The sequence below is a fragment of the Cavia porcellus genome, unplaced genomic scaffold (assembly GCF_034190915.1).
Source record: "Cavia porcellus strain 051 isolate PalLab524CR breed Dunkin Hartley unplaced genomic scaffold, mCavPor4.1 scaffold_10, whole genome shotgun sequence".
Lineage (NCBI taxonomy): Eukaryota > Metazoa > Chordata > Mammalia > Rodentia > Caviidae > Cavia > Cavia porcellus.
This window is the reverse complement of record NW_026947493.1, coordinates 59869038-59940651: the sequence shown is the minus strand read 5'-3', so window position 1 is coordinate 59940651 and position 71614 is coordinate 59869038. Positions and strand designations below refer to the sequence as shown.

General features: G+C 36.1%; 1 protein-coding gene and 1 pseudogene across 1 annotated transcript; both read right to left on the bottom strand.

Moving 5' to 3' along the window:
* Positions 1 to 11655: 11655 nt before the first annotated feature.
* On the bottom strand, positions 11656 to 16945 carry LOC100719749 (solute carrier family 7 member 12-like; annotated as a pseudogene).
* Positions 16946 to 24998: 8053 nt separating this feature from the next.
* On the bottom strand, positions 24999 to 49236 carry LOC100720029 (solute carrier family 7 member 12-like). Its single transcript, XM_003479898.4, has 4 exons — positions 48513 to 49236; positions 32861 to 32992; positions 29132 to 29493; positions 24999 to 25420 (listed from the first exon to the last, which is right to left on the bottom strand). Exons 1-4 carry the CDS (start codon positions 49174 to 49176, stop codon positions 25166 to 25168), a joined length of 1413 nt encoding a protein of 470 aa, XP_003479946.2. The 5' UTR covers positions 49177 to 49236; the 3' UTR covers positions 24999 to 25165.
* Positions 49237 to 71614: the final 22378 nt, after the last annotated feature.

Genomic DNA, 71614 nt, shown 5'->3' with positions numbered 1-71614 from the left:
TCAAATCCTATTAGTAGCCTTCTCAGCCTGCTAGCACATTGGATTATTTGAGTTTTGTCCATTCCATGTGAGTGAATATTAGATCTTATTGCAAAACTTTTGGCCAGAGGAGGTATTTCAAGAAGACAACACCTAAGTGGCAATGGTATTTATTGTGACTTACCCATGAAAGTTACTCAGAATTGTTTACCTGTATTTATTTTTAAGATCAAGCTGGCTTAATGTGGGAGGGGCTTACTTAGGGCCATTAATATCATGAAGTAAGTAGTTTTTAGGTCCATCTTGAAGATTAGATAAGGTCTACATATATAAACATTATATAGGAAGAGAAGCAGTAGAATATGATATTTCTGCTGAAAGTTTGCATTTATAGTATAGTAAGCCATTTTGAGGCCATGTGGTGCAGTGGTGGCAAACCTATAGCATGTATGTTGTTTTTCTTTTAAAACAAAAGGTGTTAATGTGTGAATTTTTAAAAACTAAAACCTTGGTATTCATGTTTAAATTGCCGTGCTCGCACCTTGCAATAGATAAGTAGGTTTTGACTTGCAGCTTGGGTACTCGTCTCTAAAAGGTTCACCAACACTGGTGTAGTTGGATCATGGATCATGGCCTGACTATGCTTTGGTTACAGTCTCCAAAGGTTCAAATGCTGTAGTATTTTTCTTCTGCATAATACTGATAGGAAGTGGCAAATGCACTGGGAAATAGTGGAAAGTGATCAGATCATAGAAGGTGATATTCTTAGAAGAGGTTAATCTGGTTATTTCTGGAGTATGGTTAGTTTTAATAATAACAAGTTGTTGTAAAGTGCAGTTACCAAACATGCTTATTCCCTTTCATACACAACATATTTCCCTTTCTGCATCTCTGCCATGTAAGACTGAGATGATTTGTGAGAAATTTTTTCATCTATCTCATTTTCAAATATAAGGTAATACTTTCAGGTTCCACAAAATAGGATTTGAACGTGCATTTAAGAGCCATTATTTAGCTTGATATTTTATAAAAACTGAACACAGAGGATTGAAAGACAAATGTATTATTTTAATCTATGTTGCTGTGAAGAATTTATATCAATGAGTAGGAAGAACTTTATTGATTAATATGAATTTATTAATATTGTTTACTGTATTAACATAAATTTCAGGTTTACACACAGAGGTAGGCAGTGATTCAGTAAGTGATGAATATATATGACCCTTTTTCTTAGTTACTTTTATCTCATTGCTGAGACAAAATACCCAACGCCAAAAATTAAAAGAGGAAAAATTTATTCAGCTCACAGTTTGTGGAAGTTTCAGTCAATAATCAGCTGACTGCAAGGCAAGGTAGTGTAGTGGAGGGACAACAGTTCAAGGTGGCAGAAGACAGCAAAAGCAGCAAGAGCAAAAGGGAGAGAGCAAACCTCTTTTCCTCTTTTATATTGTGGGCAGGTTACTTGCTGTAGGGTGGGTGCAGCACTCATATCATTTTGGTACTGTCCTCTTGCACAGGTTGAAGATGTTTGCAAAGTGTGGACCTGGTGTCTTGCTAAGTTGAGCAGGAAACACTAACTCTGTTTTCTGAGGTGAAGGCATGAAAAGAAGAGGTCAAGATTTAACAAGCTGTCTTTGAAAAGCTTACTCTCGTGATAGAATGAGGCTTTGGGGGTACATCCAGACACAAACCATAATATCCTTTGTGAAGTGTGTATGTGTATGTTTGCAGTTAAATCTTGTGACCTAGAGGTAAATGGTAGGAAAGAAATTGAGTGAGGCTGTCAGTGAATAGGAAAATAACTTGAAATGTAAACATCAGATAATGTGTAAGAAATTTTTGGAGTTTTTAAGTCAGTATTTTTACCATAAAATTTATAGGATATGATGTGATAATTTGATATATGTTGGTCACAATATAAAGTAAATATTTAAATTTTTAAAATTATTGAAGTAAAAGACATGTCTTCATGCAGTCTGATAATAAATACAGTGAATATTTCTGCCAAGTGCCATACAACAGAAAGGCCCATAAAAAATTTATGGTGTGTCCCAATCCACTTTATTCCTCAATCTGGCATCACTGACTCCTGGCTTTTCCTCAAAGTCAAAACAACTATGAAAGGCAAGCATTTCAAATGGATTCAGGACATGAAGGCAGCCATACAGTGCAACTTTTAAAAACAGTTTTTAAAAACACTGACTAAAACATATTTCAAGTAGCAAGAATAATGTGGTGTGTTGAAAGCAAAAGGGATATTTTGAGGGAGATTAATGGCAATGTGTCATTACAATAAATTTTTTTAAAAAATGTAAATATTTGTTTTTTAAATTTTTATTTTTATTATTTCAAGAAAGAAAAAACAAAATAGAAAATGGGCAGAGTAGTACATACTTTCAAAGAAAAGAAATAAACAGTAATAAATCACTAGTTGATGTATATATATTGTCCCCTCCCACTCCAATACTTGTTCAAGATACAAAAGTGGAACATATAAATGGGAATTCAACCAGGGAGACTGCAAACAGTTCTGTTCAACTATCCAACAAAAACTAAGTAATATGGCTATCAATCCTGTACACTTAGACATGTATGCATTTATCCATATCTTCATTTATGTTGAGACCTAACAAAACTTATTATATTAAAATCTTCATGAACAAAGATTAATAATATTGCTGGATTTCACATCATAACATTCTGGAATCAGCACTAGGTACTGCAGTGCCCCTTTCTTTCCTTCAAAGTGTTTGTTCATTTCATCATGTGTCATCAGATCAGTTCTCATAAACTGTTTATAGGTTTTATGCAAGCATGAGTCTTAACATGTATTTCTAGCCTCTCTATATTAGAGGGAGAAACAGAACAAAGCAGGATAGAACTAAACATATTCCTATAGACACATAAAACTATAAAGACATATAAAACTGCTGTATAAGGAGTTCTACCATGGTCACTATGCTGTTTCTTGCTATCATCAACAGAATTGGCTATATCATCAGATAAAGTATAACTGAACATATCAGTACTTAACAGAATTAACAGAAATACAACCTTTGTAGATAGTGTAGAGCTACAAAAACAGGTAGTAATCAAATCAGAATGGATATCATGGTGAATCATTGTCATTTTCAGTATAGGTCTCTATACTCCTCAACTTAATACCAGCAATCCAACAGTTTTGAATAAAATCTGTAAATAATAAGCAGCTATCAAACAAGTCAGATTTAACTAAGCTCAGTCATGATACAACAATATAAGTCATACAGGGATCCTGATTGAGTTAATAGGAAATTAAAGATGACCACTCTGCTATGTCCTGATATCTTTGGAACAGCTGTCTGTGCCTTCAGATTCAGTACTTGTATACAAACTAGGATGGAACAAGTTCCAACCAAGCAGAGTGGTGCAAGTAATAAGGGTTTTAATCCCTTATACACTATTAACTATGTCTTCTGCTGTTTTTTGAAGACTATTCCTTCCCTTTACTCCCCCAGAATGAACTGTGTATTTTTGGGTCTCCCCAACACTCGTGGTTTTATATTGGGGTGGGGGGAACCTGCTATTTACCTAAGTGTTTCCAAACTTTCTCACTCCTGGGCTGGATTTCTAGTTATATTTCTTCATTTATTAAAGCCTGTCTGTTCAACCTATCCATAAATACTGGTCCAGTTACCCCTATTACTCTTTGGTTCCTTATCACATCGAGTTCTGTTTTCTCATATTTGATTTTGGTCCATATAGCCCTCTTCAGGCTAATGATATTTCCTATAAAGAGCCTCTCAGTGGACCCTACCTCTTGATCCACGCTGCCTGCGATTCTCTCTTTTTTCCCTTAAGTTAGTGTATCTAGGCCATCTATATTAGAAATTATATCCAACCTTCTTTGCCTCATTTCTGTTGTGCTCTTTTTCTGTCATTAGTTGTCTGTTTGTCTTCTTCATTTCACTTTCTGCTCCATTCATTGTGGCCTCTCTGCCACTGTTTCTGGAATCCTGGTACTTTTCTCTCACTTTAGAATGTCCTGCAGTATTCTCTGTAGAGTTGGATTGGTGGTTGTGAATTACCTCAGTTACTCTTTATCTTGGAATCACTTGGTGCTTAAAAGCACCTTGTTTCTCCATTAATTTCTAGGGACAGTTGTGCAGGATATATCATTCTTGGCTGGAGGTTATTGTCTTTCAAGGCTTGGTATTTCACCCCACGCTCTTCAAGATTTGAAGTCTGTGTCAAGAAGTTTGTGCCAAGAAGTCTGTTGTAATTCTGAGGGTGTTCCCTTGTAAGTGATCTGCATCTTGTCTTTGACAGCTTTTAATATTCTGTTCTTATATTGGATTTCTGGAATCTTGATTATTATATGCCTGGGTGTAGTTCTGTTTTGACTGTAGGTGGCTGGAGTTCTATATGCCTCATACATCTGAGCATCTTTTTCCTTTTCCTATGTTTGGGAAGTTTTCATTAATTATTTCTGTGAATACCTTTTTCAGTTCCTTTGTTTGTAACCCTGCTTCTTCATTCACATTCTTTATTCTTAAATTATAGATCCTCTTGTCATCTTCTAGCCTTTGTATTGTTACTGCTTTTTTCCTTGTTATTTTTAAGAATTTTTCCTTTCATGTTCCCACATTACGAACCTGCCCTCCAGTTCAGATAATCTATCCTTAGTTTCTTTCAAGCTGTGATGCCAGCTTTCAATAGAGTTTTTAGTTTCCTGGTAGTCTCTTTGAACCTGCTTCATGTATTCTATGTTTTTTTCTATTTTCTCCATCAAATGATTCTCCCCTTTTTTTGTTCTTCCATTCTCCCATCCATTTTTTTATTGGGAGGTGCTTAGAATTTCTTTAATTATTCTACTTATATCTTGCTTTACTTGGTTAAATACTTCACTTTTGAACTTGTCTATGAGGTCCCGAAGATATCACTTTATGTCTATTGCTACCATCCCTGATATTGCATGTTTTCTGTTCTCATTCTCTTTTGCATTTACCTTTCCTGGATCAGTGTTCTCAGGATTGGGGACTGAGGATGCTTTCTTGTTGCCTCCTCTTCTCATATTTTTTGTTCCTTCCATATATAGGCATCTATAGGAGGCCCGGTTTCTTTCTTTGTTGGTTTCAGTTTGTCTGAAGCATGCTGACTAGGTGGTCCTGCCCACTGCAGTGTACTAGGAGGCACAGACATGGACAGCCTATGTTGAGCCTGCCCCTCCAGGCCAACCTCCTGAAGGCTTTACTGCGTTAGGATGCACTGCCAGGTGCAGGGACTTGATTTGGGCTAGCCTATTGGAACTAAGTCTATGGCGTCACCCAGGTCAAGCGCTCTCCACCAATCCTGCTTGAGAAGGGAATATGTGACTGAAGTCACTGCATCGCCCTGTTCCAGCCAGTCTGCCCAGTCCCAGAATGTCCACTGTTGGAGCCTCTTTGTCCATGGAATGGTCTTTATTCCTCCCACTCTCTGCAGGTTGATGCAAGGTTCCCTGCCAGCTCTGTTCTCAATTTGGTTCACCAATTCCTGCTCTCAGGGCGTTCATATCTCCAGTGAGTTGAAACTAACAGACTATCCTGGTTGCGCCAATTCTGGTGTGGCAGCAGCAGTGAGTTCAATCTGCAAGTTCAAGCAGTGGTACTGAGACTTTAGCTGTTCCAATCGTAGCACTGTGACTGCATTTCCAATTGGTTTCTCTCAGCTTAGTTCATTCCTGGGTCGGCAGAGTATATCTCCCTCTGCTTAGGACTCCCCATGCTGCACTGTTCCTGGAATCTAAGCTGGGTATCTCAGAGAGCCTCTGTAGCTGCTATTATCTATCTGCCATCTTTTTTCCTCTCATATTTGTTGTTTTTTAAAAACCACACAGCATGTGTATAGTATGCACTGATGAAATCAAGGTAGTTAACATTTCTATCTCTATTATTGCTTTAATATTTCTAATTAATGCATGATAATTACACATGTTTATGTGTTACATACTGCCGCAGCCAGTGCGGGGAAAGAGTCAGGCGAGAGACTGAAGACGCAGGGAGGCCAGTTGCTCAGGAGGCAAAAGGCGATTTATTAAAGGACTCCAGAGTTTTTATAATGTTTCAAAACAAAGAGCATTACAAGTCACTTCAGGACACTTTCTTGTGCATACAGCAAAGGTAAACATGTTCTTGGGCCCATGAGAAACTTCTTTGTTGTGCAGCCCAGGAGATAAACATGTTCCTGGGTCCATGAGAAATTTCTTTGTTTATGTTATGAAGCTATTCCCAGGTTCATATTAGCACGATGCTTTGTTTAGAAGGCTGAAGTTACTGCAGGATAAGGAACTGGTTGAGGTCCAGCTTCAGTGTGTGTTTTTCCACACCCGTTTATTGCCGGACCCCTGGTTCCTGCTCCCAACAAATACAATGTGCTATTTCAATAAATGTACAAAATATGTAATGATCAAATCAGGGAAATTAACCTTTCCATCTTTTTATCATTATTTTGTGTTTAGAGGCTTTGAACTCCTCTTTTATAGTTACTTATAAAATATATGGAGTTCAGATTGTGCATTTTTTCTATGTAATTTGGAGGTGAGCAAGACCTGGAAATCTTATTCATTTATGATTATATGCATTTTAAATTAAAGTCTTCATTTAAAAATGAGTTAATTTTCTAGTACTTACCTTTACACTTTTAGGTTTCAAAAATGTTTATTTACAGTCTGTATTTATCCCTAGAAATACATTTCTCATTATCATATGCTGGTGAAATATTAAACAGGTACAGGTACAAATTCTCTATGGTGAATGTGATCACTATGTGTTATCTTAAATGTGCCAATAAAATCTGTTTAAACAAAGAAATTGTAAATAACAACTGACTTTGTCAAAAGAAACAGAAGGTTGATTAAGGTAAACATTAAACCAGTAACACAGAACTACACTTAAAGGTAATTTGATAGATAAACTCCATTTTAGGAGAGTGAATAATTGGCACAAAAATTAGAAAGATAGCTGAAGCTAAAGATGCAAATAATAAAGAAAACCAAACCTAAAAATAGAAATAAAATTATCTTTTGTAAGTTAACTTTGTAAAACTGTATGTAGACTACATTTCTTACTCTGTTGTGAGAGCTACTCAGTGAAGTGATTGATACTTATTTCCCTCAACTGCCTAAAAGAGTGGCAGAAAGCACAGCAGATACTAAATGCATATTGAGGAATAAACCTAAACTATCATCATTAATGTGTTTCACCATAGGAAATGGTTAAAGGACACTGTTTTGAGGGGGAGAAGAAAGAAGAGAAATGCTCAGTCTGAGTCAGCAAGGTAGCTGGTATTTATACATATTCCTACTGTCCAACTGAGAGTGATGCGATTAGAATTCCCAGGGTATCCTATGAACTCAGACTTAAATAAACCGACTCAAGTGTTTATTTTAGCCACTAGGATAAACTATTGGATTATCATTTGCTTTCACATTATCCCAGGAATTATCTAAAACGTCACTCTGGTTATAGAATAAAAGAACTACTAAGGAACCTACTAAAATTTACACTGTAGGAAGTGCTGTCTTACATTCTACAAAGATAAGTGAGAGTAAGAAAGAGACATGAGACAGATAAAAATACATACATAAGGAATAAGTTTGGTAACAGAAATGTATTTCACAAGCCCTGTGAGAAGTCTGAAAGCAGGTCACCTACAAGGTAGTATTAGCAAATCAGTAGCATAGGAGCAGCCCAAATATTCCTGTGGCAGATGAGAGAAATTTACCCAAATGTGTTCTTTATGAAATAAAATATTTTTATTATACTAAATGTAACAAAGACTGGTTCTGTTCTGAATACTACTTTCCATTTTTAGGTTTGCTACTGCTCACTGTTCTGCCATCTTGCTGGAATTCCCTTCAAAAATGATACATTTAGATAAAAATTTCTCCACGTCATTTGATATAATTATGGCATCATAATTGTTACACCAGTATATATTTTCCTTATCTCAAGTTTTCTCTATAAAACTTTTTAATTGTTATCTGTTGACATCCTACAGAGATTCAACTCTTGTGATGGATATTGTTGATATAAAATAACAGTTCCCTAATCAGTCTCTCAATTTTGTTGCTCATTCAGCTTCTATTATGGGGACCCTATGGGTTATTAAAACCTCGCTTACTCATTATGATCAAAATAAAATTCTCTTCTGCATGTTTAGACACCTGCAATAATCGATTAGACTCTGTACTGCCCATGTTTATGTTCCTCATATAGTGCTCTCACACTAATAACCCCGGTCCCCCAGTAGAGGGCAACATGTGTGCTGACACTGCTCTTCACCTCTTTAGAAGGGTCTCTTGTTTCACATGAATTTTTCTTACCAAGGTTCTTAAGGACACATTAGTTTTAAAAATTGTACACATTAAACAGATTCAAAAAATTACTCAAACCAGTCCTGACTATCAAAAACAGATACAGTCTGCTCCTTTTTTAGGTATCAGTCCTTGTGGCTTACAAAGTAAACAACAAATGGACTAACTCATCATAACCTTGTTATTACATTTAATATATATTTCTATAGATTCTTACTTTGAATATAGATAGATTTTTAGCTAACTAGCTAGTTAGCTAGTTAGATAATCTTTCTTGTTCTCTTTGGATTTTCTTTTAACTCTGGCATATTAACAATTTTACAAATCTATCTCATAATCCTACAGGTCAAACAGTATTAGGATGAGCCAATGGGCTCCTCAAGACCCAATTATTAAAACAAAAAATATGAAGATGGTAGAGAAACTTCTTCCACAAGAACAAATATCTAAAGAACTGTTTATATTAAATTTTTAAAATTGCAATTCTGATGGTTTCACCAGGGTAAACACTTTATTCCTAAAAAGGACAGGCTGAAGCTGCTATTCTTTACCAACAGCCCTTACCTGGCCTACAGATGCTGGACCCTTTAAACTTGCTCCCTTGGGGGAGTGGATATGCATCTATTTTGTCACTCACAGGCTCTTTTTGGGTTCCTGCAATGGCTGTATGGCCATGTCATGTGGCACCAGGTGAGAAGCAATCTCATCTCTGAGCTGCAAGAGATGATACATCAACCCCATCAGGGATGGGCAAGAGGTGGAGAGCAAATCTGCTGCCCTCTGCAACACAATAATCTGAATCCACCTGGAGAGATTAAACAACTTCCTACTTAAGCTGAACAAACACTGCAAAACATTGATATTACCATCACTGCAGAAAGTCTTTTCCTGGCAGTGGTAGCATAAATCACTTATGATTCTTAGATGGCAAAGATAAAAGTTGCCTCTTCTTCTTCTGTTTAGCTGTACATCAAGAGTAAGTGGCATGGTAAATTGGGCACATACACTTACTTTTAAAAAAAAATATAATTACCTGACCTGGGGAAACTCTGAGTTTCCTTTCTGTCCCAATGACACTTCTTTTATTGGTAGATCCTGATTACTGCTCTGGTCCTTTAAGGGTCTGTGGTAGAGACTAACCACTCTGGATATTCTAATGCTGGATTTACGACTTCATGTATGGCACTTTTTGGCTGAAGAATTCCCTTTTCTGTTTTGGTCTCTAATGTCACTAATAGCTCTTATTGTGTTCTTTTTTATCCCCAATGGTATATGAATAATATTTTTATTGGGCTCATCTATCCTGGGGGAGCCTGACATCAAGTCTCTATTAGTACTGCTGGAGTTCAAAGTTCTTCCATGTCTGGCATGCACATTTCAAAACTCAACATTCCTGTACATTCTCCTCTGTGGGTAACTATAGAGGATGGTCTAGATTTCAGGTAGACTTTGTGTCACACTACCAATCTCTCTGTTATTCATCTTTCATATAACCTAACTCTAGAAATATGAAACTCCATAATTTGATGGTATTAGAGTCTAATTCTCCATGGAATTTGTTTTGTCTTTTCATTACTATAGCAGCTTCCCTTCATGGACTTCTATAATTGCTTGAGCCTTGTTACCTCTCTGCTCAGGCACTTACTTTTCCCTGTCAAAAAATTCCTTTGGTGTCTAACTATCCTTGTTTTCCCTCACATTGTTAGAATTGATAATTATCAACCCATGAATAATCTTAGATGGATTGCTCATGATGCTTCTTACTGTGCCATGGTCTGTACTGCCTTTCCATATATTCTAATGATCAATAGCCTAATATAACTGGATATAATTCCTGTAATTGTCACTATAGACCCTTTAAAGCACTTAATTTCTTATTGCCTGCCAAACCACCTGGTTGGCTCCTTGTGTTACAAATAATATTTCTTAGCTAAATCTTATGTACATTATGATACTCAGCAACCCAAAGCATGGTTTCTCATCAGTCTCACTCAAGAATGGATGAGAAATTCTGCTCTTGAACAAATTATTTCAGTGCTTGAACATATCAAACAAAGGGATTTTCTAGGTGTTTTGGATGATTGAGTAGTTGATTTTTCTTCATGTTTCTACATTGCATGAGACTGCATAATTGATCTTTTGTTTTGAGTTTTTAAAAAAATTATTTTAAAGAGATTAAGATAAAAGAGGACATAACAAAGCAGATCAGAACAGAACAATTTCAACAACACAGTATTTCACCACAAGACAACCTAATATAACAGTAGCTACTATAATGTCTCTTTACTTGAAATAGTTGAGCATACCTTCATACACAATAGTATCAAACATAACAAAATAATATAAAACCATTAAAGAGAATGAAAGTATTACAGGGCATTCAGAACCAAATAACAGAAAATGAACAATGGTTACTACTTGTCCATAAAAATTTGTTTATACTACCACATATAATAAAATCAAATAAGATACAACATGATAGAACCAATGGAAACAGAAGAACAAAATTATGGTAGGACATCAAAACAAGATGATATTAAATCAGCACTGGCTATTATAATGTCGTTTGCTTCAAAATAGCTATTCATACCATCACAGATAATAAAATCAAACAATCCAGGATGCATAATTGATCTTATAACAAGGCCTTGGCATTAACTATAGCAAGCATTTGAAGAGGACAAGACTTAAGTAGGGGTATTGATGAAAACCTACTCATGGGAATCACTTTACACTATTGATATATATCACTTGAAGACTATGGATATCAATGTTGGATAGATTTACTTTGGAGCATGACTAGTACGAAATGAGAAATTTCAAGTCCCATCTTGGAGACTGAATAACAAGTGTTGCTATTTTGACATTATTTTAGGCAAGAGTAGAGTGGAAATATGTTATTTTATCTGAGCTTGGTATTTTTCATGTAGTGAGCAATTTTAAGATTTTCATGCCTCTGTGTATTTGAAGCATGTGTCATAATTAGGATGTGTTTTGGTTGTGTCCACTGTGAGTTTGTGTGCTATAAACTTGATCTTCAGCATACTAGGAAATGTACTGAAATCATTAAGAGATGGTCCTTGCACAAGTAGATGTGAAGGTATGGACAGCTATTTTGAAGAAAACAAGAGACATTCTGGTAGCCATTGTTGATTTCCTATTGTCTGGTTTTGAAGACTGTCTTCCTCTACTGTTTCTTCTCTCTCTGTTTAGTTCTTGCTCTCTCACATTATTGTACTCTAAGTGCTTATCTGTTGTATAGTATTGAGACAAGAATTTTTCCTTGCATTCTTTGTAAAGCTCAAAACATGTACACATTATTTTATATGATGGTAGGTATATCAAACAAATCTATTTATAAAGGTATGCCCATTTATGCTAAATAAATAGATGTGATTATTTCCCCCTTGTTCCAAAACAATCATATCTGAAGAAATGATTTCTTTTGGTGTCAAGAAGAGTACATTAGCCAATAAATATAACACAGTGATGATGGACAAGGCAAAAACCAAAGATCTGGGAATTGTCTCACCAGGATTTTTTGCTTCTTCTAAGAAATATAAAGAAATTAAGCAGAGCAGCACATATTGTTTAAATTTTCAGAGTTCTTTCTAATAAAAAGATGAGTAGTATATTATTGCAGAGTCATTGTTCTCTCATCTTTCTGGGATGGTTCTGCTTTGGTCCACAATATAGAAGCTTGTGTTTTCCATGATATTTAGTAAAAGCACATTTTCCAAAGTTTCAGTGATAATGTTTAGGAGAGAGACATTTGATTCTTCTACTTATAAATTTGTAGAACTTATATCAGAGTAGGAGTAATGTTTAGGAGAGAGACATTTGATTCTTCTACTTATAAATTTGTAGAACTTATATCAGAGTAGGAGTTTTTCTGCCACTAGAGAAACCTTAGAATATTTTTAGAAGTGTACTGCAGCAGAATATGCTCTCCCTACCCAGTATACTTCAGCTGTCCAGGTGACTGTTCCTGTTGTAGTTCTGGTTGTTTCTGTTTCTTAGAAATGGCTGGTCACTGTGACGCAAAGCTGGTTACTATGATGCATATTGTAGGAACCAAACAAAGACAGCTAAGTATTTTACCTTTGCTGTCTTTGCTTACCATAAAAGTCTTTTCGTACCTTTGATGCCTGACATTTTGATGGACAATTGATTCCCAGTGCCTGTCCAATGTTAAATAAATCTGCCTCCAAATCTGTTGGGAGCCATTGAAACTGGAAATTGACCACATGTGCAAGGCAAGGGCATGGCCATTCCAAGAACAAAGAATACCTGGGCAGCCACATGAAGAAGCTGCTTCAGCCCAGAGAACACCTGGCCCAAGACAATCCAAACAGTGGGTTGCCAGGACAACAGGGTGTCATGTGACACTAACATGTTAAAATATATAAATAAACACTCCTATGGAGAGGAGGCAGTTCCTTTCCTCCTATCCAGAGAGAAAGGATTCCACCTGATCTCGGCTTTGTCTCATCTTTATTTTCTCATCCTCTTGCAAGTCCTTCATCCAAGGAACCGCAAGAGCCGTATGGGGGGGCACCACAAATCCTGGGTGTTGTTTGAGTGCTTCTGTTTGCTTTTGTATCTGAGGTGTCATCCAAGAAGACTGACCTCTTTGGTCACTGGTTGTGGCCCTCATGGACACAGCAGGGACTTCATGGACATAGCAGGGACCTCTCCAGATCCCAGTGAGAAAGCATGCCATTGAGATTTCTTATGTCCCCACAGAGGTCTGGAGGAGGGTTCTTGGCTAGCTGCTCAGTGGCTCACATCAATTCTAAAAGGGAGGAGGATATGATCTGGTCTGATCATTGGTTAAGATAAGAGCTCCCCTACCCTGGGGCATGCCAGTTAGTCTGAGAGTCCTGCTCAGTTCAAGCAGAAGGAGAGATTGATTATTTCTTGTTAATCAGGATTTCTTGCAAGGGAAGGGATTGAATGTTTAATTTCTGAGTCTCTACTGAATGAATGTGTGAATGACTGAAACAGCCAGCATATAAGCCTGGTCATAGTGACTGATTGGGCCCTCACTTGTGGTTCTGTGGCAGTTAACATATGGCATAGTGGATGCCTGTACCCTCCTTAGCTAAGCTGTACCGAAATTCCTGAGAGAAGTGTGGCCAGGTGGGCATCTGAATGATATCTCTCCTTTGCTCTCTTTTTCTGAGAGGTACCCACCCTTTGTCTGTAGCATCATCATTCTAAAGTACATGACACACACACAGGGAGCCAGAAATTGGAATTAATCAGTACAGAGTTAAAATGAAATTAGACTGTTATTTCCTGCGTATGAAGAAAAAAATAGATCTATTTTTTCCTGAGAATTTCCCCTTGTGTATTTGTTGGCTGCTACAGTTACTGGCAACATCTATTGCTTTATTCCTTGCTTTCAATCATCTATTTCCAGCCAATTTAATGGGTTCCGGCTAGCCATTGGTTGCATTCGGCCACAGGGGCTGCCCCTTCAGAGCTTTCTGCTTCGTAGATAAACAATACACCTATCTTGGTCAGATGTTGTCATGTAAGGCCTGCTCAAGATGACTGTCAGCAATTCCTTATCACTGTGTTCAATACAGAAATGCTGTTACATTTTGACTGAGGAAAAATTGAACTGTCACCTCTGATAAATGAGTTGCCATGGACTTTCCAAAGGTCACCCTGCCTAGAAGCATAAAATTACTCAAGCACTTCTCAAAGATATAAAAAGGGGAACAAAAAGCCCATCAATTTATCAAAAGTTACCATTGCCCCCCAGAAGCCTGATAAAGCCCTTACCAATATACAAGTTACAAGGGTTATGGATGTTAAAAATACAATGGAAGATTGATATGGTTAACCTTATCCTCTTAGAGATGTAAAACAAATAGGTGGGACTGATAATCATATTACGGAGCTTTTGTTCGGCCATAGAGCAGAATGGTTTGTAGGGTCACTTTTTTGAATGTCATTCTAAATACTTTAATTCTATAACCTAAACAGCCATATCGAAGAAGACAATTTGTAACTTATCAACTGGCAATTTCTTACCTTTTGTTTGTCTGTAATTTAGTATTATTTTTCTACCCTTTTTTTCTTTAATCTCCATGTATTTTTTTTTTCGTTTCCTTTTCTTTAAATAAAAAAAAAAAAAAGAAAAAAAATACAATGGAAGAAAACTCTCTGCCCTCAAAAGTCCCCTCTGTCATAAAAAGGTTACCATTGTCAGGGCAGCTGGTACTCTTGCCCCTCACCAGACTTACAGCCTGGGAGGACATCTTACCAAACATGAATTCCTGTCATCAAGCCAGTCAGCCTCTCTCTCCTTTAACCCTGCACTTTCCCTGAGAGAAAGATGATGCCTGTATTGGCGTGAGTCAGATCTCCAAAATCCTGAAATTTTGAAAACTGGCCTCCCAGAGGTATGGGCCAAAGGGTTACCTCTGGACCTGATCATCAACTATGCTCCCATATCCTGTCATGGGAGCACACAGGCATCTAGCCTAAGCCATCTCCTAAGCCACCTAAAACTGGAATCCTGATACAATGTCAGTCACCTTGGAATACTTCCCTCCTCCAGGCGAGGAAGCTCTGCTGAGATTCTTGGCCAGTACATGGCCTCTGTGCCATCAACTCTGCCACCAGCACTCTGCACTCAGCAGTTTCTGAGTGTTTTACCCTCTTAGGTTTCCTTCCCACTGATGTTGCCTGGTGCACCTGCCTGGAACTAAAGAATTGTACTTTCTCAAAGAAAATGTATGAATCATGAAAAGGACCCACATCAAGCTATTGACTGTGGTTAGTTCTGGATAGGGGGCTAGATTTTGTGATAACAGTAAAATGGAGCAAAAATCTTAAATATGTGATAGTAATTTTATTTAATAGATAATTATATGAATGTTGTTCTTCATATGAGTAATGCTTAACTCAAAGTGCCTCAAAATGCTAGAATCAAATGCCACAATATCTAGGAGTAAAAAGAATCCCTATGGTGTTTGAAAAACATACAATTCCAATGTTTCATATGGGGGCCTAACCTGAAGAACACTAAATTCTACATAGTCTATGTGAATGACTATTTATGGCAGCTTAATGATGACCATGTAATAAAGAGCATTTTAAATTTCACTCCAGAAAGCAAATAATTTGACTTAACATCCCCATCTCTTCTGGATAAAGCTTTATATAAGCTACATGTTTTTAGAAATGGATTTACTTGCAATGCTGATCAAAGTAATGAATCCCATATAGGAATAGAATCCTTGGAGAATGGCTTCTGCAATTTGCCAGGCATCAGAAGTCCAACATCCAAAGCATTCTCAAATCTGGACAAGTTCTCCTTTTTCCCATTCACTAACAGCTTGATCCCTGTTAGGGAAATGAAACAGAGAATAGACATCTTCATCAAAGAACTGACAGTTTGAAACCAGGACACTGTTTTCTAACCTTCCCTTGAGTATTCAGATGTCCCAAAGACCACAAAATGGCCAAAGCTAGGCATTTCTTTGGCAGCATGGAGGTGAGCACCCAGCATAGAAAGGCTGAATTAGACAGCTAGCTACCAGCAAGCTTTGTGTAGCCAGTGCTACGATATAAGCAAAAACTTTGATCCAAAGTTTAAGAAAAGCAACAGAGGATCCAAAAGATATTTTAAGGAAATAGTAAGATGCTGCACTTCCAGGGAAGGCAGTCCCCATCTCCACAAGACAAAGAGCATTGACCATTTTCAGTATGCCACAAACTTCCCAAATACTCAGGGAGACAGGAATGTTCAGTAAAGAGTATTTCGTTTTTTTTTTTCCCCTCCCGGTGCCATGGATTGAATTTATAACCTTGCGCTAGCCAGACAGGTGCTTATGCTGCTAAGCTAAATTTCCAGCCCAGTGAGGACTATTTCAGAACCCCCTTAGGAGATGCATATATTTCTCCCCCATATGGCACTAAATAAGAAAATGTTTCCATGTAAGAATTCTGTTGTTCCTGAGAATTACATGCTTTTGCTTTTTTGTATTTTTCTAATCCCAAAAATAAGCTTGCAACTTCACATGGGTTTCTTTTATAGCTTCCTCTGCACTTTAGTTAGTCTCCCCTAGACATGATACCCTATCACTATTAACCCATCTAATCCTTATTCAAGTTATCTATTATTTAATTTAACTTGGCTTTAAGAATGATTAACTGGGATTTTTTCTTATTTTGTGTTTTCTACCAAAAAGCCAGAGTTAAAATATTTCACATGTAACTTATTATTGATTTAAAATCATAGATGGTAGTAAACAAGTTAGTTAGTTACCGCTAATTCGGAAAGTAAGGTCCAGGAATTTTGGGAGAGCGAAGTCTCTTTTGGAGTTAGATCACTGTTACTGTACCTAAGTCTACGTTTAATCCTCCAGAGCCACCACACAAAGAACATGGTTATGGAAAGCAGATCAGGTTGATTAAAGAACTGGGTCTCTGAAAGGATGAAGGAGCCTTGCATCTGTGAGAAAGATCTTAGGGAACACAGGGATGGGCTAGGACTTGTAGAGGGAAATAAAGATGTGCATGGACAATGGGCAGGAAGGCTGCATACCAGCCAGGTTCTCTTCGTTCCATGAGGGCCCCTCCCTCTTGTCCTGGCACCGCTGATGGAAACATGGTGACCTACTGTGACTTCCTGGGACTTGTTCCTGTGTCCTTTAGATAAACATTACTTTTCTGCAAGTTAAATGTGATAGCATTTAACACATTTTGGTTTAGCTGTCACGCAGGACTAAAGAATAAGGAAGGATGTTAGAAATTCTGATGTTAACTGAAGGTCACCAGGTGTTCTCATTTCTGTAAATGTAAACTAACATTACTGAAGCCTAAGTATCTTAATTATTTGCATGAACTATTAGAATTTAGAATACTGTGCAAAAGGGAGGGAAGTTATTCTGGTAGATGTAATTTTAGAGGATAGACCACTGCTACAATACTGTTGTTATTGAGCTGTGAAGTATTACTGTGTAGATTTGTACCAAGAGACATAACTGTAGCTTATTGGAAAATAAAGTAAACTTTGGATTGGATTGGAGAAAGATTTTAATTTTACTTTACAATGCAGTGGAGATGAATTTTTGGACATGGCATTGTTTTCATAATGACATTTTCTATTAGCACGTTTGTAATTCATGCAGTTTACAATTAAGTTGGGGAGTAGTGACATGTACATATTACAGCTTTTTTTTTCTTATTATGCCTTTTCCTTTCCCTCTTTGGGTTCTCCTATCTCCTTTTTATACTTACTGATATTTGTCTTAGCTATGTTATGGCATATGGTTTTTACATTAATTAAGTTTATTAGGTTCCCATACATGACACATTTTTGTTTCTCTTATTTCCTCTTCCTCTCTTCATCCCTTACCCTTGTACTCTTGCACCATTTGCAAGAGATCCATCCTTTTCTTCTTTTCTATCTGTAAGAGAAAGGGTTAAGATAATGAAATTTGGCAAAACGAAGGTGTTCACTGAAGTGACCTTGCCTGCTGCCTTTCTGTAGAGAGGCTGTTTTTTTCAGAAAAGAATGTGTAGAGATAACTGTTACCGCTGGTAGCACTGAATGTTTCAGGCTTGAGCTGAGGCTGGGGATGATCCTTCCAGGCACACAGGCCTGTTGGCACCAAGCCACCTTTAGGTGAGCTCTGTATTCACAACTGGAAAGACTCAGATGGTGCACGGGCCCTGGTGCTCTTTATGGTATCTTGAAGGGAATTCTTCCCTCCATTTCTCTGGGTGCTTTTCCTGTCATCGATGTAGTATTATAATCTTGCTTTCGTCTTTGTTCTTTGCTCTCTGATAAATACTTGAAACATATCTACCATTAGAGTGGTTTTCTCGGTTGTTAAAGATCTGAACTTTAAACTTATGGGGCCATGTAAACATGACTCCTTGCCACCACATTATCCATTTTTATAATTGTCTTAGTTTGAACTTTGCCTTACTGAAGTGAGAAATAGCATATACTATTTAAGATTGTGTGTCTGCTTTCTTTTACTTAATATATTTTCCAAGTGCATCCATTTTCCTACAAATATCTCAAATGTGTCATTCTTTATAGCTCAGCAGCATTCCATTTTATGTAAATATCACATTTTCTTTTTCTAGTTATCTGTTGATGTGGTATACAGGCTGCTTGCAAGATGTAACTATTACAAACTGTGCTGCTATAAAAATTGGTGTAATTATTGCTGTAGTAATAATTTGGATGATAGCTGGGTTATATAACATTTCTAATTTCAATTCTTTGAGAAATCTCCGTAGTGATTTCCATAATGGTTGTACGAGTTTATATTCCTACCAACAATGCAGAGGGTTCCTTTGATACTACAGCCACACTAGCGTTTATTATTGTTTAATTTCCTAATGATTGCCATTCTTTCTGGAGTAATATGGAATTAGAGTTGTTTTAATTTGCATTTCTCTTGTGACAAAAGATGTTGAATGCTTTTCATATATTTGTTGATCATTTGTAATTCTTCCTCTGTAGAGTGTCTGTTCATTTCTCTAGACTATTTTTCCAATAGGTCTTTAAATTTAGGTGCTTTTAAATTTTTTAATTAATTAAGTTTGTTGGTGCATTTTAGGTATAAATAATGATGATACTCACCATAGGGAATTTGAACCTGGACATGATATAACTTGATTATTTTTTTCTCCCATAGCCCTACCCTTCCTTCAATGCTGTTTCCCCTTCCTTATTTACAAAATACCAATTTTCCCCTTTTTTCTCACTTTTTTCTTTTCTTTTCCCCCTCTCTAGTTCCCCTTTCCATTTGAACATTTTTTCCTGTTAACAATATCTATTATGCATAATGTCTTTATTTATACTTTTGATTTCTCACACCTGAGGAATCATGTGATATTAACATTTGTGAATGATTTACTTCACTTAAGATTGTGTTCTCAGGGTGCATCCATTTACCTAGAAATGTCTCAAATTTATCCTCCTTTATGGCTGAGCATTATTCCATTGTATGAAAAAATCCACATCTTCTTTATCCATTCATTGTTTGAATGGCATTCGGGCTGTTTCCACTATTTAGCTGTCACAGATTGTGCTGCTATAAACATGAGTGTGCATACACTGCTATGGTATGATGCTTTTAATTCTTTTGAGAAGATACCAAGAAGGAGAATAGCTGAGTGGAATGGAATCTCTATTCCTAGATTTTTGAGGACATTTAACATTAATTTTCACAGTGGTTGCACCAGTCTGCTATCCTACCAACAGAGGACAAGTGTTCCTTTTTCCCCACAGCCCTTCAAGCATTTGCTATTGATTGATTTCTTGGTAATAGCCATTGTTTTGGGAGTACATTGGAATCTCAGGCTTGTTTTAATTTGCATTTCCCAGATGACCAGTGCTATTGAATATTTTCTCATATATTTATTTGCCATTTGTACTTCTTCATCAAGGAGTATCTGTTCAATTTTTATGCCCTTTTTTTGGATTGGTCTTTAAATTCAGGGAAAGTATGATTTTTTATTCCTTTATATATTCTGAATACTAGTCCTTTGTCTGAGGAACAGCTGGTAAAAAATGCTTTCCCACATTGTAAGTTGTCTCCATTTGATTATCTTACTGTGAAAAGCTTTTTAATAATATAAGATGCCAGGTATTGATTCTTTCTGATGATTCCTGTGCAAATGGGGTTTTGTTCATAAAGACTGAATACCTCAATGAATTCAAGAGTTCTACCTATTCTGTCTCCTAGAAGATTTAGAAGTTCTGTTTTAAGATTTATCTTTGATCCACTTAGATTTATATTTAGTGTATGGTGAAGGTTAAGGGTCTAGCGTTAATCTTTAGGGAATAGGAAGCCAGTTTTCCCACTAATATTTATTAAAAAGGCTTTCTTCCAGTGAAAGTGTTTGCCTTCTTAATCAAAGATATGGGGCTAAGTCTGGAATTGTTTTTACATCGTCTAATCTGTTTCACTGATCCTTAGGTTAGTTTTACTTTGGACAAAACCATGCTGCTTTTATAACAGTAGCTTTGTGGTATAATTTAAAGTTTTTTTTTCTTTCTGTAGGTTGTGTCTTCACTTTGAGGTTGCCATTGCTGTCAGAAGCATTTTAATTTGATGTGATCCCATTTTGTGATTCTTGGTATTACTTCTTATACAATCAGAGTATCGTTCTACTCTTGAATCTTTAAGAGTTTTATTATTTTGCTATTCGGCAGTTTAAATGTTTCTATTCTACTGTTAATTTCTTTGATCCATTTTGATGTTAGTTCATTGCATGGTGTGAGATAATAGAAAAGGGCTGAATGTTTGAGTCTAAGTCTGCTGGCAGTTGGAGAGCTGACTGGGTGGAGTCCTGCTGTGAGGCTGGTGGTGCTTTAGGCTCCTGCAACCCAGAGCCAGCTTTGGCCTGAGTTGCCGAGGACTGGTGGTTCCCATGAGTGCCTTGTGCTCTCTGATGGCACTTCTCTTGCCCAGCACTGTTCTGGGCACAGTTTGCCACCTCAGTCTTTCAGCGTAAACAAAGACACAGCCTTCCTGGAGCATCACTTCTTAATGTGAGCCTGAGGAAGGATCACATATCCAAAACAATTGAAATTCTTCTTTTACTAGTCTTTATTTGATTGTATTATTTTTTTTCATTTTTTATTTTAGTTGTACTTTTAAGAGAGTTTTTTCCTCTGCCATTTCTCCCTTATATACGGTTAGTCTCATATTTAGCCCATTATTTTATACTATTTTTTATTAGAGTGTCTGTTAGTGCTTTGCTTACTCTTACTTTTTTCTCTACCCCTAATGTAGTTTACAGAGTGTAAAGGAATTCTCCCCTGTTCATGTCTACCCCCTCCTACTTTTACATGTATATCATTACCTGACCTCTTTCTCTTATGTTTTACTCATTCTCAATTTTACTTTTTTATCCACTTCACCTTTACAGTTGTTTCCCTTAATCTTTTTTCTCTAGTGTTGATATCAGTTATAGAATAGTCACTCAATTTTCAACTATCACCACCAATTTTGTACACAGCTCTCCCTGTTGTCCTTTTGAAATAGCAACATATCATTGGCATTGATAGGACCCTTTGCTCCCTTCCTTACCTTCTTTTCCATACCACACAGCAGAAGATTTAAATTTTGTCTTTTTTTACTTCTCTACTTTTTCCTGCTTTGGCATTACTCAAATCCCCAACCTCCTGGGCTTTAGATAATACATTCTACAACACTGTGGTTGAATTATGCTTTTCACTAGTACGGGGGACACAACTATTACATTTAATGTATATTAATAGTTGACCAAACCTTAGTTTGCTGTACTGATCACACTATATAGTGGATTTCTTCTTCAGGTTAGAAGAAGATCCAAACCAGTGCCTTATGGTACACTCACTGCCTGGTCTCCCAGGCCCTACTTTGAAATCTGGTGGAAGCTTCCATGAATCAGTATTCTTGCTTTTTTCCTGTTTATAATACTTATACCATAAAAACTATGCCACTCTGCCACTCCTAGGAGTGGCATGGTCCATGGTTGCCAAAAACTTTAAGTGCCTGGATTATTGATGGCAGAGAAACAATTCCTTAGGAGATCACGTTTGAACAGTATATGCCAGGGCTCTTTTCTCAAGGCAAAATCTATCAAATGAGTGTACAGTTTACCTATTAAGCCCTAGTCAGATGATTCTCCCATTTGATTTGTGAAAATCCCTTAAGATATCTTTCCTACTAATTCTTTATGAATTATTTGGTTTCTTTTCAATGATATTAACCTGCCCAGTGACTGCACCCTTGTAGGCTGAACTCCTTTCCTGGCCAAAGTGCAAGATTTTCAAATCTGCTTTGCTTCTCATTTTTGATTATCCCTGTAAATCTAGTAAAACCGCCAGCAGTATTCATCCCACCACCTGAGTGCTGTGTCTGCCTTGCCATATCCTGTACTAGAAAAAGTAGTCTATCACCTTTAAACTCTTTCTCCTCCAAACTCTCCAGGCATCTTCAAAAACGAGACAAATGTATAGCCAGAATTTAACATGAAGGGCTCTAGACAGATTCTCAGTACTTCCCTCATTCTCTTTAGTAACTGCGAGAGCACTATCTTTACTGTCTGCAGTCTGTAGTCCTCTCTTCTGCTTTCCTCCCTTCTCCTTCCTTCCTGTCCCCTCTCCACTCCTCTGCCCTCCCCTCCTTCCTTCTCTGCTCACTGTATTCCACAGGTTGGACTGTGTTCCTGTGCTACACACTTCTACCATCCTGTTTCTGGTCCCAGAACAAGCCAAGCATGAGGTGAGATCAGTGAAATCCTGATACAAAATAAACTTCTCTTTTAATTGGTCGTGTTGGGAATTTTGTCAGAGATAGATGATTATTAAAAAATTGCTATTGTTGTGGGACCATTGTTATGACTATATCTATCTATGGGATTCAGAATTTGTTGGAGCTATTTTATGGAATGAGTTTGGAAAATTTGGAAAAGTGAGCCAGAGAAGCCTTAGACTTGTTACAAGCAGAACTTTATGGTTGATACCGATACTCCTGAATTGCTGAATGTTCATTAGAATGTGGACATAAAAAGCAAGGTAATGGAATTTAAATTGAGAAAGAGGACTCTGTTGATAGCTGGACAAGAAGCCATTTGACAAAGAATTTGTCTATACTCTGTACATGTACCATGAGTGTATATGAGGATGAATTGAAAGGTGCCAAACTAACTAATCTGGCATAGGAAATTTCAAGGCAGCCCCACATTCAGGCTGTGGTAATGGTAGTCCCAGTTGCTTTTAGACACAATTAAGGTGAAAATCAGATTAAAATGCAGAGCCAAAATACATGAAGATTGTGTTGCTTGAGCAGAAAATGAAATGCATATGAATTGAGGGAAAAAAAGAGTGTGTATCCAAAAAATTAGGGCCACTAATATGAAGTATAGTACTTTGCACTGGGACATCCTCCACCAAGAAGTAAAAAAGAAAGATGCCTTGATAGCATCTCAGAAACTGATCTGCCCTGGCACAGATTAAGTGTGTATAAAAGGACAAATGGTTTTCAAAGGCTTTTCCTTATCTTGAAACTTAAGGCCAGCTAGGGAAGTGTATGCCAAGTTGAGCCATCCAGGCACTCAGCAGCCAGTACAGCTAGGCCCAGTTGGGCTGGCTACCACTTGAGTTGATGGCAGACCTTAAAATAATTCATGCCGCAGATTTTGTAATCATGTATAAAGGAAGATTTGTGGAGATTTCAGAGGAAAGCCTTGAAGGAGAGACAATGATTCCTGAAGAAGGTAATGCATAAGGCTGTGAGAATGAAACCCAAATTGTAGTGTAGGCTGTGGGAACATGGAGATGGTAGTAATGTGTAAGGAGGAAAATCACAGACAATGAGCAGAGCCTGCAAAGAGGGCAACATGAAACACTTCCAGATGTGTGACTTTAATAGTTTTTTGGGGATCATATCTCATCACTACGTGTTCTGGATGGTGAAAAATAGAACTATCACATTTACCATGTAGCTTCCTGGGGGTTGGTCTTGCTTTGGTACAGCTTCTTGTTATTCCAGTTTTCTTCCCATTTGGAATGACTATTTAACTTGCACCATGGGTATTGGAGATATTTCACTTTATTTTGAGTTTTTTTTTGAGGGGGGGTCCTAGTCATGAGTTTTCCTTGGGGCTTGGAGGAGACTTCGGACTTTGAGTTTTGAGCTGTGCTGGTATTGTTGAAATTCTGACAACTCATCAAGATAAACTAAAGACATTTTGCATAATGAGATGTGTGTAAGACTTTTCAATGTCAGGGGAGAATGTAGTTGTTTAGATGAAAAATATCCACCATCTGTATCATATGTTCAGAAGTGGAGCTTTTGGAAGGTGAATGTATTACAAAGGTGCTATTCTCTTCAGAGCATTTGTCCATTGATTGGATCAGAGCTGAATGTTCGGATGAGGTACTGGGCCCTTTTTGTAAGGCAGTGGGATTCTGAGATCATGCCCTAGCAGAGTGTATTCTTTTCGTCACATCGTCCCTTTCCTCTCTTTGCTTCCCAGGTGCCATGAATTGATGAACTTTCCTCTGGAACATACTTCTACCATGTTATTTGTGCTTTGGAGCCCATGAACTGTAGACTGAACCCACTTAAACAAGTGCTGGAAGAAACCTGTTTTTCTTTTTAGTTGTCAGTGTTGGGTATTTTGTTCCTGTGATGACAGAATGACTAATATGCTTTGTTTGTATTAATTCTTTTCTAGCTTTCATCTCCCAATGTCAATTTCTCCCATGCACCAATTACAGAACATTGTAAATCACATTGTCTGATCTAGTTGCTTGAATGATCCTTGTCCTGTGTATGAACGTTTTGTGTTAGTTTTCTGTTGCAAAGAAAATTTCCAGAAAGGTAGAAAGAATTATTTTAGCTCACAATTTCAGAGATTTCAATACTGAGTTTTGTGGCATGCTGATCCTGGGCCTGTGGTGAGACAGAATATCGATGGTGGATGGAAGCATCTCTTGTCATGGCAGAGAGCATGCAGAGAGAGAATGACAAAATGGCCAGGACAAAAATATTCTTCAAATAAATGTTGTATCTGAACTACATTGTCCACCAAAACTCATCTCCTAGTGTCCTTCATCCCCTTCACATCACCTATAGGGGGTGACTCTTCAACAACTGAGTCTGTTTGGGACATTTCAGATACAAATTATAGCACATATGCTTATTATTGATTAGTGTTTGTAAATTTGAGGTCTTATCCCCTTACTTATTAATGAATATAAGTACTTCAGTGTTTTAATTTTGTCTATAACATTTGGAGGTTTGCAGGAGTCTATTTGTTCACTTAAATTTCACAATTTAATGCCTTTTATTTTCACAAACATGTTTATAGTCAGTTTTTGTTTGTAGAAATACAAGTTTCATGATCACCTGATGGTGAAACATTAAATAATAATTGTAAATAACAAGTGATTGTTTCAGAACCTACAGAATGTTGATTAAGATGAACATGAAACCAGTAATACAAAAGTCCACATAAAACAAAGATAACTTGATAAACATGCTCCATTTTAGGTGATTGAATGATTGGCATAAAAATTAGAAATAGAGATGAAGCTAAAGATGCGAATATCAATGGAAGCCACACCTGAAAAGAAAGAAGAAAACTATGATTAATGATGACTTTTTTCTCACAAATTTTTATAGACAAAGTACACGCAAGTGATAGCTAACAAAGAGGAGATAATTGCATATAAATTTTCAAATGCATTTTGATGAACAGTCACAAATTTGATGAACAGTTTTATGTTACAGAAAAATGAGATTAATGCACATTAAAACTACAAATTTTGGGGGTTACCAGGAATCCAACTCAGGGCCTCATGCTTGCAAGGAAGGCCCTGCACCACTGGGCTAAATCCTCTGCTCCTAAACTACAATTTTTAAATTCTAGGAGTATTTGGGGTCTTTTGTCTAGAGTATCATGTCATCAGCAAATGTTGATAATTTAACTTCTTTATATCCTATAAATATTCTTTTTAGTTCTCTCTTTCCTCTAATTGCCCTGGATAATATTTCCAGAACTATATTAAACAGTAGTGGTAATAGCATCTGTTTTGTTCTTTAAAGCGTGAAAGCTTTCAGTTTTTCACCATTTAATATGATGTTGGCTGCTGGTGTTTCATAGATTCCTTGTATCAGGTTGAGATAACTGCTATCTATTCTAGTTTTCTGTAGGTTTTTAAAAAATCATGAATGGGTGCTATACTGTGTCCAATGCTTCTTCTGCATCTATTGAGATGATCATAAGGCTTTTTCCTTCGGTCTGTTAAAGTGATATATTATATTTACTGGTTTGCATATGTTGGACCTTCCCTGTATCCTTTGGATAATTCCTATTTGGTCATGATACATAATCTTTTTGATGATTTTCTGCATTCTGTTGGCCAGTCTCTTACTGGAGAGTTTTGTATCTATATTCATTAGAGAGATTGGTCTGCAGTTCTCTTTTGTGTTCCAGTCCTTCTGTGGTTTTGGCATCAGGTTAGTGCTTGCTTCCAAGAATGAGTTGGGAGTGTTGCCCATGTCGTTTTATTTGAGTTTAAGGGGTAGTGGTATTAGATCTTCTCTAAAATTCTTATAGAATTCAGCAGTGAATCCATCTGGTCTTGGGGTTTACTTTGTTAGTAGCTTTAAAATACTTCTTTAATTTCATTGGCTGATATTGATTTATTTAGAACTTTTGTATCTTCTTGACTTAGCATGGATAAAGCATACAATCTAGGAATCTGTCCATTTCTTCTATGATGTCATTTTATCAGAGTATAGGTTCTTATCATAGATATTGATCATCTTTTAGACTTCTAAAGGCTCTGTTATGATCTTACCCTTTTCATTCCAAATTGAATATATTTGAGTATTTTCTTTTCTTTTTTGGATATGGCTGGCCAAGAATGTGTCTATTTCATTCACTCATTCAAAGAAATATATTTGATTTATTGATTCTTTCCATTGTTTCCTCAATTTTAATTATGTTAATTTCTGCCCTAATCAGTATAATTTTCTCTCTGGTATACACTTTGGGTTTAAGTTGCTGGTTTTTTTTCCCTAGAAGACTGAGGTTCAACATTAGGTTGCTCATTTGGGCTTGCTCTGCTTGTTTAATATGAGAAACATCCACTATAAATTCCCCTTGTAGGATTGCTTTCATTGTATCTCATCATACATCGTTATTTTTGATAAATTACTTCTCTTGTCATTCGATTAAATCCATCCATTAAAATCAGTGAAAAGTTGCACTTTAAGCAATGAAAATATACATTATTTCATATTGTATCATAAATGAGAAATGATACCATTCTAATGTTAGCCATGTAAACATTATTAGTTTCTATATTTAGGCAACCAAGCTACTATTTGTTTATTATACTTCTGCCAAGTAATATATAAAAATTTTCCAGGAAGGCATTGCATCACTGAGCTAAATCCTCTGCCCCTACAGTACAATTTTCAAATTCCAGGAGTTTTCATTGAGTTTTTGGGCTCTTATGTAGGTAACTATGAGTTTCTCATTTACATTCATACAATGTCCATATACAAGAAATATCTTAAATGGGTAACTTTGACTATATTTATAACCCAGTTACTATAGGAAACGTATTATGGAACTTGCTAAAGTTTGCATTGTAGCACAGCATGGCTTGCATCATACAAAGATGAAGTAAATGAAAATAAGACAGATATGTGGCAGATAAAGACACATTAACAAGTAATAAATTTATTTCACAAAATTGTATGCCAGGAAGCTTTATAAAAATTCTGGAAGCAGGTCACCCAAATATGGGATTCTGGTATCAGAACTCCAGTGTTCAATTCCAGATCAGCTTCCTTTATCTAGCATAGCCAATATGAGCTTTTGAATTCTCTTTAGTAAAGAATGGTTATTAAAAGAATACAGGCCACTGGTTTGGATTGCTTTTACACACAATCTTTTTCACTCACTTTCTATGCTGTTTTCAGATGGGCTTTTCAAAGAAGAGTCTGGAATTATTTCTTCTGATGATGGCTTGCTTATTTTATAACACACACTAGAGAGTATAAACAGGGGCCATCATTTAGGTAGGAGTCCCCATAACTCTGGTCACTGAATGGTAGAAACTGGGCATCACAGAAGGAGCCAATAAACAGGTCAAAGAACAAAGCTTCATCTGTATTTACTGCCTTTCCCCATTGATTACATTACCACCTTAGCTCCATCTCCTGTCAGGTCAGCAGTGCCATTAGATTCTTATAGGAACATGAATTGTACTGTGAACTGTACCTGTGAGGATCTAGGCTGTGTGCTTCTTATGAAAACCTAATGTTTGAAGATATGAAATAGAGTTGAGGTGCTAATTCTAGTTCAGGGAGCAGCAAAAAATATAAGTTAATGTTAGCAGAGAAGTTTGAGTGTACAGAGATAGTAATCAATTACTTGCAGACTCTTATCAAAATCTTACTTGTGAGTTGCAAATAACAACTGAGTTGCATCTGGTGGCAGGCTTTATAGTAACAAAATAATTGATGTTACCAGCTGGTTACATTAGGGTTTCCACTGATTTTGTATAATGGTGAGTTCTATCATTATTTCATTATACATTACAATGCAATACGAATAGAAATGAAACACACAATAAATGTAATATGCTCAAATAACTCAGAAACAACCTACCTGCTTCTTATAATCTGTAATAAACTTATCTTTCACTGTACTGGTTTGTGGTGCCAAAAAAGTTGGGAACTGCTCATTTGGCATGTTCTCTGCTCCTTGTGCTCTGTGCCTGGGCACAGGGCTATTTGTCTCTAGTAAAGCAGTGCTTTTAAGTAGCCATTTTTAAGGGCCTTCAGTATTGTTCTGTTAAACAGTGTTGCTTAACTCAAAAAGGCCCTGAGGTCAAAACTCAGTTCTATATTCATCAGAAATCATACAATGTACTCAAAGAAGTTATAGTAGTTTTGTCAACCAAATAGTACAGAACAATGGTTCAATTTTGTTAAAAGATAGTCCTCAATTTTTATAAACTATTGATTTCATATACAAACTAAATATTTTCTCAGAAAAATATTGCTATGTAATTTGCAAAATCTATGAAAACATCTATCTTCCTTGTAAAAATATCAAATTTCAACTTTTAAACACATGCCAAAAAAAAAATCAGTTCAAAAGTGGTCCATATCAGAAAACAGGCAAATGCAAACATAGATCAGATGTTTCACAAATTGGGCTGGCAATTTGTTAGGAACATCCATAACAGCTTCAACAAATTTTATTCATAGATGGAAACTGGAAATTAATATTAACTTTTCAATTTTGAGTTACCTTATAAGGTCTCCTTAGGTCTGGATCCTTGTACCTCATTTTAAGTAAGCCAATCATATTTAGCCCACTTAAAACCCAACATATTAATCCCAGATATTTTATTAAATTCGTTAAATTTGATGGTATAACAGCAATAGAAGACAAAATGATTAACTGGATCACAGCTACAGCTGGAGACAGGCGCTCATTAAGCATAGAGTGGATCAGAGGCAATTGTCCTTCTTGGCTAGCAGCGTAGAGCATCCTTGATCCTTTAAGTATTCCACAAGAAATGTTGTCAATTATTGCAGTTGAAATCCCCAGTGAAATGACCCATTGCATGGAAGGGAATACTCTGTCCATCCATGTGACAGCAATAGAATCTACAAAAATTAAACAAAATTTGAAATATCATAGTCACTTTGGATTTCTCACAAATACATGCAAAAATTATTTGTTTTTCCTACATTTATATCTTTTGTAATGTAAGTTGGATGCTCCTTACAAAAGAGGATGTCTCCTTTACTCTGAATCTTTTTCAATCAGTGAAGTGGAAACAGTTATTTGTGAGTTTTTTTTTCCTAGTTGTTGAGGTGTATTGGAGACTTCTGCCTGATGTCTTGATTGAAACCTTGCCTAGCTACCATACTAATGAGTTCAGTCTAGATTATAAGAGGATAGAGCCAAGATGTTATCTCTGGAGATAACAAAATGCAAAACGATCTCACTTAGAATCATACATACTGCATTGTGAAATCTCTTCTGACATGTCTTAAAACCAAACTCCTCACAGTGTTCTCTCAACCAATGATTTTGTGTGGTAGAGATCCATGAAAACTCATTTCTCTGATGGCCAACATTGATTAATGGATCTTTTAGACTTGCTAAACTTTCCTTATATTGGGTAGTGGCATAAGATGCTTTCTACTCACCCATTCCTTCTTACATGGTCCCAACATAATCACAGCCTTTCTTAATTTCTTCCCTAGTTGATTAAACACAAGACTTTGTCACAAAAATCTTCTTTCACATGTGACCTTGCTGTGGAATTTACGTTTTAGAGGCTTGAAATGCTGTCCGTGTGGGAATCCAAAGAGCATGCCAAGACTGAGAATAAAATCTTATAGAACAGAAGTGTGCAGACGCAGGCATGCACACACAGGCATGCAGACACAGGCATGGCTCCAGTGTGCTCAACTGATCCTATCATAAATTGCCAATGAGTAGAATTCTGATTCAAAAATGTTTGTTTTAATTCAGTACATTTCTAGAATTTTGCTAGACAACAATGGATAATTGATATGATCACCTGTACTGGTATAAAAAATGGAAAATCAGTCTTTCAAACTGGGTGGATATTGTTCTCTAATTAAATAGATCTTCTTGTACACCGAAGCCAAATTACATTACAAAAGGTATAGATGTAGCAGAAATGAAGTATTGTCATATGTATTAGCAATAACATAATAGCATATTATGTTCTAAATGTGCAAATGGCTCCCAAATTATTGGGCATTAATTACAGTTAAAGTGGAGACAAAAACTGTGTGATATAATGTTGTTTTATTATTTATAAATGTATACTATTTTCCAATGATCCCTGGATAAATTAATATTTCAATTATTTATTTCTATTTTCTAATAGCAGCTGCTTAGTTTTAAGTCTGCATTTGCAAAATTAAATGCTATCCTTTCTTCTAGGAGCAATCTGTGCCCTAAAATTCAAAGAATTATTAAGTGTCAACACTTGTTGAGAGAACATTGTTATTGTATTCTAAGTTTATTGAATCATTTCATGATCTTAAGATGCATTTCTTAGACTACTGTTTAATTAGGATGAGGCACTTGGACTCTATAGATATGCAGTTGAGGTCAATCTCACTGTCAATGTGAGGTAGCCCATTACATCTCATTGCAGGTACCCAGGGTTATTCTGGAGAAGCAGTAAGTAGAGTGCAAGGCAGGAGCATGCAGTGAAGGAAGATGGAAAGGTAGGCCTTGGTTCAGAACTAGCTCTGGTCAGCTAAGAGGTGACCATCTGATCAGGAGGGAAGTGTTGAAGTGATGATGTGGTGGTTGCAGTTCTGTGAGAGTCAGATTAGGAAGACTGGCAAGCAAAAAAGACAGTGTTTAAACAAGAAAGTGACTTAAGTTTGTGTATTATATGAGTAAGTTTGTGTATCATATCTACTTTGTCTGTAGAAACTGAAAGGATATTACATGAGTTGGAGAGTATAAATTAAGAAAGTGATTGTTGCAATAAGCCAGGAAAGAACAAGAAGGTGCTGGACCAAGGCAGTAAGAGTGGGAATGAAGAGGTGAAAATACTCGAAGAATGTTAGTGAGGCAGATCTTTAGAGAACTTGCAGACTGGTTTTCAGGTGGAATACATGGCAAATTATAATTTTGCCCCAATTTTTAATAATGAAAAATATCTCACTTAGAAGATTACAGTATTTCTGTGAGACCTAAATTGTGAATATGTAATCATAACTCACTTCTGTTTCCCTTTTTAAACTTGTAATTGTCCTTTTCTATGCTAGTCTCTAGGAAGATGTGTAAAGCTCCCTTTTGATGTCTTCAATCATCTCTCTGTGTTTGTATATGATCATATTCCATTGTGTCTATCTGTGTCTGCTACTTTTTAGTTTGTATTTTTGCTATAGTAATTGAAATTTATTCAGAATACTTAAAAAGTCAATTGTTTTTAATGAATAGACTTTCCATATAACTTTCTTTTCCTTCAGCAGTAACTCTTTTTAAAAATTAAAGTTTAGTATAGTTTTTCTAACACATTTGAAATACTGCTTTCTTGTAAACTGAAAGTAAACTGAACACCTGAATCTGCATTTATTCATATCTATGTTCATGTGTTTTGTAATATTCTATAAAAATAAGACTTATTATGTGTCAAATATTTTGTTATAAGGCTTTATATTATTATTGAATTGCTGAGAAGCCATCTTAATAAAGCTTTGACCTGGTTTCTTTGCAAGGGATATTTTAACACAGTGATTGAGAATAGGAAATTAGAAATTGTTTTTAATCCTATTTTTCAATTATCATGCCACATTAAATGTCATTCTTATTGGAATTTTATTAATATTAGGATTTATATATTGCTGCTGAAATTTACAAACTGTTATTCGTAATAAGCCGAAGGAGGAAGAGGAGTAAAAAAAGAAAGAGGAGAAGGAAAAGGAGGAAGAGAAAGCATTTTTGTAATTTTGAGAGGTCAATTCATATTTGGTTTTGAATATTAATCTGCTTAACTGTAGATGGATGACAGTGGCTACATAACTAAGTACCCTGAATTACAGATTATTCATTTAAGAAAAGAAGATAGTATTGACTATTTGAAACAGTTACAATGAGGATAGGTATTTGGGTGTACCCTAAATTATGGAATACCTAAGGAAAATGTGTATTTCTTTTTTTGGTGCTATTCTTGTTCATGTTTTCTCCCATTTTTTTCTTTTGCACTTCTTTTTTTCCCTTCTTTCCTCTAATTTTCTTCTCTGTTTAGGTCTTATTATTTCACATTATTCTACTCTAAGAACTTAGAATTCATCAAGTGCTTATCTTTTGTACATTATTGAGATAATTATTTTTCCTTGGATTCTTTGTAATGTCCCAAACATGATCACATTATATTTATATGGCCATGGGTATATCAAATAAATAGAGCTATATTCATTTATTTTAAGTAGGTAATGTGCCTATTTTCCCCCTGTCCACATACAATCATACCTGAAAAGATGATTTCCTTTGGTGTCAACACTGTCAGGAAGGATATATTAGTCAATAAGTATATCACAGTCACGATGGACAAAGCAGAAATCAAAGCTCTTGGAAGTGTCTGACCAGGATTTTTCACTTCTCCTAAGAAACACAAAAAAGTTAATCAGAGCAGGACGTGCTGAAAATTTCAGAGTTTTTTCTAATAGGAAGGAGAACAATATGATATTCCGGGATCATTTTTCCCTTATTTTTCTGGACTGTTTCTGCTGAGGTCCAGGACAAACTTTCTTTACAAGCTTGCATTTTCCATGATATTTCATAAAAATAAATTATGCAAATTTTTTAGACTCCTTAGTTATGGTTGGAAGAGAGGACATTTGATTCTTCTACTGATGGATAAGTGGGTAGAACGTATATCAAGGCAGGTGATTTTCTGTCAGTAGGTACTCCTTACACATTGTCAGATGTGCTACTGAGATGAATGTATTGATGCTTCTAAAGGCCACTATTGCAAAAGTAAATGTAAAGAGTGTGTAATGGTGGTTGGGCATCACAGTTGTCCTTTTAACATAAATATAAAGGTATAAACTCTTTGGTTAGCACATGATCAGTCAGAGTCAAGTGTAAAGGTGGGAGTTCTACTTAGGGTTACTGAATCTCAACACAGTAGAATCCAGATTTCTAAGCTTAGTGTTATTGTTTTATAAATTTGTCCTTCTAATGGCACATTTTATTCATTCATCATCTGATCGACCTGTAAGCTATTTCCAAAATTTAGCTATTATGAATTGTGCTGCTATAAATAAGTTTGTGCATACATGACTGTGGTATGATGAATAACTGGGTCAAATTGAATTTTAGATTTTTTGTCTTTTGAAGTAACTCCATACTGATTTCTATAGTGTTTGCATCAGTTTACATTTCCACCAACAATGGAGAATGGTTACTTTCTCCCCACAGCCTCAAAAGCATTTGCTATTGGTTGTTTTCATAATGATAACCATTCTTTTTGGAGTGAGATAGAATACGAGCCTTGTTTTAGTTTGCTTTTCTTGAATGGCTAGTGATATTGAACATTTTTTTTTTCATGTGCTTATTGGCCATTTGTATTTCTTTATCTGAGAAGTGTCTGCTCATTTCAGATATTCATTTTTGGAGTAAATCTGTAAATTTAGGGGTCTAAGCTTTTGAGTTCTTTGTATATTCTAGATTAGTACTTTGAGGAATAATTGGCAAATTTATCCCATTTTTGTAAGCTGTGTCTTTACTTTGTTAGAGGTATCCTTTGCTGTGCATAAGCTTTTTAATTTGATCTGGTCCTGTTTGATGATTCTTGGTATTTGTTCTTGTTCAATTTGGGTTTTGTTCAGATTAACTTTGTCTGCACTGTGTCTTTAAGAGTTTTATTGTCTTATTTTCCATCAGATTAAGTGATTTTGTTCTAATGTTTATAACTTTGATCCATTTTGATTTTTGTTTATTGTGTGGTGTGAGATATGGGTCTAGGTTCAGATTTCAGCATTCAGATAGCTAGTTTTCCTTGCACTATTTGCTAAACAGCCTATGTCTTCTCCAGGAAAGAGACTTAGCCTTTTTATAAAAAATAACATAGATGTGTGTGCATGAATTTGTTTCTTTGTCTAATACTCTGTTCCATTGATACAGGAGTCCATTTTTTGCCAACAGCATGATTTTTATTTTATTACTGCATCGAGTGTAACCTCAAGTCCAGGATTGTGATATTTCCTTGTTTTACCCTTGTTGTCTAGAATTATGTTTGTTGTTTTATTCCATATGAATCTTAGTATTGTTTTCTGCATTGCCATAAGAAATGTTATTGGTATTTTGATTTGGATTGCAATAAATCCATAAAACAGTTTTGGGTGTATGGTCATTTGACTATATTGGTTCTGCTTATCCAGGAAAAGGATATGCCTTTTATATTTTCTGATGGCCTTTTAAATTTCTTTTTAGAGGCTACTATAAATATGTCTTTTACTTTCTTGGTTAGGTTAATCCTTGTGTATTTCAGTTTTCTTGATGCTGTTCTGAAGGATATTTTTTGCCTGATTTTCCTCTCAGTGTTTGTTATTGATGTAGAAGAACACTATTGATTTTTCAGTATCGACTTTCTATCCTGCTACACTGTCAAATTTGGATGTTAGTTGTAGGAATCTTTTGGTGCACTTTTTTGGGTCTTCCATGTACAGGAAAATGCCATCATTAAATAATGATAATTTAGCTTCTTTCTTTCCTGACCATATCCCTTTATTTCTTTCTCCTGTCTTATCTCTAGCTAATGTTTTGAGATCTATATTAAACTGAAGTAGTGATCATGGACATCCTTGTCTTGTTCCTGAGTTTAGAGGAGGATCTTTCAGCTTCTTTCTATTTAGTATGAGGTTGATTATAATTGGCTTTTATTAGGATGGGATAAAGACGTTCTATTCCTGTTTTCTTCAGTTTTTTTCTGAATCATGAATGCATGTTGGGTTTTTTCAAATTCTCTTTTGCATCTATTGTGATGGTCACATTACTTTGTCCTTGGTTTTGTTTATGAAGTATGTTACATTTATTTATTTTAACATGTGAAATCATATCTGCATTCCAGGAGTGAATCCTACTTTCTCATGATGTATGATCTTTTTGATAATTTGCTTCATTTTGTTTGCTGGTATCTTATTGAGGATTTTTTCCATCTGTGTTCATTAAAGAGGTTGGCCTGTATTTCTATTCTTTTGGCTAAATCTTTTCCTGGTTTTGGAATCAAGGTAACGTTTGCTTCTACAAATGACATGGGGAGTACTGTTTCCATTTCAATTTCATCAAAAAGTTTGAGGAGTACTGGGGTTAGGTCTTCTCTAAGTTTCATGTAGAATTCAGCAGTGAATCCTTTGGGACTTAAATTTTCCTTAGCTGATAGTTGTTTTAATATTTCTTAAATTTCACTGATTGAGAATGGCTTATAAAGATTTTTATATCTTCTTGTCTCAGCCTTGGTAGATCATATGTAACTAGGAATTTAGTTTTTTAAAATTTTCTACGTTTTAGAGTGCAAGTTCTTTTTTTTTTAATTTAAAGGGAAAAAAACCCAAAACAGTATAAGGGTAAAAGTAATACAGAATTACAAAAAAAAAAAAAAAAAAAAAACCAAACCAAAACAAAACAAAAAAACCAAAAACCAAAAACCAAAAACAAACAAACAAACAAAAAAAACCGGTGAGAAATCACTAGTTAATAGATTACATATTGTCATCTTAGAAATAGTTGTTCAAGTTACAGTATTAAAGCATACAAAGTGGACATTCAAACAGTGAGACTGCAAACAGTTGTGTTCAACGATCCAACAACAACTCAGTAATATGGTCATCTATCTTAATACACCTAAACACACTTGCAGTTGTATCCTTTAGAGCACTTTTTTCCCTTTCTTTTTTACAACAAAATTTACACATTTTGGGTTTTATTACTTCTTTAGTTCTTATTACTTTTAGAGTGCAAATTCTTAACATCATTTCCAATAATCTGGATTTTAGAAGAATCCTTATCATTTATATTTTGTATTTACAACTGCAAGAGTGTATGTCTTTTCTTTCCTTATTTTGTTAAGATTACCTAAGGATTTGTGTCTCTTTTGTTGAATTTTTGAAAGAACCAACTGTTTTATTCATTCTGTCTTTATAATCTTGTTCCTCATATCTGCATGGATTTGCATTGTTTTTGTCTGTTAGCACTGGATTTGCATTGTTTTTCTTTTTTGAGGACTTTGATCTTTATCAGTAGGTTATTTGTTTCAGGTTCTTCTGCTTTATCGATATGGGAATTCAATGCAATATACTTCCCTGTTAGGACTCTTTTCATTGCATACCACAAGTTCTGGCATGTCACATTGACTTCATGGTTTAATGTTAGAAACTATGTAATTTCTTCTTAAAATTCACCTGTGACTCACCCACTGATTATTCATGAAGATATTGTTTAATTTACATGTGTTTGTGTAGTTTCCATGGTTTCTAGTTTCATTACTCTATGCACATTGCCATTGATTTCTAGTTTCATTTCACTATGTTCTAAAAATGTGCGTGGGATAATGTTAATTATTTTCCACTTGCTTAATGCCCATTTTATTGCCTAGTAGGTTGTTATTTTGGAGAAAGTCACACATACTTCTGAGAAGAATATGTATTCTTATGTTGTGTGGATCACTCTGTGAAGGATGTCTATCTATTATGTCCATTTGTTTGAAGGTTTGTTTCAGCCCTGGAATTTCCTTGTTGATTTTTGTCTAGTTGATCCATTTGTGACCATTGGGTATTGAATTCCCTCATTACTCTTGCATTGGTACTTACTGGTTTTTCATGTCCACTTGTGTTTGTTTATGAAGTCAATTGTTCAGTTATTTGGTATGTATAAGTTTATAATTGTTAACACTTTCTTTTCACTTTTTCTCTTAACAAAATGTAGGAATCTTCACCTAACATTGGTCTGGTATGAGATCCTTTTCAGTGTGCTGGGCTTCCTTGAATTTGAAATGAGCTTTCACTGCCCTGCTCTAGTCCTGAACCTGGTTGAGTCTCTGACTGACAGCCAACAGCAATGCTCAGGCAACCAGAATTTACACAGAATGTTCCAAGGAACCTGGGCACAGCAGAGTCTCCACACTGCAGTCAACAGTAAAAGAATAACTCCAGGACAGCACTGGGAACACGGTTATACAGATCAGAAGCTAAAGAAGACTCCATTGTAGAAAGGGGCTGGATGTTTGAATCCAAGATACTGCAGGCAGTTGGACAGCTGAGTGGGTGGAGTCCTGCTGTGAGGCTGGTAGTACTTTTGGCTCCTGCAACCAAGAGCCAGCTTTGACCTGAGTTGTTGAGGACTGGTGGTTCCTGTGAGTGCCTTATTCTTATTAAAGGTACTCCTCTATACCCCAGCATTGTTCTGGGCACAGTCTGCCACCTCAGTCTTCCAGCATGAACAAAGCCACAGCCTTCCTGGAGCATCACTTCTTAATGTGAGCCTGAGGAAGGGCGTCACAAATCTAAAACAATTGAAAATATTATTCTACTATTCTTTATTTGGTTGTATTATTGTTACATGTTTTTAAAAATTTTAATTGTACCTTTAAGAGAATTTTTGTTTTTCTCTGCCATTACTCCCTTCTATACATTTTATTCATATACTTTTTTCTCATTATTTTATACTCTTTAAAATTAGAGTGTCTGTGTCTGTGCTTTCCTTACTTTTTACTTTTTTCTCTTCCCCCATTGTAGTTTATTGAAGGTAAGGGAATTCTTCTGTTTATGCCTACTCCCTCCTACTTTTACACATTATTTCTTTACCTGATTTCTTTCTCCTCTGTTTTACTCACTCGCAATTTTACTTTTGTCTCCTCTTTACCTTTACTATTGTTTCCCTTAAAATTTTTCTCCAGTAGTTATATCACATAGAATATTCACCCAGTTTCCACTTATCACCACTAATTTTGTACACAGTTCTCCCTGTTTTCCCTTTTGAAATACACAGTGACATACCATTAACATCTATAGGACCTTTGCCCCCTTCCTATGTCTTCCTTTCCATACCATGCAGAAGAGAATTTAAATTGTTTTCTTTTTTCTATATGTCTTCTTTATCCTGCTCTGGCATTATTTGAATCCCAAAGTCCCCTAGGTTTTAAATAACACATTCTATAACATTATGGTTGAATTATGCTTTTCACCAGTATGGGAGACACAACTATTGCATTTAGTGCAAATGAACAGTATACTTCCAAATAACCAGTGATTCACAGAAGAGCTCAAAGAAGATATAAATGAATTTTGGAAGGTAAAGACAATGAATGAACAACTGAACAAAAGCTCTGGAACTGTACAAAAATAGTACTGAGTCATCACAATCAGTGCACACATTAGGTAAACAGAGCGAGTCCAATTAAATAACCTTATGAGAAATCTTAAGGTATTTGGGACAGAACAATAAATCAACTCAATCCAAAATTAAAGAAGGAAATTATAAAAATGACACCAAAAATCAATGAATTGAGACTCAAAAAACTATTAAAAAAATCAATGAATTGGAGAGCTAGATCTTTTTTATTTTAAAGAGGGTAAAACAGAACAGAACAGAAAAGAACAAAATAGATCAGAAGAAAACAATGCAAGTGACACAGAATTTCAAAGCAAGACAACAGTAAGTCAGTGGCTACTATAATGTCTCTTGTTTTCTTCAAAATGGTTTCATATGTTCACACACAATGAATTCAAACAAAACAAAATAGTATGAAACTGATCAAAACAGAGTAATGAAAGCATTAAAGGGTTTCAAAACCAGACAATAGGGAAAACATGGCTACCATAATGTCTCTTGTTCTTTTAATAGCTAACTATACTTGCACACATATTGAAATTGAATAATAGAAAACAGATTAAAGCCAACCAAAACAAAAAATAAAAGAATTATTGGAGTTCCAAATAAGATGATAGGAAATCAGCAATGGCTACCAGAATACCTCATTTTCTTCTAAGTAGCTATTGATACCATCACACATAAAATCAATTCTTGCAAACGTTTTAGGAGAAGATCTAGGCATGTATAAGCCTCTACATGTACATCTATCCTTTGTATATTAAAGGGAAAAACAAAACAAAACAAAATACAAGAAAAACAAGAAACAAAAGACACAAACAGCACTAATGAAGAGCCCAAAATAATAACAATATAGGCTTACAAAACAAGATGCTAGGAACATAACTATGATTGTTATTTTGCTTAGTTACCTTCAAAAGAGTTACTCAATTACCAGATATAAGCATGCAAAATTGATCTAATCCTATAACTGTTAGCTGTTTTGTTCAAAGAACTAACAGAATTTGTAGTACAATCAACTTAGCTATCTTAAGTATATATATACATATATATACACAAATTTATTATCTTTTTTTTCCCATCCTTCTTTTGTTTTTACCTATCTGAGTTATTTTTTCCCATTGAGCAGTTTTTTATCCTTTCACAATATTTATTGAAGATTTTGTATCTTATTTACTCTTTCAGTTTCTTACACTAGGAGACAGTACGGTATTTACACAGGTGAGTTTGATTTATTTCACTTATGAGTATGGTCTCAAGTCACATCCATTTACCAATAAAAAGCCTCAAAAGCTTTTTTTTTTTAGCTGATTAGTACTCCATTGTATAAAAAGACCACATATTTTTTTATTCATTCCTGTTGATGAGCATTTGTGTCATTTCCAAGATTTGGATATCACAAATTGTGCTGCTATAAACATGGGTGCACATATAGTACTGTGGTATGTTTTCAGTTCTTCTGGGAGTATTCCCAGAAATGGAATAGCTGGAACAAATGGGACTTCCAAACCCAGCTTTTTGAGGAACCTCCAGACTGATTTACACACTGGTTGTACCAGTCTAGATTCCCACCAACAGTGCAGAAGAGTTCCTTTTCCCCCACAGCCTTTCCAGCATTTGTTGTTGGTAGTTTTCTTTATCCAGGCCATTCTTTCTGGAGTGAGATGGAATCTCAGTGTGGTTTTACTTTGCATTTCTTTAACGACCAATGAGCTGAACATTTTTTCATGTGTTTATTTGCCGTTTGTATTTCTTCACCTGAGAACTGTATATTTATCTCAGATGCCATTTTTGCATTGGGTCTTTGAATTTTGGGGGTCTGGTTTTTAAAAAATTCTTTATATGTTCTACATAGAAGTCTTTTGTCTGAGGGAAAATTGACTAAGGTTTTTTTTTAAATTACTTTGAATGTAGTAAAATACAGCAGAACAAGACAAGACAGAACAAAGCCAATCAAGACAAGGCAGTGAAATTGGTACAGAACTTCACAGCAGGTTACCAGGATAACAGTAATAAGTACCATAGTATATCTCATTATCTTCACAATACTTGTCCTTTCAATTAAGTATAGCAAAGTCAAACATAATACAGAACATCATAAAACCTATCAAGGCAGAGTATTGAATAGAGCAATGTAATTAATCATAACAAAGCAAAACAATGATTTGCCTTCAAAGAGAGGGTAGAAGGAAATCCCCTATATTTGCTTTATTACACACAGTCATCCTCCCAAGAGATGCTCAGACCTCTGGCTCCCATTTGCTAACGGTGGGGGGAGGATGGGATGTTTGATTCTCATCCCATATGCAGTAGGCTCACGGCTGCATACCAGGGAGGTGAGTGGGTTCCTTTGTTGCCCAGCACCCTAAGTTCCAATATGGCATGGATCTCAGGAGATGCTGTCTGGCTGGTTCTCTGCCTGGGTCCTTTTCTGCTCGCTGAAAACATAGGTACTTACCAGGGAGGCAAGCGGGTTCTTTTGTTTCCCAGCACCCTAAGTTCCATCATAACAAGGATCTCAGGAGACACTGTGTGGCTGGTTCTCTCCCTGAGTCCCTCACCGCTTACTCGAGCCACTGACTAAGATATTTTGAAAATTCATTGGCTTTCTTTTTACTCTGTTGGAGATTTCTTTTGACGTGCAAAAATTTTTTAGGAAGACAAGATCCCAGTTATTGATTCTGGCAAGTATTTTCCCATGCAGTTTTATTTTTGTTTATGAATTCTCTGCCTATCCTTATGTTTTCACACTTTCTACATACTTTGTCTTCCAGTAGATTTAGTGTTTCTGTTTTAATATTTAAATCTTTTGTCCATTTTGACTTTAGTACATGGTAATAGGCATGGGTCTAGTTTTAGTTTTTGGCACATGGAGAGCCAGTTTTTCTAGCACTGCCTATTAAAGAGGCTATCTTTCTTCCAGTGAATGTGTTTGGCCTCTGTCAAAGATAGGGTAGCTGAGTGTGTTTGTAGTTGTGGTTGTATTTTCTAATCTATTCTATTGATCTTCAGGTCTGTTTTTATTCCAGTATCATGCTGATTTTATTACCATATCTTTGTAGTATAACTTTAAGTCAGAGATTATGATGCTCCTGGTTTGCTTTTATTGCTCAGCATTTCCTTTGCTCTAGGTCTGTACTGGTTCCAGATGAATCTTCAAATAATGATACTTTAATTTCTTTCTTTTCTATGCTTATTCCTTTTATTTCTCTCTCTTTTCTAATTGCTCTGGCTAATGTTTCCAGCACTACATTGAATAGGAGTGGTGATAATAGACATCTATTCCTGATTTCAGAGCGAAAGCTTTCAGTTTGTGATCATTTAACATGTTGCTGACTGTTGGTTTATCATAGATAGTTTTTATCAGACTGAGGTAAGGACCATGTATGCTGATTTTCTGTAGAGTTCTTATCATGAATGAGTGTTGGGCTTTATCAAAAGCTTTTTCTATATGTATTGAAATGATCATGTGATTATTATCTTTGGCTCTATTGATATGGTATATTATACTTATTGATTTGTGTATGTTGAACCATCCCTGCACTCCTGGGATGAATCCCATTTCGTTGTGCTGTATAGCCTTCTTAATGATTTACTGCATTCTGTTTGCCAGCATGTTATTGAGGATTTTTGCATCTATGTTTATTAGAGAGATTGGCCTGTAGTTCTCATTTTTGGTTGGGTCTTTCTCAGCTTTTGATATTAGGGTAATACTTGCTGCCAGGAATGAGTTAGGGAGAATTGATTCCCTTTCAATTTTGTTGAAGTGTTGGCATTAAGTTTTCCTTGAATTTCTTGTAGAATAAAGTTGTGAATCCATTAGGACCTGAACTTTTCTTTGTTGGTAAGGTTTTAATTACATTTTTAATTTCATTAATTGAAATTCGGTTATTCATCAGTTTTACATCTTCTTGACCCAGCTTTGGTAATTCATATGCTTCTTGGACTCTCTCCATTTCTTCTATGTTATCGAACCTATGAGAGTAAAGATTTTCAAAGTAGGTATTGATGATCTATTGTATTTCCACAGGGTCCATAGTAATTTTGCCCCTTTCATTCCTTATTGTACAAATTGGAATTTTTCTTTCCTTTTTAAAAAATAAGGTTGGCTAGGGGCTTATCAAGTTTATTCTTTCAAAGAACCAGCTCTTTGATTCATTAATCTTTTGTAATGCTTTCTTAGTCTCTATTGCATTGATTTATGCTCTTATCTTTATAATTCCCTCCCTTTTTTGGGGCTTTGGGCTTGACTTGCTCTTCTTTTTCTAGATGTTTGAGGTGTAGCATCAGGTCACTTATTTGTGTTCATTCTGTTTTCCTGATGTGGGAATTCACTGCAATGAATTTCCCTCTGGGGACTGCTTTCATTGCATCTCACAGGTTCCAGTAATTTGTATTTGTATGCTTGTTTGTTTGTAGATATTGTTTAATTTCTTCTTCTATTTCTTCTGTGATGTATTTATTGTTCAGGAGTGTGTTATATAATTTCCATGTGTTTATGGAGTTTTTGCAGTTTCTTTTGTCATTAATTTCTAGTTTCATGGCACTATGCTCAGATTATATAAATGGGATAATTTTGATTCTTTTGCATTTACTAAAGCATCTTCTGTGTGCTGGTATAGGGTCTGTTTTAGAGAATGTCACATGTAAAGCCAAGAAGAATGTATATTCTGATGTTGTTGGGTGGAACACTCTGTACATATCTACTATGTCCATTTGTTCACAAGTTTGACTACGTTCTGTAATTTCTTTGCTGTTTTTTTGTCTAGTTGATCTGTTTCTTTGTGTCAATGGGATGTTAAGGTCTCCCATTATAATTGTATTATTAGTTATTTGATTTTTTATTTCTATTAATATTTGTTTAAATAGCTGGGTGCTCCCATATTTGGAATAATTGCCATCTCTTCCTCTTGAAGTTTTCACCTAACTAGTATTTAGTGACCTTCTTTATCTCTTTTGATCATTCTTCATTTGAAATTCACATTGTCTGCAAACACAATAGGTACCCCTATTTGGTGAGGTGTTCATGTTGCATACATTATTATTTTCCATCTTTTTACTTTCAGTCTATGAATTTTCATTTGAGTTAGGTGAGTTTCTTGTAGACAGCATATGGTTGGATGTTGTTTCTTGATCTGCTAGTCTGTTTCTTTTAATTGGTGGAATTGAGGTCATTCACATTAATGGTTATAACTGATACATATTGGCTCATTCTTTTCATGTAATCTTTCTGCTGTTGATTCTTTGCCTTTCCCCCTTTGTTTAATTGTTTGCCTTACTTAGTGATTTTTTTTTGTTGTTGTTCCTGGAGTTGTAGTTATTTTTATGTCTATCTAGAATACCTTTTAGTATTCTTCACATGGTTGATTTTGTAGTCATGAAGTTGTTCAGCTGTTCTTTGTCATGGAAGTATCTTATTTCTCCATCAGTTTTGAAGGATAGTTTTTACAGGGTACATCAATCTGAGTTGGAAGTTGTTTTCCTTTAGAATCTGAAATACTTCACTACATGATCTTCTTGACTTCATTTTTTGTGTTCAAAAGTCTGCTGTGATTCTGATGGGCTTTCCTTTGTAGGTAATCTGTTTCTTTTCTCTAACAATTTTAATACTGTTATTATTTTGAGTTTCTGGGATGATGATTATTATATGTCTGGGTGTAGATTTATTTTGGGTATGGCTGAATGCAGTTCTATATGCTTCATTTATCTGTATGTCAGTTTCTTTTCCCATGTTTGGGAAGTTTTTGGCCATTACTACTCTAAATAGTCTTTTGAAATCATTTGTGTTGTCACCTTAATTTTTGTTTACACCTATCAATCTTATATATTTTTCTTTGCATCATCTTTAAACTGTTGCATTGTTATTTCCTGATTCCTTGTTATTTTTAAAAGATCGTTCCTTTCACTGGCTGCACTTTTGTCTTCACTGTCCTGTACAATGGTCAGTCAGTTTTGCCAGCTTTCCATGGAATTTTTGATTTCCTGGATATCTCATTGAACCTGTTTCATGTATTTTATTTTGTTCTTATACTTTTCATTCAAGGTTTCCATCTTTTGCAGTGTTCCTCAATTTTTAAACTGTTTTCTTTAGATATTTTCAGTAATTCTTTTATTATGTTTATCATTTCTTTTTTTACCTGGAAGATTAGTTTGGATCTGAGTTTCTTTACAGCTTTATAGAGCTGTTTATCTTTTTTTTTTACTTCAGTTGCTATCATTTCAGAAGTTTTAGCTACATGGTTTATACTTTTTTACCTATGTCCATGTCTCCTAGCCTTATTTGGCATGGGCTGGAAGTTTGAGATTGCATTTTACTCTATCATTTTATCATTTTCCTGTATTCCTCTGGAGAAGCCAAATGCAAGGTCTCAGTTGCTTCCTGGGTTGAGGATGTCTTTGTACTGCATGGAGTTTCCCAAGTTGAGGGGGGTGGTTAGGCAGGCCTTATCAAGTGCCTAGTGGCACTCAAAGAGTCCTCAAATGGGGGGAGTACATGGGGTGGACCTTCAGTACACATCATATGGCCCTCTGAAACTTCCTGGCTGCTTAAGGCTGCTGGGCAGGACACTGTCAGGTTCTGAGTGGCATACCTAGGCCAAAGAGCTAGACAGAGTACACAGTACAGGCCTTCAGTTGATGCCACACAGCATACCAAAGCTTCCTAGCTTTTTGGGACACTGGGTGGGACTCTTCCAGGTTCCTGAGCAGGGTTCTGAGCTTGCACAGTTAGGTGGAATTCACTCTCCAGGCCTTTGATCCAAAACAGGCAGTTCTCCTGCCATTATGGGTCATTGGGTGAGGCCTAGCCTGACCAAGACATGCAGTACAAAGACATCCTCAACCCAGGAAGCAACTGAGACCTTGCATTTGGCTTTTCTAGGGGAATACAGGAAAATGATAAAATGATAGAGTTTATTTATTTTAATTAATACAGTATTTGATTTGTCTTCTTTTTTGCTAATATATTTTCTCTCCCTTTTCTGATTTTTACCTGTATTTTTGCTTTAATATGTACGTCATATTTCCCCCTTTCATCAATTTATTGCTCTTGACTTAATCGTATTTTCATATGGGTGAATATTCTGTCTAAATTTTCTGGTTAATTTCAATAATATCTTCATTTTTACTTTTTTGTCCATTTTTCTAGTTTCCCAAAGCTTGTGGTATCATCCTTTGTCCTCCAGTCTTTCTTTGATTTTATTTATCTTCACTTATGTCTGTTTTATCTGATCAACATTTGCAAATCAATAAATGTAATACATTGATCAACAGAGCCAAAGACAAACACGATCAACTTGATAGATGAAAGAATAGCTTTTGACAAAGTCCAATATCCAGTTGTGATAAAAGTTATGGAGAAAAATTAAATAGATGGTCTTTTCTCAGTCTGATAAAAAATCATCTATGGCAAAGCAACAGCCAGCCTTACAGTAATTGGACAAAAACTGAAAGCTATCACTCTAGAATCAGGAGCAATGCAATAATGTTCACTATTACTACTCCTATTCAATGTAGTTCTGGAGATGTGAGCCAGAGGAATTAGATAACAGAGAGAAATAAAAGGAATAAGAATAGGAAAGGAGCATGATGTAATATTTTACATAGGACCCCAAAATCTCCCCTAAAAGACTATAGATTTAATAACCAAATTCAGTTATGTAACTATATATAGTCAACACTCAAAATTCAATAACATTCCTGTACCAAAGTACAAATTCATGGAGAGAGAAATTAGGAAAGCTTCACCATTTACAATAACTTACCCCCAAAATACATAGTAATCAATTCAGCAGATGAAAGATCTATATATTGAAAATTACAGTGCTCTTTAAAAGGAGACAGAAGAGGGTATGAGAAAATAGAAAGATCTCCCTTGCTTAAGGATCAGAAGAACCAACATAGTGAAAAGGCCATACTCCTAAACCTATTACACAGATTTAATGCAGTTCCAATCAAAATGCCACTAGAATGCCTCACACAACTAGAGAAAATATTCCAAAAATTCACTTGGAACAAGAAGAGACCTAGAAAATTAAAAGTAATTCTCAGTAACAGAGGCAAGGCAGGAAGAATCACAATCCCTGATGTGAAATTATACTACAAATCTACTGTGATTAAAAAAAGCATGGTGCCAGGCATATAGCTGCATGACACAGCATCTGCCTGGCAAGTGTGAGGTCATGAGTTTGATTCCTGATACCCAAAACAAAACAAAGCAAGATAAACACACAAAGAAACAAAAGCATGGTGTTGGCAACAGCAGACCTGAGTGATGATGAGTGGAATAAATTAGAAGATACAGAACAACCACAAACACACTCAGACACCTTATCTTTGACAAAGAGGCCAAACATATTGACTGGAAGAACAGCAGTCCCTTTAATAAATGGTGCTGGAAAAACTGGCATTCTACATGCTGAAAACTAAAACTAAACTTATGTCTCTCACTGAAGACTAAATTAAAATAAAAATGAATCAAAGACCTAAGTATTAAAATGAAAACACTAAATCTACTAGAAGAGAAAATAGGTAGAAATCTTGAAGACATAGATGTAAACAGAACCTGCAGGGACAAAAATCAGACTACATGGGAAATATTACAAAGAATCAACAATGGAATCTCATTTTATTAAAAGGTTGCACACATCAAAAGAAATTACTGACGGAGTGAAAAGACAACTCAAAGAGTGAGAAAAATTTAGCCAGTTGTTCCTTAGACAAAGGACTTATATCTAGACCATGTAGACAACTGAAATAAACCAGATCTTCCAAAGTCAAGGACCCAGTCAAAAAATGGGCATCCATGATAAATATGCACTTCTCAGATGAAGAAAAACAAATGGTAAATAAGAAAAAACATTTAATATTATTGGTCATTTGAGATATACAAATTAAAACCACACTGATATTTTGTCTCATTCCAGAAAGAATGGCTATCATCAAGAAACCAGTCAAGTGCTAGAGGGACTGTGGGGAAAAAGGAGCCCTTCTCCACTGTTGATGGGAGTGCAACCTGGTGCAACCACTATGGAAATCAGTATGGATACTCACCATCCCATTCAGCACAGCTATTCCCCTTTTGGGTATTTCCCCAGAAGAGTGAAGAACATCATACCACAGGGATATATGTGCACCTATATTTATAGCAGCACAAATTGTATTAGCTAAATCTTGGATACAACCCAAATGCCCATTAACCAATAATGGAGATACTCAAATTATGGTCTTTTCATAATGGGATACTATTCATCCATACAGAAAGATAAACGAGACTTTTATAGGTAAATGGATGCAACCTGAGATCATACTCATGAGTGAAATAAATCAGATTCACATGTATAATCTTCTTGTTGTGAGAAACTGAAAGAGTAAATAAGACCTAAAGTATACAACCGATATTGTGAAATGTGGAGAAATAGTTCAAATGGAAAAAGGAAGTAGGGAAAGCATGGGAGGGAAAAGGAAAAAAATAATGCAAGTTAGTTCTACTACTAGTATCTCTTACTTCATTGAAAAGAAAGATTTTTACTGATATTCATTGGAGAAGTTTTTATGGCCCTATCTTATACTCTGAATAACAATTTTAAAGATAGCAATATGCAATGCATTAACTATTGTTATTCTCATATTATTTTTAATGAAATTTTGTACTGCTTTTTTCCCATAAAATAAAATTTCAAATGAGATATATTTTATAATCTGTTAGATTAACCAAATGATCTTTTTACCTCTGACCACCTTAAAAATTATCATTAGGAGATTTACTAGAGTGGTATAGAAAAGTCAAACATACCTGCTAAATTGACCAGGAATGTGGAGCCCCCATAGGAATAGAATCCTTGGAGAATAGCTTCTGCAATTTGTGAGGCATCAGGAAATTCAGCATCCAAAGCATTCTCAAACTTGAAAATGTTCTCCTTTTTACCAGTCACTAATAGCACAATCCCAGTTAGGGAAATTAAACAGAGAATAGCCATCTTCATTAAAGTACTGACAGTTTGAAACCAAGATATTATTGCCAACCCTCGAATATTCAGAAGTCCCAATGACCACAAAATGGCCAAAGCTAGGCATTTCTTTGGTAGCTCTGGTGGCAGGCACAGATCATAGAAAGGCTGAATTAGATAGCTAGCTACCAACAAGCTTTGAGCAGCCAGTCCTATGAAAAGACCAAAAACTTCCATCCAAAGATTCAAGAAAGCAACACAAGATCCAAGGGATTTTTTCAGAAAAAAATAAGGAGCTGCACTTGTAGGGAAGGTGGTTCCCAGTTCTGCAACACAGAGACCATTGATCATACTCAGTATCCCACAAAGTGCCCAAATACTCAAGGAGACAGGAATGTTCAGTGAGGAGTATTTCAGCACCCCTTTAGGTGATACAAATATTCCTGCCCCTATTACGGCACTTAGTAAGAAGATGTTTCCATGCAAGAATCCTATTGTCCTTGATTGCATGATTTTCCTTTTTTAAATTCTGAAAAATCAACTTGAAGCTTCACATGGGTTTGTTTTATAGTTTCCTTTTCATTTTAGTAAGCCTCCTTATGAAGTGATATTTTATCAATATTAACTCATATCATCCTCACACAAGTTTTTCATTATTTAACTTAACTTGGTTTTAAAAATTATTAACTTGCAATTTTTTCTGATCTTGTGTTTTTTCCTACAAACAGATTTAAAAGTTTCATATGTAACTTATTATTTTTTTAATATCACATATGCCAGTGAACAAGTTAGTCACTACTAGTTTGAAAGGTAAGATTTCAGATGGTTTTTGGAGAGCAAAGTGTCCTTTGGAGTTTTAACACTACTATTGGACCCAAGTCCATCTGCTTGATTCTCCAAAGCCAATAATTGGGACAGCAGAGCTGAGGAGAGCATATCTATTATTCAAAGACTAAATATTTGAGAATGTGAGGGAGATATTGTATCTATGGAAAATACTTTCTCATATGTGATAAAACTTTTATAGGAAAGGAAAGATGGGCAGGAAGGATGCATACTGGGCAGATTCTCTTCTTCCCAGAGGGTCCTCTCCCCATTTTTCTGGAACTCTTGATGAAAACATGGTGATCTTCTGTGACTTCCTGGAACTTGAACCTGTACCCTGTAGATAAACATTCCTTTTCTGGAAGCTTAATGTGATTTAACATTATTTTTTTCTTTGAAGAAAGAAAAGAAAATTTAAAAAATAGAAAAAAGAGGAAAAAGAATAATACAGAATTTAAAAAAAAACGCCATAGAATCACTAGTTGATACATTACATATTGTCATCTTAAAAATAGTTGTTAAAGTTATAAAGTCAAAGCATAAAAAGTGGTTAGACACTCAAATATTGGCAGCGCAAATTCTTCTGTTCAATGATCTAACAGAAATTTAGTAATATGCTCATCTATCTTATACACTATACATATTATTATATCCTTTAGAGAACTTTCCTTCCCTTTCACATTTGCAGTATCTATTATACATTTTGGATCCTGTTACTCTGTCAGTTATCATTATTTTTTACATTAGAGAGACAAAGTAATATTTACTAATGTGTCATTTATTTCACTAATGAAGATATTCTCAAGTTGCCTCCATTTACCTATAAAGGTCTCAAAATCATCCTTTTTATTTATAACCGAGTAGTATTCCATTGTACAAACATACCAAATTTTTTCATCCATTCTGCAGTTGATGAGCATTTTGGTTGTTTCCAAGATTTTGCTGTCACAAATTGGGCTGCTATGAACATGAGTGCATATATATCACTGTGACATGACATTTTCAATTTTTCTGGGATAATATCCAAGATGGGAAAAGCTGCATTCAATGGAACTTCCAACGCTAGGTTTTTGAGTACTCTCCATACTGTTTTCTGTAGTGGTTGCACCCGTCTGGACACTCACCAACAGTGAAGTTCCTTTACCATCGCATCCTCACCAGCATTTGTTATTATTTGATTTCCTGATGGTGTCCATTCTGTAGTGAGATGAAATCTCAATGCTGTTTTACTTTGCATTTCTCAAAACACCAGTGGTGGTGAACATTTCTTCATATATTTATTTGCCATTTGTTTATCTTTATCTGAGAACTATATGTTCATCTCCAATGCCCATTTTTGGAGAGGGTCTTTGAATTTGGGGGGCTTGATGTTTTTCAATTCTTTATATGTTCTGGATATAAGTCCTTTGTCTGAGGAATTATTGGCTAAAATTCTTTCCCATTCTGTGGGTTTTCTTTTCACTTTGTTAGTGATTTCTTTTGAAGTGCAAACTTTTTAGTAATATGAGATCCCAGTTGTTGATTCTTTGAAGTATTTCCCATGTGGTTTACATTTTATTCATGAATTCTTTGCCTACTCCTATGTCTCCAAGATTTCTAAGTACCTTGTCCTCCAGTGGATTTAGTGTTTCTATTTTAATATTTAGACCCTTGATCCATTTTGACTTTAGTTTAATGTACAGTAATAGGCCTGAGTCTATTTTTAGTCTTCAGCATGTGGAAAGCCAATTATTCTAATTCCATTTATTAAACAGGCTATCTTTTTTTCCAGTGAACGTGTTTTGCTCCTTTGTCAAATATAAGGTGGCTGAGTGTCTTTGTAGTACTGTTTGCATCTTCTAATCTGTTCCACTGATTCTCAGGTCTATTTAATTGCCATTACCATGCTGATTTTATTACTGTGGTTTTGTAGTATAGTTTCAAGTCAGGAATTGAGATGCCTCCTGTCTTGCATTTGTTGCCCAGAATTGTCTTTGCTATTCTAGGTTTCTTCTATTTCTAGGTGAATTTTAGGAATATTTTATCTAGATCTGTAAGGTATGTTGATGATATTTTGATAGGGATTGCATTGAGCCTGTATAACAGTTTTGGGAGTATGGCCATTTTCACAATGTTGGTTCTTCCTAGCCAAGAGCAAGGAATAGCTTTCCATTTTCTAATATCCTCTTCAATCTCTTTTAGAGTAGTGAAATTTTCAGCATATAGGTCTTTTATATTCTTGGTTAGGTTGATTCCTAAGTATTTCACTTTTTTTAGATGCTATTGTGAAAGGTGATTTTCCATAATTTCTTTCTCAGTGAGTTTTTTGTTTTGTACAGAAATGCTATTGATTTTTCAGTGTTGACTGTATTCAGCTGTGCTGCTGAATTTGTTTATTACCTCTAGTAGTCTTTTAATGGAGCTTTTGGGGTCCTCTATGTAGAGTATCATGTCATCTGCAAATAATGGTAATTTAACTTCCTTTCCTATTTTTATTCCCTTTATTTCTCCCTCTTATCTGATTGCTCTGGCTAGTATGTCTAATCTGTATTGAATAGGAGTGGTGATAATGGACATCCTTACCTTGTTTCTCATTTTAGAGTGAAGGCTTTCAGTTTTTGTCCATTTAGTATAATGTTGGCTGTTGGTTTGTCATAAATGGCCTTTATAAGATTGAGGTGCATACTGTCTATTCTGAGTTTCTGTAGGATTTTTTATCATGAAACGGTGCTGGACTTTACAAAAGCTTTTTCTTCATCTATTGAGATGATCATGTGATTTTTACTTTTAGCTCTGTTGATGTGGTGTATCACATTTATTAATTTGCATGTGTTGAACCATCCCTGCATTCCTGGAATAAATCCTAATTGGTCTTGGTATATAAACTTCTTGATAATTAATTTGCTGCATTCTATTTGCTGATATTTTACTGAGAATCTCTGCATCAATGTTCATAAGTGAGATTGGTCTATAGTTCTCCTTTGCGCATGAGTCTTTCGCTGGTTTTGGTATCATAGTGATACTTGCTTCCAGGAATGAGGTAGGGAGGACTGCTTCTCTTTCAATTTCATTGAAGAGTTTAAGGAGAGTTGGCATTAAATCTTCTCTAAATTTCTTATGATATTCAGTGGTCAATCCATCAGGACCTGGGCTTTTTTTTTGTTAGTAAGTTTTTAATCACATTGTCTATTTCAGTAGCTGATATTGGGTTATTCAAAATTGTTAAATTTTCTTGATTGAGATTTGGTAGTTCATATGTTTCTAGAAATCTGTACATTTTCTTTCTGTTTCCACCTATATGATTAAAGATTTTCAAAGTTGGTGTTCATGATCTTTTGGATTTCCATGGGATCTGTAGTAATTTCCCTCTTTTGAGTCCTTATTGCATGGATTTGAGTGTTTTCTTTCTTTTTCTTGAAAATGTTGGCTAGAGGTTTATCAATTTCATTTATACTCCCTTTTGATTCATTAGTTCTTTGGTTTTTTTATTTTCAAATGCATTAATTTCTGCTCTGATTATTACAATTTCTTCTCTTCTGTGAGCTTGTGTTTGACCTGCTCTTCCTTTTCTAGAAGCTTGACATGTATGTAGCATTAGGTTATTTATTTGTGCTCATTCCATTTTCTTGATATGACTATTACTATGAGTTTCCCTCTTAGGACTGTTTTCATCGTGTCCCATAGGTTATGGTATGTTGATCTGCATTTTGATTGTATTGTAGGTATTGTTTTATTCCTTCTTTAATTGCACCTGTAACTCACTGGTTGTGTAGAAGGTTATTATTTAATTTTCATATATTTATGCAGGTTTTGAAGTTTTTTTGCCATTGATTTCCAATTTTAGTGTGCTATGGTCAGATATTATGTATGGAATAATTTTGTCCCTTTACACTTAGTTAAGAATTTTTATGGGTTAATATGCAGTCTATTTGGAGAATGTCCCATGTGCAGTTGAGAAGAATGTGTATTCTGATGTGATTGGGTGGAACACTTTGTAAACATCCACTAAGTCCATTTGCTCACAGATATGATTCAGTTCTATTATTTCTTTGGTACCTTTTTGTATAGTTGATCGATCCTTCTGTGATGATGGGGTGTTAAGGTTTCCTATTACAACTGTGTTCTTATGTATTTGATTTTTCATGTCCATTAGTATTTGTCTTACATAGTTGGGTGTGCCTGTATTTGATGTGCGTATATTAATAACTGTTAGTCCTTCCTCTTGTAGTTTTCCACTTACAAGTACGTAGTGGCCTTTTAAATCTTTTTTAATCCTTTTAGGTTTGAAGTTCACTTTGTCTGCAAACAGAATAGCTACCCCTGCCTTTTTCTGGGTTTCTGTTCTATGGAATACTGTTTTCCTTCCTTTGACTTATAGTCTATCAGTTTCTTTTTGAGCCAGATGCTTTTCTTGTATACAACATACTGTGGGATCCTGTTTTGTGATCCATTTTGTCAACCTGTTCCTTTTTAATAGGTGAATTGAACCCATTTACCTTATGGATATCACTGATATGTACTGGCTTGAGTTTGAAATATTCTGTTCCTATTTCTGGTTTCTTGTTTTTCTCCCTTGTTTAATTTCTTGTGTAGCCTGGTGGTTCTCCTTCTGGAGATTGTGGTCATTTTATCTCTATCTAGCATGTGTTGCAGCACTCTCTGGGGTTTGTTTGGTGGATGTGAATTTCTTCAGTTCTTCTTTGTCATGGAAGTATCTTGTTTCTCCATTAAATTTGAAAGACAGATTTTCTGGGTACATCAGTCTGGGTTGAAAGTTGTCTTCTTTTATGGCTTGTAATACTTCATTCCAAGCTCATCTTAACCTGAAGGTTTGTGCTGAGAAGTCTGCCATGATTCTAATCAGCTTTCCTTCCTTGGTGAGTTACGTCTTTTCTCTATCAGCTTTTAGTATTCTATTTTTATGCTGTATGTCTTGGACCTTAGTTATTATATGTATGGGTGTAGATTTATGTTGATTGTGACTGTTTGGCATTCTGTAGGCCTCACTTATTTGTATATCAGATTTTTTCCCCGTGTGTGAAATTTTCTGCAATTACTTCTGTGAATAGTTTAGTTATGTCATTTGCTTTGACTCCTGCATCTTCACTGATGCCTATAAGTATTATATTGTTTTTGTTAGCATCATCTTTAAGCTGCTGGATTGTCATTTCATGCTGCTTTGTTGTTTTTATAAATTCTACCCTTTCATGATCAGTATTTGTGATCCTGTCCTCAAGGTCTGAAATTCTATCCTCAGCTTCATTTATATGGTTTTTCCAGCTTTCAACAGAATTTTTTGTTCCTTGGATATCTCTTTGAATTTGTTTCATGGATTCTGCAATGTTTTCTACATTGTTAATTCAAAGTTTCAATCAATTTCCCACGCTCCTGTATTTTTAATCTATATCTTCCCTAGCTATGTTAAGCAAATCATTTACTAAGGTTGTTATTTCTGTCTTTATGTAAGACATTATTTCTAATTTCATTTCCTCTATAGCCTCATGGATTTGTTTCTTTACTTCATTTTCTATCTTTTCAGAGATTTCTTGTGTATGGTTTTTAAAGTCCTCTATTTCACTGTTAGCTGTTCTTGCTCCTATTGGTCTAGATGTTTGAAATTGCATTTTTCTTTTTTTGTTTTGTCATTTTCACCTTCTGGCCATTATCTGGTTATTCAATCCCAGTAGTCACAACTGTCAGCACTGTGTTTCCTAGGGTCCTACTGTGTGGTTGATGTCTGTGCAATTGTTGGGTACATAGTGACCAGAACCTGATGGGGTCTTCTTTCTGGGCAAGGGGCCACCAAGTCTCCCATCAAACCAGCATGGCCAATCCACTGTAGTTCAAAGTTCTGAGAGGGAAAGTGGGAGCCAAACATTCACAGCAGTGCTTGGTCTAAGAGATGGGGAGGGTAGCTGAGGGCATTGGGCCAATCCAGGGCAGGTGGGCACATGGTGGGGAGCATGCTAGTCCACAGGCAAGGCAGTGGTCAGAACTGGGTTGGGGGTGTGATGTTCTTGCTCCTATTGGACTGTATGTTTGAGATTGCCTTTTTGCCTTTTTGTTTTATTTTGTTATTTTCACCTGTCTTTCAATCCCAACAGTCTCAACTGTCCATGGTGTGAATTTTAGGGTCCCTACTGTGTGGTTGATGTTTGTCCAATTGATTGGTACCACAATGAAGAGGAGAGCCAGTCATCTGAATTGCTCCTGCAGGGCTTGTTGAGTGAGTCTTATATTCTTCCTGGGCTAAGTAGCCTAAAAGTATTGATGTAGGTCAACTCTCAGTTCCTGTTCTTGCTATGTCTTCAGGTTATTGCAGGTCACCAGATCTCCCTGTCTAAAGTGTTTGTGTCAGCTGAGGCTCTGCTGTGTCACTGGGTGTCTCATAAACTCTTTTAATTTTCTCCAAGTTAGGGGAGGCCTTGTTGGCATACTCCTCAACCTGTCAGATTTTCTTTGTGTGGAGGAAGGGATTACCCACTCTCATGCCATGTTTGCCAAGGTCTTTTAATTGGAGGGAACTTCACCACTGCTTCTACTTACCCACTGCAGACCTCTATTTTAGGGACATACTCACCACACTGACTGGAGCCTGCTGAGGTCTTCTGTTTGGGTGCGGGATTCCTGAGTCTCCCATCAAGCCAGCAGAGTAATCTGATGTAATCCAAAGTTCTGGGAGAAGGGTTGGAGTTAAAGATCAACCACAGTACCAGGTCCAGGAGGTGGGGGTTTTCCTGAGGGGCAGGCCTGTGGTGGTGCTCTGGGGTGCGTCAGGCATGCTGGGGGCTTCTCAGGCGTTCTGGGCCAAGGTGTGAGTCTTTGGCAGTGGTCAAGTGTATCTCAGTCATGCTGGGATGAGGGGCAGGCCTGCAACAGCAGTTTGGGACATCTCAGGCATGCCGGGGGTTCCCAGATGTTCTGGGCTGAAGGCTGGACCCAGGGCAGCAGTCCGGACATCGCAATATTCTTTGAGTTAGTGGAAAATCACTAAAGAATAAGGGATAAAGAATAAGGAAGGGTGTTAGAAATTCTGATGTTAAGTGAAAATAATGAAGTGTTCTTTTTTCTGTGAATCTAAACTAAGAGTATTTATGTTTGGGCATTCTTAATTATCTAAATGTAGTTTTTTATTGCAAGTTAGAATACTGGCCACAGGTAGGGGAAATTATTCTGCCATGAAAAATTTCCAAAGGTGGAGCTATGATTACCATACTGGCATTATTTAACTGTGAAATATTACTATTACCAATAGATGTAATTGTAATTTATAGGAAAGTTGTATACTTTGGATTGTAGTTGACACAGATTTTAATTTTACAATACCACTCAGTAGATACAGGTTTTAGGACATAGTATTTTTCAAAACCTAGATTTCCTCATGTTTCAAAGCATGATAATTCATATTATAGAATCAGTTTCATGATAATGAATGAGGCATTACTTCATATTTTAGGATCAAACGAGGAACATATTTTATTTTACTTTAACTGATATATCTTTTCTGACACTGAGATTATATATAGGTTGTGTAGTTCAAATTATATGTAGATCATTGTTTTTCTCCCAAATTTGCTTAATCAATATACATCAGTTCATTGAATGTGTGAAGATTCATTAACTCACAAATATATTCATCAAGTAATTTGGTAACACATAACCTGTGAAGAAATTTGTTTTGCATTATGGTAACCATTGTTGATAACCTTGTACTCTGTTTTTACATTGTGTGCTATGTATATCCTTGGTTTTGACTGACAGCTTTGTTTTATCATGCTTGATTTTATTCTCTTACAAAAAAGTAATAAGATCTAAGAGGGCAATTAAGCCCTAAATGTGTAAATTTTGTTGTAATAAAGAGAGGGAAAGAAAAGTGACGTGAAGGATACAACAGCAAGGGTGTTTAGTTGTGTTACATAGAAGACCATATTAATAGTTTGGATTGGATTACTGAACACAACTGTTTGCAATCTCACTGTTTGAATGTTCGCTTTGTGTGCTTTGATCCTGTGACCTGAAACACCGTTTCTAAGATGATAGCGAGTAATCTATTAACTGGTGATAGCATACTGTTTTTTGTTTTTTTGCTTTTCTGTAGTTCTGAATTACTTGTACCCTTACACTGTTTTGTTTTGTTCTGCTTTTTCCCCTCTTTTTCCTTTTAAATAAAATATTTAAAAAAAAAGAAATTTGTTTTGTGTAGTTCTTTCTGTGGTTTGTCCATCACAACATGTTTTGTAAATCAGCAAAGGTGTCTGTGTTCTTTTCCCCTGGTGATATTCACTCTGGAATCAACATGAGTAAGGAAGGCCTAGCTTACTGGTTTAGCACAGGTGTCTGGATGATGGATTTATTGAAAAGACAAGACACATTTTGGGTTCAGGTAGCACCAACCAACAGTTGTACAGCTTAGATAAAACAAAAAGGCAAACAAGAAAGTCTTCCTTCTATTTCTAAGTGTAGTGCATGTCTTCCCCATCAGTTTCGAATGTCTGTTTTGATGCTTTCATTGAATCCTATTCAACTTTCCAGTGCACTCTGTAGCATTGCCACTAAGATTCTTCAGCCTCCCAATGCAGACACTTTTCTTTCTGATATGAACTCATAGGGACTTTGCATTGGTTTGCATGTCTTTCAATGTCTAGGTCTCCAGACTGCACATAGTCTTTTTTCATTCTTCTATCCATGATATTGGAGATGATCACTGTCAGCTGATCTTGTAAATTATTTATTTCCACAACTGATAGAGTTCCTATGTTGTTTAATTCACTGTAGGCTGAAACTCAATAGCTTCAAACCAATCAATCACCAAACTCAAGGCTTAATATGATTTTTTTGCTTTAGACATAGTCTAAATAAGCAGATAGAGTCTTCCTGGTCTGTATTCCCTACTTGATTTAGGGGACCCAAGCTCCTGATATACTTGTAAGCTGTGTGACTCAGAGACTCACCTCAGGGCTGCTGGCTCATATTATCTTAGACCCAGAACCCTTTCTGACCTCTCCTATGTCCCTGCAATTTCATTAAACTTTTTGCTAACAGGATGGTGGCCCTGCCTTCATCTTTTGACAGTGTCATACTGTGAGAACTTTTGCACGCAAATCAGTCGAAGTACAGTACCAATGAAACTTGTTGATACTACTCTGACTTGTGCTTATTTTTCCCTTGATCAGTCCTGCAAATTCCTCCAACCATGAAAAAATACAGCAAATTTTTTTTAAAATCATCTACTACATAAAGTACCAACATAAGACTTTTAAAGTGTAGTCTAAAACGACAATGTACTTTGCACCCTAATTGAAGGATAAGTAAGTAAACAAATAAACACCCAGATATTAGGTTCCAGTAAGTGATGAATGATAGATGTGGTAGAATTAATCACAGAGGGTGTAGTAATTAGATTCCCAGGTAAGTATGTACCTCAACCACAAGAACTATTGAAGAAAGTTTAATCTTAACATCAGTTGAAGGATTATGCCCAATGGTAGCCAAAAAGATTCCCAGAGATGGTGTGGTATATTAACTAACAGTCAGCTTGTAACATCTAGCTGAACTAAATCAGCGTGGTGCTGGGTATGGATGTCCCACCTAAACATTGTTGCTAATGGCATATAAAGAGAACTGAAGAGAAAGATGATGTGCTGTTGATTCTTCTGGAGAAGCCTGTCATGCTGGTTTTCCTGATATGAGCTCAGCAATTCTCACTGTCAGAGCAACTCAGGTTCTTGCTGTTGCTGATGATAGCTGCAGTTCTTTTTGGAGGAACTCTTTATCTAGGTCTTCAGCTGGATTCATGTAGGGCATTACCATGGGATCCAGGCCTTTAGTTGGATTCTTTGGATCTCCAGAGTGTGAGCAGATTTCCTGCATGCTTCGGCATTTAAGTCTTTGGATGAATAATATAATATAATATAATATAATATAATATAATATAATATAACACAATATAATGTAATATACTATAATAATATAAAATAAATTATTTGCACTGTTTTAAATCTTTTCCCTTGATCCTGACCATAACAGGTGGTATGTTATGGTTTGTGTCCAGATGTCGCCCAAAAGCCTCCATCAGTTTTAGATGGGGCTTTCTTAGAGGTGGTTGAATCTAGAATGTGTGTGATTTTGGGATTAAGCTCATATGATTACTAAAGATTCCACGGATTGATTTGGCACTGCCCTAATCCCAGTCATCTAGATAGAATATAAAAGCTGTTAATATCCCATGTTGCTTTTACTATCTTATGGGTGTGATGAATTGTTCTCCTCCATTAATGGCCCTCTTCCAAGCCACCTTGACTCAGAGGAAGCCAATTATGGATTGAAATCTCTACAAGCAGTGAGCTAAATAAACATTTCTTCATATAACTTTAAGCAGTGGGTATTTTATCTCAGCAACAAGACAAAAGAAACTGAAGGGCTGAATTTGATATGAAAGTAGAGTTGTTGCTCTGGCTATGCCTTTGGAAATGGCTTGTGGGAAGAGTTTAGAAAAGTTTAGAGATGTCAGTTAAAAAAGTGGAGCTGTTAAACTGTAGGCTATAAGGTATGGGAGGTTCTAGTCAGAACTCAGAGGGCCAGATATCTGGTACAGACCAGGCACAGGAGATTTCTGCTGGGTATAAATACCACATTGGCTACTGGACTCCAGACAATATAGGTTATACCTTGGCAAAAAGTTTGCCTGCGTTTTGCTCCTGTCTAGAGAATTTGCCCAAGACTGAGATTAAGGGTGGTGGATTAATTAATCTCACAGAATATATTGAGGCAATCTTGAGGCTAAGGCATGGCTACTATTGTGGGAGTTTATCCAGATTTATGTTGAGAATGAAGAGTAAAGGGTCCCAGTACAATGATTTAAAATGATTTTGAGCTTGGCTAGAAAGGATGCTGTGGCTCAAATAATGCTGTGGTCTGCAAAAATAGAGCAGAGAACAACTTGATTGCTGAGAAGGAACATAAATATAAAAAATAAGACTTGAGAACATCACAGGAAGCAGCAGGACTCTAGACTTTGAAGCCTCAAAATTTCAAAGCTAAAAGAATTTTATTTTGACAAGAGACCCCAGAGTACCATGATCTAGAATGCCATTGGCCTAGGGAAGTTGTTCTTTGGATGTGGTTAATAGACACTCAATGCTTAAAGACAAAAAAGGAAGTCTGGCTACTGCTGTAGCTGGCATAAGACCTTAGTATCATCCACACATTGCTAGTTTTATATGCATTCAGAATGCAAGAGTTGTGAGCTCAGAAAGGCTTCCACCCAAATTTCACAATAGATCCTGGGAGAACTGGTAGTGTGTCCCTGAAATGGCAGTGTGTGAAGCTGCGGATGTGAAGCTGAAGGTGCAGTGAAGACAACAGAATTTTGGAGAAGCCAGGAATGTGCATCATCTGAGGGAAACTACAAGGGCAGGGTAGAGCTGGCCCAAGAGAAAAACCATGGAAACTAAAATCATTGAAAATGTAATGAGAGTGGAGCTGCCCAAGATATTTGGAGTTCACATCTTGCCAAAGATTGCCTCAGATATTGTACATGGAAATACAGAACTTAATGTTTAACCTTCTGGATTTTGGACTTCTGCTCTCATTACTTTGTATCGCCCTGTTTGTAAGTTTTGGAATAGAAATTGTGCTATTGAATGTTGGAAGTGTTTAACTTTCTTTTAATTTGTACAGGGACTCATAGATATGAGTTAGCCTTACATCTAAGAGCAAACTTGAAACTAGGACGTTTCAGCAATGCTAAAACTGTTATAACTTTGGCAACTCTTAGATATGTAATAAATGCCTCTTGCTTAAAGGAAGGTACCTGAGACTTTGAGGGTAAGGGGGCAGAATATCATGGTGGGTATTTAGATGTCTCGCCCAAAGCTTCATGCAATTTTAGATTGGTGCTTCTTTTTGAGGTAGCTGAATCTAAAGGTTGTGATTAATTCATGGTTCAATGCTGAGATTAAGGGTGCTGGTTTAATGGTTTAATAGATTAATGGCTGACTGCTAGATCAGTCCACTGATGCACTGGCACTTCCCTAATCCCAGAAATCTATATACAGAGGAAGAAAGTCTTGTTTCCCTCACTGCTCTCTTTTTGCTTTGGTATCTTCCACTGCTATTAACAAGTTACCCCTCTGCTATGCCACTCTACCTTACAGTCAGCCAACATTAAAGACAGAAACTTTCATAACTTGGGAGCTAAATAAACCTTTTCTCCTTAAACTTTGGGTGTCAGGTATTTTGTCTCAGCAAAGAGAAAAGCAACCAACACAGATATTGACATAATTTTAATAGCATGTAGAAAGTACATTTGTATTGTTCCCAATATACTATGTATTTTGAGTAGTTGTTTTGGAGCCCATGCCTTCCATGTTACATGCATTGGGCTGATGTTCTACACTTACCTAAAATCCCACCCTCACTTTATGTTTTGGAGTCATCACAGTGTGTGCTCTTTTTTGTGCGTCTCGTAAAATTTTGTAACATTAGGTATTTTAATTGATAGATTTTTGACATTATAGCAAAATACTTGAGAAAGTCAAATTATAAATAGGAGTAACTTTTATGGTCTCATAATTTCAGGAGTTTCAATTTACTCCACCTTTGCCTCAGTGCAAAAGCAGGGTCTTTGATAAATAAGAGCAATTTTGTTGAAATTTGTGATGGTGAAAAACATCTTAACTAATTTAAGAACAAAGTAAAAAGAGAGATGAGTGCCTGAGGGTGCCATAATAAATCATGAGAATTCCTAAAAATGCTAAGTGATTTGCTACTTTACTAGGTCCCACCTTCAAAGATTCTACCATCTCTGAAAGTTAGCTGTCTTGGTTACTTTCCTCTTATTGCTGAGACAAAATGCTGGACATCAAAAATTAAGGAAGGAGAGATTTGTTTAGCTTAAAGTTTGTGGAGGACTTTGTCTGTACTCAGCTGGTTCCAAGGCAGTGTAGCATAGCTAAAGTCATATTAACAGATATGAAGTGATAACCCACTGTAGCTTTTATTCATATTTTTATGAGTGGTGAAATTTAACAATTTTTCTTTTGTTATTTATACTTTAGCTATATTCAATGAAGCCATTTCCAAGATCAAAGTCACACATTTTCCCCCTATTCTCTAGGAGTTCTATGATTTCCGGTTCAGTGTTTAAATCTTTAATATACCTGGAGGTTCCAATCATCTTGGTACCAAAAGGACACCAAATAAGTTTCTTCTGCATGTAAATGTTTAGGTTTTTCCAACACTTTTCATGAATACATCATACTTTTCATATTGTAGTTTTAATGACATTACTGTGGATTAGTAAATAATGAATGCACAAATCTATTTCTGAGGTTTGCATTCTGTTGCATTTATCTCTGTATCTGTTTGTATGCTGAGCTCATAAAGTTTTCATGCTGAGTTCATGGACACTGCTGTGTTCATTTGGTGGTTTATGTTTTCTTCATTTTTAATGTTTCTTGTTAACTTACACTGATAACTCTACATTTAATATGTAAGCATCTTTTCAGCCTTTATAGATTTATTTCAATATGGAAAGATCTTTACCTACAGATTAGTATGTAAGGGCACTTACATAGCAATATAGTCTATATGTATCTCTGTCAGCTGAGATAAACTTTGATAAAGATGATTGGTTTCCTTAGTGATCAACTGTTTACATGTCCTCAGTGGTTTGAAGAGTAGTTGAGGTCTTCATTGGTGAATTCTAGAGTACTCGTGATTTCTATTTTCATCAGGAGATGTCATACCTAAATGAATCTCTCCTGGAACCTGGCATAGTTGAATTGGTGGTAATAATAAGGTCTGCCTTCTAAATGTTTCAGCTCCTCCCAGTAGTACCACAAGTCAATACAGAAACTGTCACCACATGCTTTATGGGTGAATTAACCTAGAAATAATAGCAGTAAATATCCCAGTAAGAATGCTTACTTTATCCATGAGCCATGTTCTCTCATAGCATATCTCTTAATAGCTTCAGGATTTAATATGATCCAGTTGATTTTAGATATTTAAGCCTATGGTTTTGGAAAGAAACACATACATTCAAACCATCAACTAATGGATTGATCTATCTACATATATTTTTTTCCATCTTATTGCTCTTGTTTTTCTGAGGAGGTTTATTTTTTATATTGTTTTTTACCCCTGCTCACCATTGCTATGTTTCTGATCTTACTTGAGATGAAGTTTCTTCATTGATACAATTTTGAGCTATTATAATGTTTACGGAGTATGTAGAAAAAACCAATTATCTGATTGTATAGAATGAGGTTGAAGGTGAATGAAGTGAGTTGGCAGTGTGCCACTAATACACATTTTCATGTAACTACATTTTTAATTTTAATTTTAAAGAGAATAAAACCAATCAAAACAAAACAGAACAAACTAGTGTAAGTGACATAGGACTTCAAAATAATAGGAACTCAACAATCATTACATTAATGTCTTGTTGTCTTCAAAATAGCTGCAGATACCTTCAGAGCTAGTAAAGATCAAACAAAACAGAACAGAATAGAACGAGCTAAAAACAAAACAATGAATGCAGCAAAGGCCTTCAAATCAAAATAACAGCAAATCCAAAATGGCTATCATAATACATCTTGTTATCTTTGAAATAGATTCCAATTGCATCAGATACAATAAAATCAAACAAACAAAAACACAGAACAAAACCCAACCCAAGAAAACAATGAAAATGATACAGGACTTCAAAATAAGACAATAGGGAATCAACAATGGCTACCACCCCAACAAGAGATCCCCTCATAGGTGCTACATTGCATATTGTCACCTTCTAGATAGATGATCAGCTCTATCCAGCTTTAGATTTGCAAAGTCAGTGAAACACTGAACAGTATAAGCATTAAATTGTATTACACCTCAATAGCCTCATTACAGCCTGTATTTCTCTGGATCAGCTGGTTACTTAAGGAAGGGTGGGGAGGGGTTGGCTCTTCTTGTTTCCCATCCATGCACCAGAAGGCACTGGCATCTGTTTCTTCCCCCAGTGGCCTGCACATGGTACCAATTCACAGATAGGGCTTGCTTCTTGTTGACTTCTTGTTCTTTTCCCCTGCAGTCCATGAATGGCACTGACTCATGAGAAAAGGCTGGCTCTTTCCACAGTGGTCTGCACAAAGCACTGACTAAAAAGGAGAGCTTGCTTTTTGATGACTTCTTGTTCTCTTTCCCCACTGTCCATGGGTGACCTTTAATGTAATTATCTAATTAACCCGTGTATATTTATATTAATAAAGTTAAATTTTGTAAAATTTTCTAAAATCTACACTTTATTAACCTCTAGGTATTTGTTCTGTAGGTTAAAGGATTTTATTCTCTAGTTTATTCTCAGTCATAATGTTGTTCTGTCTTGTAATATTACACATATCTAATTTCCATAGTTTTTTTTTTATGAAGAGAGAAGGTTTAGTCATGATTTCAGAAGGCCATGATTGGCCCCATTACTTCAGAGTCTATGGCAAGGCAGCATATCACTGGAGGTTGTTATAACTTGAGTCCCAGTATAAAATCCAAGGAGGCAAGAGACCGAAAATTTAGTGGCAAAGGCTTTATTTTCAGGCCTGGCGACCAGTCTCCGGGAGCCAATTTGGAGACTGTCCCCTAGAAGCTGAAGGGAGGACTTTAAAAAGGGGCTGGAGGAAAGGGCGGGGGGAGAGAAACAAAGAAACCTGCAGAGCCATCAAACTTGTTGACCCGAGTCTGGAAACTGTATTGCTGTCTACTTAGCTCTGACAATCTAGGGAGTTTCTGGTGTTTTTAAAAATTATTTCCATCCTGCAGACTGACATTATCTCAGAGTGGCACGTCTGCAGCAATATTTGGAGAAGAAAGTGGACAGTTAATTACCTCAGGACAGCTTGTCTTCGCTAGTGAGTGCGAAGGGGTCACAAGTTATGAGACGCTGGAACTTAAGTTTTATGAAGACCTGATATCTAACTCATTTGATACATACAGAACAAAAGGAAAGCACCGATTGGGGTTTGGGCCATAGTATTACCTGGTAATTTGTTTAAGCTAAGCAGTTCTTAAAATTGGGGCAGGCTCATTTTACAACAGATCATCACCAGGTCAGGGGGAGGTCACCAGAAACCCAAATTCTTTATGGCCTAGATAGATAGGTGAGGGGAGAGGGAGGCAATAAGGCGCCATACAGAACAGAAAACGGCGGTAATGTGTCAAGGTCAGGGTAAAGGGTTAAACTCACACGCAAATCTCTCTGCACACAAGCAGGTTACTTTAAACAAATGTAAATTAATTGCCATTCTAGTTTTTCTTAGCTCTTTAGCGGAGAATAGAGGCTCCTAGCAGTGATTAACAACCCTTGTTAGCTTGTTTTAGCACAGCTTCTGTAGTTTGTAGAGAGCAACAATGGTTAACATATCAATTAGGTGAGATTCTTGCAATTCTTTACAGAGGAGAGTGTTGCTCAACAGATCAATTAGGTCCCTTAACATATCAGTTAGGGAAAAAGGATAAAACAAACACATTTAGTAAGCCCCTATACAGGTTTGCTATAATACACATATAACAAAGCTATTTTCTTAGGGTACAACAGAGGTAGCATGTGGCAAAGCAAAACCATTAATTTATTGGCTGGGAAATAAAAGAAACAGAGGTGTGCAAGCCCCTACTATTTTCTTTCTTTTCTCTGTCTTTTTTCCTTTTGAAACCCCCAAATGCTAGTCCTGAAAACGTCACTTATTTTTTGGCTGATAGATTATAGTTTAGACACCTAGTTAACAGGCCTCAAACAGCAAGTGAACTTTGGCCAAATTCTTCAAATGCCTCCTTCTGTCCCTTAATTGGCCATAAAAACTACAGAAAGGGAAACAAACGGATTTATCTCAAGGCAACAAATTACCTGGTGCCCATATTCTATGTGTAAATTAACCAGATGTGTAAGGAGGCTTTGTAATACTCCAAAGCAATGATAGTGCTGCAAAAGTGGTATCCATGGAAACTCCTTGACCTTGTGAAATCATACAAGGATACATAACAAAAGGAAAGAAAGGAATCAATGCCAGTCAGCTAGTAGCCAGGACTTTCAATGGCAAAATCTGACTGACCACTACTGTTTGAAATAAACCTCACTTATTTCTGAAATCTCAGTGTCCCATGTGTAAACTTCTTGAGCATGCCATAACAGAGGGGTCTAAAATCTTGTGTCCCCCTTCAAGGATACATGCCTATTGATCTGAAAGTCTTACTAGCCCCTACCTCTTGCTGGTTCTACCATCTTTTTTTAAAATATTTTTTTATTATTTTGGAAGTAGTAAAATACAACAGAACAAGATGGATCAAAGCCAATTTAGACAATGTAGTGAAAATGGTACAGAACTTCACAGAAGGTTACCAGGGTAACAGTACCAAAATATATCTCATTATCTTCATAATAGTTGTTCTTTCAATCAGGTATGGCCAACTAAAATGAAATACAGAACATTGTAGAAATTATCAAAACAGAATATTGAATAGAGCAATACCATTAATCAGAATAAAGTAAAACAGTGGTAAAAATATTTGCCTTCAAAGAGATGGTGGAAGGAAATCTCCCTTATTTGCTGTATTGAGTAGTCAACCTCCCAAGAGAGGCTCAGATCTCTGGCTCTCATTTGCTAACTGGAGGTGGGGAGAGGTGGGATATTTGATTTTCAGCCCATGTGGTGGTAGGCTCATTATTGCTTAGCAGCGAGGCAAGCTGGTTGCTTAGTTTCCCAGCATCCTAAGATCCAACATGGCATGGATCTCAGGAGTTGCTGGTGATTCTTTGGGGTGGCTGCAGCCTGCCACACCACAACCACTTACCAGCGAGGCAAGCTGGTTGCTTGGTTTCTCAGCACCCTAAGTTTCAACAAGATGTGGACCTCAGGAGTCACTGGTGGTTCTCACTCTGGGGTGGCTACAGCTTGCTGAGCCACAGCTGCTTACTGGGGTGGTGAACTGGTTGCTTGGTTTCCCAGCACCCTAAGTTCCAATATGGCTTCCATGAAGTTTTTACTTTCTATATTAGCATCTCTTTGTGTACTCTTTTGACCAACTAAACCATACTGGGATAGAGTAGCCAGAAAAATTTTTATCTCTGATGGTTTTAAGAATGAATAGTATCTTGGCTAGACCGTTGCAACTTAGTATCTTTCACGAAGTTGTTGTCAGGTCTTGGTTTTGTTGTAGTTTTTGCTGTAGTGCCAGGCAGGCACTTGCACCACTGAGCTAAACCCATGGCCCATGTTTTAATATTTTTAAAAGTATTTTTGAGACAGGGTTTTACTCTGCAGTTCAGGTGGGCCTTCAACTCACTTTATAAACTACACTGGTCTTGAGCTTGAAGTGATCATTTTGTTTCAGCCTCTAGATTGCTGGGGTTGTAAGCATTGGCCAATGTGCCTGCTGTTTGCTTCCATTTATTCATTTATTGTTTCTTTGTTTGCTTTCTTTTGATACAGGGTTTCATTTTGTAGCTCTGGCTGGCCTTGAAATCACTTTATAAACCAGGCTGGATTGAAACTAACAGCAGTCCTTCTGCCTTAGCCTCCTGCATGCTGGGATTATAGCCATGTGGCACTATGCTCAACACATGTATTTTCTAACCTTACTGTAGTTTTCTATTACAGATAGTCAGAAAGATTGCTTTTCTTCATATTGGAGCATTTAAAATGACTGCATAATAGATTTTATAGCAAGGGCCTTGGTATCACTGACAGAGTGTTCCAAGAGGACAAGCCTTTAATCAGTGATGTCAACCTACCCATGGAAGTCACTCACACTGTTGATATGACCTTTATTAACAAATACCTACAAATGCATGTGTGACTCTGTTCTATATAGTTTGGGGGACTTTCAGGGGTCTATTTGTCTAAGAAACTTAGATTTCACAATTTAATGTCTCTTATTTTGAAAATGTTTATTTACAATCATTTTTTTCTGCCAAAATACAATTTTCATGATCTTCTGGATCATAATAATTGTATGTAACAAGTGACTTACTCAGAGAAAACTTTGACTAAAGTGAACATGAAGCTGATAATACAGAAGTGCACTTAAAACAAAGATGGCTTGATAAATATGTTCCATTTTAGGAGACTGAATGGTTGGCTTAAAAATTAGAAAAACCAAAAAAGCTGATATCCTGATTATTATGTCTGGGTGAAGATTTATTTTGGTTATGGTTAAAGGGGTTCTGATGTCTCACTTACATGTATATAGGATTGTCTTCCCATGTTTGGAAAATTTTCTGTTATTATTTCTGCAAATAGTCTTCACAGGTGATTTGTATTGATCCTGCTTTTTCCTTGACACCTACAAACCTTATATTGTTTCTCTTTCTATCATCTTGCAGCTGTTGAATTGCTGTTTCCTGGTTCCTTTTTATTTTAAAGAAATCTTTTCTTTCATGGTCATAATCTTCCATCCTGTCTTCAAGGTCTGAGGGTCATCTATCTGCAGATTCATTCAAGCAGTTTTGCCAGTTTTTAATGGAATTTTTAATTTCTGAAATATTCCTTTGAATCTGTTTCATGCATTCTAATTCTGCCTTATATTGTTCATTCAAGATTTCTATCATTTTCTTTCATTCTTTTTTATTTAGAACTTCTTTAGATACACACCACATTTCTTTCATGTTTGTCATTTCATTGTTTACCTGTGAGATTATTTCTGACTTGATTTCCTCTGTAACTCATGGAGTTTTTTTTTTTTTACTTTATTTAGTATCTTTTGAGAAAGTCTAGTAGTGCAGTTTCCAGTGTCTCTCATTTCAGTGTCTCTTGGTTTTGTTCTCAGTGCACTGGGTTGGAGGACTGAGACTGCCTTTTATTCTTTTGTTTTGTCATTTTCCTCTGGGACCTGTGTGGCTGGTCAGGCATGCTCCTGATGGATTGCACTGGATTGTTGCACTGGGCAATGTTTCAATCCATGGCTACTCAGGATGCACCCCTGACCTATGGCATTGGATCCTTGTGTTTTGTGGCATGTGAGGCTGGTCAAGTGTTCCTATGCTGGACTGCTCTGGTATGGTGGTCTATCAAGAGGTTGGATCCTCTTGCTACTAGCATGGACAGACTTAGGAGTGTGTTGCAGGGGCCTAGAACCTGTCTGAGTGGAGTTGAGAACTTTTGTGACTGAGGTGGTAGTAGGAAAGCATCCCCATTGTGTCACCAGGGCCTAGCACCTGGCTGGGTGGAGTTCAAAACCTCTGAGACCCAGGCAGCTAATCAGAGCATGACTCCAAGTGTGGCACTGCCTGGACTTTGCCTCTGGCTGGAAGAAGTTCAGAGCCTCTGGAGCACACCGTTAGCCAAAGCACATCCTTGGTATATGGTGCTGGGGCTTCCTGGCTGGGTGGAGTTTGGAACTGCTAGGACCCACCATGTGACAAGGTGAGCTTTACCACTGAACTATGGAGCTCAATCTTTCTTAATACCTTGTATCATTCATTTACTAGAGTCAGTGAGTGTGCATTTTGCCTCAGGAGCCAAAAGTGTGGGAGGCAATTTCCAGTGCATGCAGAAGCTTTGGAACATTGCACTGAGTTTGGAAACATAGGAAAATGACAAAACAGAAGAGCAAAATGCAATTTCAAAACTCCAGCCCATTGCAAGCAAGCCTCAGAGACACTGACATAGAAGAAAATGTAAGTCATACACCATAAACTCCTGAAATGATACCAAATGAAGTAAAGAAACAATTCTGGGAAGCTATAAAAGAACTCAAGTCAGATAATCATCCAGGTAAAAGAAGAATTGATAAATGTAAGAAATGCTGAACACATCTAAAGAAGATATAATTAAAAAATTAGATGAACAATGCAAAAAGATGGAAACCTTGAATGAACAATATAAGAAACAGAATGCATGAAGCAGATTCAAAGAGATATACAGGAAATCAAAAAGTCCATCAAAAGTTGGCAAAATCACCTCACCAAACATGAAGATAGACTTTCAGATCTCAAAGACAAGATTGCAGCTAGTAAACAGGAAAGGAAAGATCTTTTAAAAATAACAAGGAATCAGGCAATAATAATTCAATAGCTGCAAGATGATGCAAAGAAATACAACATAATACTGATAGGTATAAATAAAAAAGAAGGTGACAACACAAATGACATCAAGAGGCTATTTACAGAAGTAATACTTGAAAATTTCCCAAACATGAGAATGGAAACTAAAACACAGATTAGTAAATTACATAGAACTCTACATAGCCATAACCAAAATAAAACTACACCAGTCATATAAAATTCAGCATCCCAGAAATCCAGTGTAAGAAGAGACTATTAAAAGCTGTTAGAGAGAAGTGACAGATCACCTAAAAAAGAAAGCCTCTCAGAGTCACAGCAGACTTCTCAGCACAAACAATGAAGTCAAGAAGAGCATGGAGTGAAGTATTTCAGATCCTAAAGGAAAATGATTTCCAACCCAGATTGATGTATTCTGCAAAACTGTCCTTCAAAATTGATGGAGAAATAAGATACTTGCATGACAAAGAACAGCTGAAGTACTTCATGACCACCAAACCAACTCTGCAAAGAATACTGAAAGACTTTCTAGAGAGACATAGGAAAAAACCACTAAGCAAGGAAAACAACTAAACAGAGTGGAAAGGTAAAGAATCAACAGAGAAAGATAACATGTCAAAAATAAATCAATATATATCACTTATAATCATTAAGGTAAATGGCCTCATTTCACCAATTAAAAGAAACAGACAGGCGGAATGGATCAAGAAACAAGAGACCTAGAATAGCAAAGGCAATTCTGAGCCACAAAGGCAAGACAGGAGGCATTACAGTCCCTGACTGAAAGCTATACTACAAAGCCACTGTGATAAAATCATCATGGTACTGAAACAAAAACAGACCCAAATATCAATGGAATAGATCATAAGATACAACTACAACTATAAACACACTTAGCCACCTTATCTTTGATAAAGGTTCAAATATGTCCTCTGGAAGAAAGGTAGACTTTTTAATAGACAGTGCTGGAAAAAATATGGTGAAAACTAAAACTAGACTTATGCCTGTCATCGTGTACTAAACTAAAGTCAAAAATGGATCAAATGTGTAAATATTACAACAGAAACACTAAATCAGCAGATTTAGGAAGACAAAGTAGAAATCTTGAAG

Bases quoted from the DNA above. Each gene is read 5' to 3' on its own strand.
- LOC100720029 (XM_003479898.4), bottom strand. From the start codon at position 49,176: ATGCAATCAAGGACAATAGGATTCTTGCATGGAAACATCTTCTTACTA. The intron at 32,993-48,512 runs GTATGTTTGACT...TGTGTTTCTTAG, and splicing joins ATTCCTGGTCAATTTAGCAG to GAGAAGTGAAAAATCCTGGT. The intron at 25,421-29,131 runs GTAACTCAAAAT...CTTTCTTTTCAG, and splicing joins ACCTAAGGAGACCTTATAAG to GTGTGGCTTCCATTGATATT.